Raw genomic sequence first — 52,230 nt, forward strand, 5'->3', positions numbered from 1 at the left:
TTATTCACACCAGCGGCAGTGGGTGACCCAACAAAGAACATCATTGGATGACGTCATTACTCCTCACCCTTTCCACAAATGTGTGCTTCTGTTCACGCATGATCTCTCCATGAAAAAAAGAACAGAAGTGTGCGCCAGTCTACTGCCCAAAATTTTGTCACTTTACTCCCCCCATTTTCCAAATCTGTTGAAGATTCAACTGGCAAACTTTGAAACAGAATCCAAAAATACAGTGCAAAAAATGTGCGGCATGCCGATTGGTCTCACTGCACCCCACCACCATGTTTGCGTCTTTTTTATATTTTACAATAATTGTGTAAAAAGGATTTGCCTTAAAATGAGACACACCTTGAAAGGGATAAAGGAAACTAGTGAAAAAGACATTTATTGGCATTTGAAAAATACTCCCTAGGATTGCAGCGTTACAATTTCAGCTTCAGATTCATTTTGTGGAAGATCAACTGTTGATTAGCCAACTCTAACACGAAAGTACTGGATTTTGTTTTGCTATGGTGAATACAAATCCTTCTTTGCAAGCTGAAATTTACATTCACTGGCTTTTTGTTTACACCCTTCATTTACAAAACTTCTTTGTCAAAAGGAACATTCAGCCTTTCTATCCTACGAGGCTTTGGTGAGGTGTTAACATTTTGGTTAAAATGCAATTCGGGCACAGTAATGTTTCAACTTGCAAGGTAAGATGCCTTTATTGAGCTGGTAGAACTCCACTAGTTGAATGAGATCAGAAAATCTGGTGTGGCCATCATCCAGCGTATAAAACAGCTTGCCTTCCTCTTCCAACTGCAAGAAGAGGAAACACCACATCAACAATAATTTCCATTGTGCTCTGCAATCCTTATTTCATTCATCCAGCCTCTGCGATGATGGTTAGGTGGATACTCATTTGCCACTAAGAACCAAGTGTAGATTGGGACTTTAGATTTTCCAACACCTGAAGATCAGCTCCCATCATTTTGGAGCCTCATTTGCAGGCTGTGATGTTGGATCTCCATGTTGCAAAAAGTTTGGAGGGGGCATTGCAAAGCTGAGTAACATTTGCCCATTCGTGGGGGGCAGGGGAAAGGAAGCACACCCTTGTGTTGCCAAGGCAACAAGAAGACGTGCCCCTCTTTTTCTGTGATGTGCCGTAGCTTCTCAACAAACACTGGAAGCTAATCACTTAAAGGCTGCAGTTCTAAGACAAATAATAAAGAAGGGGATATATATTGCTTTGAAGGTTTTTGCCCATTGTCACTGATTTGCTTCTTCATTTTTGTGATGTTCTACTGGTTAATATTATTTGCCTTTCTCACCTTGAGGCAAGGAGGTAAGCCATAAATCCGAAAACAAAGAGATAGATTTGAATACACTTTGCTTTAACTCTGGAAGCCCTTGCATATGCCAGGCAGAAGAATGGCACAATGCGGGAAGCTTATCCAGAGATCTGATATTGCTGAAAATATATTAGGAGGGATGAGCAAAGTCTCGAAAGCCACAGGGCAGACTTCCAGCATCCGCAAAATTGGGCCTCCGTTCCTTGGATAGCTCCATTTCGTCCATCCCCATGTCCAACAGGAGCATCAAATGAAGCACATGGGTGTCCTTAGCTTTACAAATGTTTTCCAGTCGCCCATTCTAGCCTTTCATGGTGCAGAACTCGGCTGCTTAACTATACCTACTTAACCTAGAATTAAGCTCCATTGCCTTCAATGGGACTTACTTCCAAGCAGGCATTATAGCATTGCTGTGTTAATATAGTGGTAAAGACCTGTCTTTTTTGAGTGTTCATTCTGACTCAATGTGTTTTTAAAACATTCCTCTTTTGCTTACGAACCCTGCCCCGTTTTCTGATAAAATATAAGGAAGTTGTGCTTGCCTTTTGACTCTCAACAGATTCTACCAAGTCCTAGGACACTCAAAACATATGGGGAGAAAAATAAAACTAGAACAACAGGCCTATAATCTGAAAGAGAGCATGTATACAATACATTCATATATTCTCTCTCTCTCTCTCTCTCTCTCTCTCTCTCTCTCTCTCTCTCACACACACACACACACACACATATTATTTAATAGATTTCTATCCTACCTTTTAGAGGGAAACAAATCTTACAAGGAAACTCACAATACTGCATTAATTAATTAATTAAAATGTGCAAAACGCCGTAATTTAAAACTAGATAACACTCAAAATAATGTGTGTTTGTGTACATACATACGCACACTTGCATTTGGATTTAAGGAAATGCAGAGACTATCGTGAGGAGTTCCATTAGAATTCCATTTTCATGTGTGAGAGCTTTTAATTCTCAAACCATCCCTATTCCACAGAAAACTGTAAGCAGCAGGTTTTAGCCATTAGAAACAGAATGAATTACCAAGAGGCATGCCACCGTTTTGGCAGTAGTATAAAAACCATTGAAGGAAAAATTTACTACCGGTCCACAAACTTGCTGGCTATACTTACGGGTACAATTTGAAAGTGCTTTATTTTCAATCCATGGCTCAGTGACAGTACAAAGGTTTTGGGGTTACTCTGGCTGTCCCGTACCAAGAAAACACTAGCAGGTGAAGGAATAGAAACAAGTATCAAACAAGTATGAAAATCTGGTAGCAGTGAGTTACTGTTAAAGTTTTGTAGCTTTCCTAACAAGCATCAAAGTTTAGACGCAGAAATAAATACTTGTTCATGGCAAAGTGACATTATTTTATCTACCGTATTTTTTGCTCTATAAGACTCGCTTTTTCCCTCCTAAAAAGTAAGGGGAAATGTGTGAGCGTCTTATGAAGCGAATGCAGGCTGCGCAGCTATCCCAGAAGCCAGAACAGCAAGAGGGATTGCTGCCTTCACTGCGCAGTGATTCCTCTTGCTGTTCTGGCTTCTGAGATTCGTCTTGTGGTCTGGTGTGTCTTATAGAGCGAAAAATACGGTACTTAAGTGGCAAAACTGTGACAGCAATAAATAAATGCATTCTCAACCTCTCTTAAGATCACTGTATTTCAGCACACCATCTAGTGGCCAAAGAATGAAACCCAAACCAAACATTCACCAGTTATCCAAGATTGATGTGTTATCTCAGCAACTTTGTGGTCCCAATTCCACCGTTTCCCGAGCAAGATAATGGGAATGCAGAGGCAGGGCCAAACATGTCAAGAGAGGCTCAGTGGTTCTGTTAGGGTGGGTTGCTATTCTAGGCTGCATCAACAGAAGTATAGTGTCCTGATCAAGTACACTAAATTTAGGAAACCACAAAATACAATCATACCTTGGATCTCAAACGCCTTGGCTCCCGAACAAATCGGCTCCTGAGCAATCAAAACCCGGATGTGAGTGTTCCAGTTTTCAAACAATTTTCGGAAGCTGAACGTCCGGAATGGCGTCCGATTGGCTGCAGGAGCTTCCTGCAGCCAATCGGAAGCCACACTTTGGTTTCCAAACATTTTGGAAGTCAAACAGACTTCCGGAATGGATTCCATTCAACTTCCAAGGTACGACTGTATCCAGAAAGGTAGCGACATCCAAGCTGGTGCCACAAACTCTCTAACCAAATTTAGAACTACCTGCACATGCTTTCAAGGCAGCCACTAGCGTATCATATGCCTGTTATGTCTGATTTCGTTTTATCATTGCGACTCATGGGGACAATTTGACTGCTCAAGCAGTTAACAGTTAGTCCAATTTTAAAATAATAATAATAATAATAATAATAATAATAATAATAACAATAATAATGGTTGGAACTCTTACCCATCTACCAGTCCTTGTCGCAAAATTAGTTGGTGCGCCTCATCTCTAGAGATCTTATGGTGAAACCACGGCTGTGAACTGTGTATGGCTGAAGCGTCAGGAAGAAAGGGGAGGGAAAATTCTTATTAGGATCATTTTTGTGTATGACGATAGTGTTGCATTCCATGAGACCTTCTGGAATGGTACATACCTATATTCGATGACACATTCTGCAGAGTATTGGGACTACTGTGAGCACCAAGTCGCAGACACCCTTTTTTCTATGTGGGAAGAAAGAAAATCGTAAATATTTCAGAAGAAAGAAAGAAAAAAAACCAACAGAAAAAAACATTGTAATGAACTTTTTTTTCTACCCGCCATGCTAATCCTTCTTCCACAGCAACTGAAAGGGCTTCTGTGGGGTTTTCAATCACTCTGGATTTATGTCCTGTGAAGTCCATGGCCACTAGAGAGTTCTCTGAAACACTTCTCTGCAAAAAGGAAAAGGGGGGAAAAATCCATTTAAAAACATTACTGACCAAAACATTTCACAATATCTCCTCAGTGTTCTGTTTTAGAAACAGCATTTGGCTTCTCCCTGAACCAGTCTCAGAGCAATAATAATCTTTGCATCTATTGATTAGCCAGTTGGAAACTATATTAAGAATAAGGCAAAAGTGTTCTGTATATATATTGCAATAAATATGTCCTGAGGGATTATCCAGTTATCAAGATCAGAAAAAAAGATATTTCATATATATAAGAGGGTTTACACTCTGCCCTCTGCTTATTCGACACCATAACAATTCTACTCGTACATCTATGGGGAAGATTTTACGGTAGTTAATATAAAAATGGACGAGATAACTTTCTGACAGCCGCTGCAACAGTGGGAAGCAAAAGAGGAAATAAACGCCTATCTGAGGAGGACCACCTATTTAAATGGTATTAGGATGATGGCAAAAGTGGTAAAAAGAATTATCTACGTCCGGCAGCTAAGTGGTCTTGCCCTATCTCTTGCTGGAACGTGATGGATTCTAAGAGCTTATTCTGAGCCATGTAACTAAGTGAATAGAGAGATGGCACACAGAGGGCACAGGTGGGCAACACATGAGCTAGATGTAGCCCTCGGTCACTAGGTGCCATCACTTCAGTTGGGGTATAATCAGCCAGGTAACACCACTGATTTCGGCACAGGGAGAGTAAACATCTCTCCCGACGGCAGCAGTGCTCCCCATACAGTGGTACCTCAGGTTAAGAACTTAATTCGTTCTGGAAGTCCGTTCTTAACCTGAAACTGTTCTTAACCTGAAGCACCACTATAACTAATGGGGCCTCCCACTGCCGCCGCCGCTACGCAATTTCTGTTCTCATCCTGTAGCAAAATTCTTAACCTGAGGTATTATTTCTGGGTTAGCGGAGTCTGTAACCTGAAGCATCTGTAACCTGAGGTACCACTGTATAGCCAAAATCAATGACAACTATCTTGGTGGCATCAGGAGCACTGTGAGGCAGGATAAACACTGTATGTGTGCACAAGAGGGGGGAAAGTTTGTGTGTGCGTGTTTATACGTGTGTGTGAGGTTTTGTGTGTGTGTGTGTGTGACTGTACCTCCCTTTACCCACCACTACATGTGGGCCTTGCCCCCCCCCCAAAGCTTGTCTAGCTCAGAGATATAGGAACTGTCCTCCCCCCCTTTTGTAGCGCTTGCATTGCACTCTATAGAGAAGCAACCCAAATACTTTTTTCCAGCAGCTGCTAAGATACAGGCACATATCAAAATAGACAAAAGTATCTCACTGATCCATATGATCCTGTGCATGGTTCATGTAAGGGGAGCAGGGAGCTACGGTTAGTTTTAACATCTTTGACAGAAACACTGAATTAAAATAGTATGAACTAAATTAATCTTTGTAGGTAATGGGATGCCCTAAGAACAAATTACAGCATAATGTAATACTCTTGCAATACTATGGAAAACCCAGTGGGTGACTGGGGCAGGGTGGGGGCTGGGAGAAGGCAGCAGGCCAGGTTTTGTGGATCAGTATTGCTTCATATGAGCTGAGAAGTACTTACCACAGGTGTGCTCAGAGAAATGCACCCACTTCTACCTTGATAGGGGTGCATGTAATTCTGGTAAAGTTGCATCCCATACTACAAACAAAGAAGGAGGATAAGAGCTATTACAGTCTTGCGGATTTCAAGATCAACAATCAGAAAGTACTCAGTGGTGAATTGTGTCCACACAAAGTGGGTAATTTCCATCACACGTTGCCTCTCCCCATAATCTGCCCGCCCCCTTAAAAAAAACAACCTTTGAAGTAGTTAGTAGGTAGCTACTTTTCTGTTTCCAAGATAAGGATGTTGACACTCCTTTGCAGGGAGTTTTAAAAAATATTTAAGAACAGAAAAGCTGGATTAGACCAAGCTGTCTACCTACGCCAGCATTCTCCTCCAACAGAGTAGCCAGCCATATAGGTTTGGATCCTTTCCCCCCCTTCCAGGAAAAAAATAGAGTTCATGGCCCTGGATCTGCCCCATTCACCATTTCCTCTGCAACCCATGGAAATTTCCCCTGGGGATTGGGGGACTGTTTAGCATGGCATGTGATATAATTTCTAAACTTCCCTCTTAATCGTACTGTAAAGTTCACCTGTATTGGCAAGTAAGCCTGTGTGGCTGCAATCCTAAAATTACTTCCTAGGGAGCAAGCCCCACTGAAGTTAGAAGGTCTTACTTTCAAGACCCTTTATTAATAATAACCATTACTAAACTTTTTATTTGTCGTGTCTGTATGCTTTAATCATTAAAGGGTAACTAAGAGTCATACACAACCACAAAAGGGGGTGGAATAACATTTTTTTCCAGCTAATAAGGTATAAGAACCGCTAAGGTTACCCTTTTTAACTTAGAGAAGTTTTTATTTTACTGTCTAGTCGCATGGGTTGTCGCTGTTTAGACTGCTGTCTTAGTTTATAGGCTTGATCATTTTCTATTTTTATTGTTTCTTACTACACTGTCAGCTGCCCTGGAAACAAAAAATTTATGATGGCAAGTGTGGGGTATAAAAGTATGTATGTAAAAACAGAAAACACAGAGCTCAAGGAGATTGAAAATACCATTTTTACCCAGAGGCGGTAAAAGAAGAACGAGGCATTTTGTATACAGAAATAACTGGCGAAGGCAATTAATAGGAGAAGAGGACATTTACCTTAAGCAACCGAATTGCTGTCACCCAGCAGGTCCTATTTTGTTCACTTTCTGCATAAAGTTGTTTCAGGTCTCTGGCTCCTCCTGCTTTCTGAGGCTAGAAGGCCACAGCATATTGTTTTAGCATTAATTCATATCTTGAAGGCAATACCTGTTGAAATAAAGGCCACTAATTCTCCCATTTCATAATCAAAATATCATTTAAAAAATAATTTAATTTCAATATTATTTTTCCTGATGCCAATTTTTAACGGAACTAAAATCCTCCCCCTCCCCACAAAAAAATATGTTTTCTTTTTTATCAAAACGGTTAGGCATTTACCTTAAAGCAGAACCCATAGCTGACTGGCACTCCAGATATCTTTTTGCCTGTCAAAGACACATATATGTCACTACTGCTGAATTCACTGAAAAGCTGCAGGTGCCTTGGCTCCTAAAAGGAAGAGCAATATAAAACTATTACGGACATCTTAAATTGTTTACACGAAAAGGGGGGGGGGAGACCGTTCTTTAAAGTATATAATTCCCCAAGTCAGCATCTAAATGATAAAAGAAAGGTGTTTCAATGTAAGGTGCAACAACTTACTTTTCTGAAGTGGAAAAAATTCGATCAACACCCATATATTATTATCCCTTGTGAATTTGTTAGTCACTTTCTTTTGCCAAAGGCAACTCAGAGCAACTTACAGCCAAAACCAGTGTAATGCCTATACTATCCTTCGCCAACTAAGTGCCCTACAGTTGTTTAGCTACCTATTTAAATAAGACATGCTAAAAATTCACTTTGCAAGTTAACTCTGCAAGTTATAAAAACCACTTTCATTTATTCGAATATTACCAAACAAAAACCCCTAGCCCGTTCCATGCCTGCCTGCACCATAAATGTCTTCTTCACTTTTCAGCATCATCAGCAAAACTTGAGGGAGGGGGAGCTTGGCTTTTTCAAGAGGACTTAAGGAAGACAAAACTATCCCTTACTGTGGAGAGAATATGATGCATACTGAGCTCTACCATTTGCCAACCTTACCTTTGACGTCCCCTTAGTGGAAAAATACAGACCCGATCTTCGCAGCAAAAAGTACATCCTTTTCCAGGTTTTTTTCCCTTGCTCTTTAGCATGTAAATAACTGTGAATTTCAGGATATGTACTGGAACTTAAAAACATCTGAAAGGGGAAAAAATACCACTTTGAATCCCACAGAAACAGACCTTTATCCAGCTACTCCTTCCTGTGCATATTTGGGAGCTCTGAAAGATCTTCGGACTGCGCTGACAGGTGAGGAGTATGAGTTCTCAGAAGCCTGTGGGAATTCAGCTGCTAATCTGACTGAAACGGAACACGTTATTTGGTTTCCTATTTTGCTAAGCTTTTCGTGAAAGGACCTCAGAGCTTCCATACACTCTGAAAACACTTTGCACGCTGCTAATGTTACTAAGGATATGGTAAAAAGGTAAAGGTAAAGGGACCCCTGACCATTAGGTCCAGTTGCAAACGACTCTGGGGTTGCAGTGCTCATCTCGCTTTATTGGCCGAGGGAGCCAGCATACAGCTTCCAGGTCATGTGGCCAGCATGACTAAGCCACTTCTGGCGAACCAAAGCAGCGCACGGAAACACCGTTTACCTTCCCGCCGGAGCGGTACCTATTTATCTACTTGCACTTTGACATGCTTTCGAACTGCTAGGTGGGCAGGAGCTGGGACTGAGCAACGGGGGCTCACCCCATCGTGGGGATTCGAACCGCCGACCTTCTGATTGGCAAGTCCTAGGCTCTGTGGTTTAACCCACAGCACCACCCGCGTCGCTAAGCCTGCTGTTATATAGCCACTAGCCTTGACAGTGAAGTTCATGCCATTGCATTCCAGTAGCTGGGAGTCACAACTGGGGAAAGTTTTGTTCAGGTCCTGCTTGTGGACTTCTTAGAGGCTTCTTGTTGGCCACTGTGAAAATAGAATGCTGGACTAGCTGGGCCTCTGTTCTGATCCAGCAGAGCAGGGCTTTTGCTATTGTTCTTATTTTACTTGTTTTACTGAGCTCTACCATTTGCCAACCTTACCTTTGATATCCCCTTTGTGGAAAAACACAGACCCGATCTTCACAGCAAAAAGCACAGTGATACCTTGGTTCCCAAACGGCTTAGCCATCGAACAAATCGGCTCCCGAACGCCACAAACCCTGAAGTGAGTGTTCCGGTTTGTGGACGTTTTTCAGAAAGCCGAACTTCCAACGTGGCTTCCACTTGAGTGCAGGAAGTTCCTGCAGCCAATCGGAAGCTGTACCTTGGTTTCTGAAAGGTTTCGGAAGTCAAACGGACTCCCGGAATGGATTAAGTTTGGAAATCAAGGTACCACTGTACATCTTTTTCCAGGGCCTCCCGCCCCCGTTCTTTAGCATGTAAATAACTGATGCTAACAGAAGTAATAACTTTTTTAAAAAAATATTTTCTAAGAAACCAAGTCTGTATGCATCTCATAACCTGTTTCACAACTCCTATCTGGGAGCCCACCTGTGAGAACAACCAGATTGCCAGGCACATGGAATAAGCTATCTTATTCAAATGACTTCTAGTGGTGAAATAATGTGAAAACTATTCATTGGAGGCTGGTCCATTAAGACTGAATGGGGCATTGCCCCACCAACCTGCCTGCCTCCTTACTTAGACCAGTACTACCCAGTGGCGTAGCGTGGGTGACCAGTGCCAAGGGCTGCGCAGAGCGGAGTGGGAGGGAAATGGATGGAGTACACATGCACGTTCAACTGCCTAATGGCATCCGTGTCATCCAAGAAGAGATCGCAGCCACAGAGATAAGGAAAGAGTCGTTCCGTTGTCTGGAGAGGTCACTTCCTGGTTCACATGGAGAAGCCATTTTCAACAGAGCCCAGCGATGCAAGCATGCAACTCTACTGCGGCAGCACTGGGTGTTGAAATCTTGCACGCCCTAACCGCCCTTGTGCCTCCACACAATGCCACTGGTTCTACCTGTCAGCTCCCTCCTTAGTTTCAGTGTTGCCCCTTGTAGCGGAAAGAGGATGAGGAGAAAATTAGAATTAGTTGGCTCTTCCTGTCATGGACTAAGATACCATTCACTGATGGTCACCCAGATTTCTGTCTTAACATTTCTAATGAGCACCAGCCATCACTGGCTAGCCTTAAACCAGAATTCCCCGTAGAGCAGAATGTGAGGGTGAAGAAGGAGGTTTGTTTTATAAAGCACTTAAATTTGGGGAATAGGGACCATGTCGTTCATAACAGTGCTGGGCCATGCCAGCCCTATTGTTCTGTCAAACAAAGGCAATGCTTAAGATTTTCAGACACACTCAGCTAAGCGGTCCTGTTTTTAAAACATCAACATCTCACCTGCAGTATTTGCGTGTGGCTCATGGCTCCATTGATCTCATTTGAGAGGGATATCAGGTGTGCAGGGAAGAAAGTCTGTTAAAGAAAAAACAAAAGTACTAGAAGGGTTCAGGAAACATTCACAGATGCACACCACATTTAGTTAGAAGGCCTAGGTTTCATTTCCTTTATACCCTGTTTATGAGCCCTCTTGCAAAATAAGAACATCAGTAGTTGCCCTTGCCTGAAAACAAGGCCTTTACAGCATCTGCTTATACCCTGAAGAACCAAAGCTCAGTGGTAGATCACATGCTTTGAATGCAGAAAGACCCAGGTTCCATTCCTGGCAGGTCCAGTTAAAAGGATCAAATAGAGAGAGTTGCCTGGGCTCTGAACCAGTGGTTACAACCAGAGTAGACAAAACTGGCCTACACTTTACAGTTGAGTTTCTTCAGTGACGTTTTTATCTGGATTGTTTTATTTGATGTTTTAATGTGTTCTAAACTGCTCTGAGATTTTAAATCTATAAAGTGCTATAGAAATGAAATGAATGATAACAGTGATAGCTAGAGAAATAATCTGACTAAGGCAACACCCGGTGTTCTTAATGCTTTACTCCTGATAATAAACAGAGGGTCTTCCACGGCATTCAGAACATTAAGAGGATTAGTACTTGTGTGGATTTGTTGAGCCATATGTAATCAGGTTTTCTTCTCAAAGAGATATCTAAAGCTGCCACGTTCAGGTAGAATGTACAGGTGTCTCTCCACTTATGCTTGCAACCACTTTTATGCGTGGCACCAGGAAATAATTTAACAAATCAATTTAAACTGGAAAAAAGGCGCGAAACAGACTGAAAAGAGTGGGGAAACTGCAAAAATGGCACAAAAAGCTAGCAATCCCAGGAACCTTTGCAACACTTTCAAGGGTTTCCAGAGGTTTAAAGGTTGTTTACAGGCTTCTTAAGAGTGTGTTCCCCACAATACATGATTTCATGTACATGTGCAGTACCTGGGAATGCAGCCCCCATGTAAGTGGGGAGATGTCTGAATATGGGCCCCGCCAAGGAGTGGGGCAACATTCATGTGGCCACCCAATATTCAGGCAGTGGCATGGAGTAGTACTAATGGCAACAGCTTTGCAGAACTATTTGCAAGCCTGCTATACTCTGTTTGAGAACACTGAACAGCGGCAGCAATAAGTAAGATAAAGGAACTCAACAGAGCCCAAATGCCCTGCCACTTCTTCCACTTATTCTAATAATGCTGTGTTGCCTTGTTAGGTATTTGGCATAAACTTGTTTCAGCTGACCCTCAGAGCCTAGAATTATATCCATGTTATCAGGGTGTGAGTGTATGTGTGTATGCAATGGTACAGTTAATTACATTTCTTGGCAATAGTCTGGTTTTAACTGGGTGCCATAACTGATGACTAGCCACCCTAAATATTAAGGATTAGTAATTGAATCAAATCAATATACAGTCATGACTTACCTCAGGGTTTTTGAAGAACTCGTATTTGGCATAATTTTTTCTAAAATAAAATCTATTGCCTTCTTCAATTCCCCATCTTGACTGGATTTCAATCATCATTTCATGGTCTTCAATTATTCTCTCTGTGTAATAAAAGAAACATAAATCCTAGCAATTCTCCTAAATTAATTCACCTCCAGTGGTAAAATGCAAGAATTTGTATAAGTCACTCAATATAATGATACTACAGCAGCTGTTGTGAAACTTTTGAAAAGGGCTGGAAGGCAAGAAAGAAATGAATGACAAGTAAGGAAAGAAGGAAGGAAGGAAGGAAGAAAGGAAGGAAGGAAGGTGGAAGCAGGGACAAACAGGCTGGGTCCTACATCTGGGCTGGCATGAATATGTCCCCAAGGGTATGACAATGTGTGTAGTTTGGCTCAGTGAAAGATGTCTGACACTCTATGTATTATATTCATCTAACTATGACCAGGGCTGCCCCATTTTGTTGCCTGAGGCAGAAAACAAGATGGCAGCCCTGGTCCATTCCACATACAGATGCTGACCAGGCAGGCTGCTGAATTTTTCTTCAACACTGGCAATGGAACACAGTCCATTGGCAAGTCTGGCTCCAGCTACTACTCATTTAATACTTTTACCCCCCCCCCACTTCCTCACTAAGTACACCAAGCAAACCTTCCACAATGAGAAAATCTAAAAATGATATGCACCAAATCCATAGTCTTGTTAACGAGGCAAGTCACTATGCAGAACACATGCATCTCCTGTCATACACTTGCTCAAATAAATTCACACTGGTAGATATCAACCTGACATAACGAAGGCCACTTTGCTGCAAAAGATACATTTAATTTTCATGGCAGCAGAGAGATTGAAAAACCACACTGAAGACTGAGCTATGTCTCAAAATACGCTTCTTTAAAGACTTTAAAGAAAGCTTTCAAACTGGTCTGACATTTAAGTGTGGTTACATGGATGTCAAAGTGACATTTATGATAATGCCACCATTTGCAGGTTTGGAAGGTGCAGAAAGTTTTTGGGGTTGTTTTTTTTTAAAAAAATGTTTAATATATTCAAGAGAATATATTAACCCTTTAGTTGATTGCATTATGGATTATTTAAATGAACAGTCATCATCACCATCTTGGAATCAGAGCCGATATCTACAACATGGTTTGAGCAATTTTCCATTTCCTACAAAAACAAAAGCTACATCAAATTTACAAAATTACGACAGCATTCTTGGTCAACCAATACTTCAAAATGCTTTTCAATCAATTAACAAAACTGCCAGAATAAAGAAGAGTGCTAGAACATCAGAAAGAATTCATGGTACAGACCCCAAGCCAGGTCTATACATCTAATGGCCTATCAAGTTAAATGCAGTTGTATATGGTGGTCTACCAGGGACTCGTGAAAACTCCCGTTCTTTGCTGCCTGCAGGGAAGAAGAACAGAGAAATGTAGGCCACAATGCATAGTTAGCAGGCTGCATTCACTGTGCAGCCTCAAGTTTTGTGCAAGCCTATTCTACGCCATATGTTTCTAATGGAGTGTTTCATCGCGTTTATCACAACCGAAGCTAGTTCCATCAAATTCTGCCTCTGGAACAAAGCCCAAGAGATGCCAAACCGTACTTCTTTTAGCTCTTTGGATACCCTGCACTGTTGCTTGGCAATGGGCTCCATGGGCTCCTCTGCGCCCACCAGTCCCTTCTGTGGGGCCCACAAGAGGTTTCAGTAAACATCCCCACAATGCGTAAGAGACTTGTGCTCTTCTTGTTCAGCTCCTCTCTGATCTGGCTTGATCTCTCCTACACAGAACACGTCCCCTTACATTTCACTAGAAGCCAGGGCTAGACATCTTCTTTCCCTTCTGTTCTGAACAGAGGAAATTTGGAAAGGGCTTCTCTTTGTAAGCAAGTGTGCTGGTGGTCTTCCATCCCTACCCAACTGAGGGGAAAGTGAGGGAAAGGGATGCCTGCACCATTTTGTGGTCCTGGTTCCTTCCCTGCTGTTTTAGATGTGGCAGCCATTTTGTGTTATGACATGCCCCCATGGCAGCCATTTTGTGACTGGTGCCCACAAGCTTCCAGGAAGGCCCCCCCCAGAGCACTGGGGAAAGATTTGCCCAAAAGTAAAAAACACATATACCCCTCTTGGCCACCTTGGAAGAATTGGGAAAGCTGAAAATGCACCCCCACAGAAATTCTAAAGAAATTCTGAAGTACCATCTGAGAACGCAGAAAAATGGAAGCCTCTCTCAAAGGGGAAGAAGACATTTGAGAAACTGGAGGACAGATTCCAGCACAGCACTGTCTGTAGTTATTCCCTCCATCTGCTCTCTTATACCCAACTCGTATCTAATCAGAGTCAGCCATGAATTAAATCCATATATTTTTGTTTCTTCCATCAATGGCTCTGGTCAAGCATGTTTATAGTCTTGTTTTTAAAAAGCACAAGGTCTCATGGAGTGGGGTTTTCCCCATTTGGGATTCCCATGGGCGAGGCTTAGGCAAGATTAACAATGTAATTAGGCAGGGAGTAGTTATATTGCTTCCCAATACATAAGCCCCACACTCTCCGCACATCTGTTTGGGGAGAACCTCAATCGAGAAGAAGCTATGGTTTGGGAGGTGGGGAGGCAGAACCTGTAGCGAAAATAAAACAAGAAAGGTGGGGGCTGCAAATGTGTTCATTTGGTGTGATATTTTGAATGAATGCTCCCTTGTGGACTGGTTAGTCCACTGAATTTAGATACCACCTCCCCGAAGGACCGCAAGATGACATACATAGTTCTTTCCTTCCGCATTTTTATGCTGTGAACCTTTGGATGAAGGGCAATAAGTTTTACCATTTCAGCCTTCAACAAATTCAAAAAACTAAAAAACAACCAATGCCAGTAGAAACCACAAATTACTGAAATTCTGCACTTGTGTCCCTTGTTAAAAGTTAGGATCTGTAAGTTATAAACAACAGCGACACCTAGTGGGCATATCTACATTCCACACATATACGCAAAACTAAGTATTAACCTCCCTCTCTCTCTCTCTCTCTCTCTCTCTCTGTCTCTCTCTCGCAAAGCCTTCACACAGGCAGCAGTGAAGTTGTTTAAAACACTGTCAATATTTTCCTCCTTTCCTTTCTTTATTTAATCTATTTATATGCCACCCTTTATCCAAAGATCGCAAGGCGGGTTACGGCATAAAAAGGAAACGTTGCTGTACTGTGCAAATTTAACAGCTTAGATTTATAGCAGTCCTGAAACTCCCATCCACTGCCAGCCCTGCCATTAGGCAGAGTGAGGAAGCTGCCTCAGGCAGCAGATTCTGGGCGACAAGGAGCAGCGGTGGCAGGAAGGCCCTGGAGGACACAGCTGTGAGCTCTGCAGGTTCTTCCCCTGAGCCCCCTAAGTTAGCCTGTTGCCTGAGCTGCAATGGAAGAGGCTGTTGTGAAAATAAGATTCAACTGCCCATCTGATCAGCTTCCGTACATGGAACTGGAGAAGAGAAGTAGAACCAAAAGAGCCTTCCACCAGCAGAACACAAAGTTAACCTGGTGCAGAAATCCCAGGGGTTGCTCTACCACCAACCTGAAGTAGCATAATGTTTCACTGACCGAACAGGTGGTGCAAGTCAGGGGTGAGGAACCCCACACCCAGGGGCCAAATGCCAAAATTCCAAAACTTTCAAATTCTCCCCAGGGCCACAATCCCCTCTCCCCAGGATGGAGCCCTTCCTTGACCCTGCTAGGGACTCTCATTGGGTGCTTTTCCCCTGGCTGGAAAGTGCCCTTGAACTCTCATAATACTTATTTTTTTATTTTACTTTTCTTCATTAAATTCACATGTCACCCTTCGCCTGCAGATCTCAGGGCAGTACACTGCATAAAAAAACGCAATAGAAAAGCACAAAAACACATTATAAAAACAACAGCAACAAAAACCAAACAAACCAATAACCCCCCTCCCACAAACACATTTTAAAAGGGGTATAAGATCTTAATCAGCCCAAGGCCTGGTTGTTGTTGTTGTTGTTATTGTTGTTGTTGTTGTTAGTTTGCCGCCCATCTGACTAGGTTGCTGCAGCCAGTATAAGCAGTTCTCAATAGAATATTAAAAACGGAAGAAAACATCAAACATTAAGAATGTCCCTATACAGGGCTGCCTTCAGATATTTGTTTGTGGATGAAGGTTTTCGCCTGGCGCCTAAAGACATGTAAGGCCTCTTGCATGCTTGGATAGAGGATAGAGAGGGGTAGGTGTGTAGGTGAGAGAGAGGAGGGGAGAGAGAGGGGGGGGGGGGAGAGAGAGAGAGCGCTGCATCTAACCTGCTGCACAAAGGTAGCATTTATATTCCTTGTTCTGCTCACTTTTGAACCAGGCCCCTGGCCACCACTGGCATGCAGGTCTTGGAAGGTTGCTGAGAAGGGAACACAAGGTTCCCCATTCCTGGCGATGGCAAATGCACTTCCACTGGCACCAGTGAAGAGATCTAGGCATCTTTCACCATCCACAGCCTGAACTGAGCCCGCTTCACAATTTCCTCTTCAATGGGTAGAAAACATATAGGCAGTGCAGCAGGAACACTGGGTTAGTTAGCCTGATCCTCTGATTCAGCACAGCGTGTGAACAATTACATTGAAAAGTTATTGGGGGGGGGATTACAGAACTTACGAATACTCAAAACATCTGTCAAATCTGAATACTCGAAATGTTGGATTTTGAACATGCAAACTATAATAAGCTACCTGGCATGCTGAAAAATTCCCCAGAATTGCATTTGTGTTTCAGGAGCCAAGTTTCGATGCTTAGAAATTTTGGAGCTCCTGGTTAAGAGAAACCATGTAGTAAAAGCCCTGGAAAACTTACAAGGGAACGTTTTGCCAAACAAGCATACACACAAAAAAGGGAGGGTGGAGAATAATTTAGACCAAAAATGATCAGCAACGGAAATGATTTTAGAAGGCTCGTGTTGGCCATATTACAGCTGCACAAATTAGAGTGTTAAAAGCAGCTGGCACCACAGTGCAAAACCCCAGAAAGAGCGATGTTCTAATAATTAACATGGTGTGTAAACACTTAACACACACACTCATTACAAAAGCTGACATGTGATTATTGCAGTAAATAGAAGCACCATATTCAATTTGCGATGATTTATAGGTTCGGGCCTTTTATTCATGAACCACTGGAACAGCTGCTGGGTCTGTTCATAAGAGAGTTTGGAGCACAGCTACCATGAATTATTTATTCCTGAACTAGTAAATAACACAAATACGTCTTTTGCCGTCTCTTACTGAAAAGAAACATTTCACTTCTGTAATGCAGGAGTAGTCAACACAGTGCCCTTCCAGATGTTGCTGAACTACAACACCCGCTGGCCCCATCTGTCATGGATGCTTTAGTTGAGATTCCTGCATTGCAGGAGGTTTGACTTGGATGACCCTCAGGGTCCCTTCCAACTCTACAAATCTATACAGTGGTAAGGTAAAGGTAAAGGGACCCCTGACCATTAGGTCCAGTGCTCATCTTGCTTTATTGGCCGAGGGAGCTTCCGGGTCATGTGGCCAGCATGACTAAGCCGCTTCTGGCGAACCAGAGCACATGGAAACGCCGTTTACCTTCCCGCCGGAGCGGTAACTATTAACCTACTTGCACTTTGACGTGCTTTCAAACTGCTAGGTTGGCAGGAGCAGGGACCGAGCAACGGGAGCTTACCCCATCGAAGGGATTCGAACCGCCGACCTTCTGATTGGCAAGTCCTAGGCTCTGTGGTTTAACCCACAGCGCCCCCCACGTCCCTCTATACAGTGGTACCTTGGTTTAAGAACAGTTTATTTTATGAACAACTTGAATTAAGAACGCTGCAAACCCGAAAGTAGGTGTTTTGGTTTGTGAACTTTGCCTTGGATTGTGTTCTATTTGTAAATGGAGTCCCCCACTGCTATGGAAAAGCACACCTTGGTTTAAGAACGCTTTGGTTTAAGGATCAAGTTTGTAAACCAAGGTACCACTGTAATTCCATGAATGGGAGAACCTCTGTGCGAGGCCAACATTTTATGGGGTGTCCTTAAGCCTGCAGGCTTTAGGAAGGAGGCACAAGTCTCCGCCAGGGTGCTAGAGCCCTCCCAACTCCTTCCCAAAGCCCTGTAAGCGCTTGCCTGGCTCTGGGAAAGAGGAAGGACTCTAGGACCCTGGCAGAGCCCTCATGCCCCCTTCACAGAGCTGGGCAAGTGCTTACCAGACTTTGAAAAGGTGCTCTCCTTGGTTGTACCTAAATCCACCTCTGTATGCACAGAACTGAGCCCTCGCCAATTTGACATCACAGCCAAAAAGGACCATGAGCCAGGCTTCTCTGCCCCCACCAGACCTCCAATGATGGGCATGGTCTTTCGTTCTACCTCTGGGGTGAATACTATTCCCTCTTTTCCTGTCTGTTACTGCAGGTTCCCCTTGCACGTTTTTAAAGAATGTGCAATACGTGAAAGCCAGCATTAGATCTGAGGCTTACTGGGCACCTAAAATCTGTACTTATCTTACCGCTCATAAGCGATTATACTAACGACAAGCTGCGGCTCCAATACGCCCAGGCAAGCATTGCTAATGTAGCACAATCTGTAAAAGTTCCATCTTTCACGCTTATTACTTAATTCAACACAGCTTCAGAACCGCACAGCTCAAACGCTGCTGGCATAGCATGGTTTGATCCGGGCTTTCAGAAGTTCAACAGCCGCAGTTCTGAATTCCCCACGATTGCTTTAGTGGACTTTAAATCAAATCTCAGCAGGATAATTTATGGCCCTGTAAGAGGATGCCGACAAGTCTCCTTCAGTGGAACAAAATGTAATTTAGAAGACAAGGCATTCACTATCCACACTGAAATATGCAGTAGGCTATCACTACTGTAACTGCAGCACAGCCAACAATGTCCTTGCAGCAATATTTTTGGCTTTCTGTGCAGTGGGGCTGATGTATGTGCAATGAAGGATGCAAGTTTACAGATTTAGGAGTCCGTTGTTTTTTTTATTTGAAAAAATACATCCCCCTCCCCCCCAAAAAACTTCTGGAAATATTTGGATGAGTTGTGCATTCTTATCCAACTGTGAAAGACAATGCCTCCCCCCCCCCCCCAGATAGGATAGAATCGGTGCCTTTTTTCTGGGGGTACTCAAGGGTACACAGCACGGGAACCTTTTTTTTCCTAGAAGAAAAACACTGGTTAAAATTGTGGCACTTACTGTAACTTCATGGTGAATACTGGCACCTATTTTTCTTAAAAAAAGAAGCACCGGATAGGATGATATTTAGGCTTCTATCCAACCCAGTGCTAAGGAACTGGATAGCTTGGTTAGAGCGTGGTGCTGATAATGTCAAGGTTGCAGGTTTGATCCCCTTACGGGACAACTGCATTTTTCTGCATTGCAGGGGGTTGGACTAGATGATCCTCAGGGTCCCTTCCAACTCTACTGTTCTATGAACTGCCCTAACAGTGCACTTGCATGGCAAGACTTTCAGCCCTCTCCCTGCACCCCCACCCCACTATAAAAGATTTGGGGGCATGCACTCCCATTTCACAAGTGTAAATCCTTGCACTGGTAGGACAGTTACTTAGTACTGCATTGGTTGCAAGTGTTTCTGTGGGTTTGTGACGCCCAGCAGAACATACAAAACAGTGGCTCTAGACTCCTAGAGGCCCATGACCTATAAATGCAAACTTAGGTCTCTGAGCATATTAAGAGGGCAGATTAAGAAGAACAGGCAATCCGAGGCCCAGCACAAAAGAACTGGAGCTCCCCCTAGCAACATCTGTAAATGACACACTTTCTGAAGCAAGGAGTACTTACCTAAACCTAAGGAAGTGAGATGTTCAAACATAGTCCAGCTGTGATCATCCACATAATGGTTCTTTAGTATGAGCAACTGGCACAGATCTCTGGCTGTTATATCACTTGGTACTTCCAAAGCTCTGCTAGAGTCATCCTCACTATATATTTTGATTACCTGTTAAAAGGGCAAAAGAAGATTAGCTGATACATACAGACGTGTAAAATGTGAAAATGCTGGTTTCATTAGCAGGTGATTTTGTTTTATGCACGCAGCGTGGTGAGAACCTTCCTCTGTAACAATTGCTCCGTGTGCGATATTTGACGCAATTACTTCCGGTTTAAGAACCGTCTATAGATATAACTTGGGGGGGGGGGGGATCCAACAGATACATAAATATAGGCAGGGCTATTTTTCTAGAAAAACAGTTGCCAGAACTCACCATGAACAACTCCCTTGTTCACTTGTAATGGCATCAGCACCCACCTGAGATGTGCTGGAACTGAGTTCCGGTGTGTTCCGGCTGGAAAAAAGCCCTGAATATAGGTTGTCAATGATTTAAAGCACGTGTAGCATGGAAAGGTTGGGACCACAGGTGTGTACAGAGGCAACCCCCTTTGCCATTTATCCCTGATGGGAAGTACTGAGGAAGTCCTTTGCTTAAGTTCCTCTGGAGCTACTGCAAGTCAGACTAGATCAGGGGCTGCCAACCTCTGGGGGCCCGTGGGCACATTTGCAAACTGTAGAAACTGCTATGGACCCCATTTGCCCAAACATGGCACCCTATTCTACAGGCTACAATGGAATGTTTCTTTCAAACCTAATTTCATCAGGAGAAGGGATGAGCGAGGGGACCCTGTGGCCACTGGGGAAGACCTCTGCGGGCTACACACATGGAAACCACATTGGCAAGCCCTGCTCCAGATAATATTGGGCAGGATAATACCAATGACATGACCCAGTATGTAAGGTAAGCTCAGATGATCTAGCTTGGAGGTATTCAATTCTGAAAGCATTGTTTTAAGAATGTCTAACTATTACTTCACCTGTTACCAACTTTCTAAAATAATAATAATTTCTTATTTATACCCTGCCCATCTGGCTGGGTTTCCCCAGCCACTCTGGCCAGTTTCCAACAGAATATTAAAATACAATAGTCCGTCAAACTTTAAAAGCTTCCCTAAACAGGGCTGCCTTCAGATGTCGTCTAAAAGTCTGGTAGTCTCTTTGACATCTGGTAGGAGGGCATTCCACAGGGCTGGTGCCACTACCGAGAAGGCCCTCTGCCTGGTTCCCTGTAACTTGGCTTCTTGCAACGAGGGAACCGCCAGAAGGCCCTTGGCACTGGACCTCAGTGTCCAGGCAGAATGATGGGGGTGGAGATGCTCCTTCAGATATACTGGTCTGAGGCCACTTAGGGCTTTAAAGGTCAGCACCAACACTTTGAATTGTGCTCGGAAATGTACTGGGAGCCAGTGCAGGTCTTTCAAGACCGGTGTTATGTGGTCTCGGCGGCCGCTCCCAATCACCAGTCTAGCTGCCGCATTCTGGATTAGTTGTAGTTTCTGGGTCACCTTCAAAGGTAGCCCCACATACAGCGCATTGCAGTAGTCCAAGTGGGAGATAACCGGAGCATGCACCACTCTGGCGAGACAGTCCGCGGGCAGATAGGGTCTCAGTCTGTGTACCAGATAGAGCTGGTAAACAGCTGCCCTGGACACAGAATTGACCTGCGCCTCCATGGACAGCTGTGAGTTCAGAATGACTCCCAGGCTGTGCACCTGGTCCTTCAGGAGCACAGTTACCCCATTCAGAACCAGGGAGTCCCCCATACCTGCCCACCTCCTGTCCCCCCAAAACAGTACTTTTGCCTTGTCAGGATTCAACCTCAATCTGTTAGTTGCCATCCATCCTCCAACCACCTCCAGGCACTCACACAGGACCTTCACTGCCTTCACTGGTTCTGATTTGAAAGAGATTAGTTTTTATATTAGCAAAAATGCCCGTTATTACGAAAAGGTGCGTACAAGAAGAGAACACAAGAGATTGCATTCAATGCATCACTTTGTGAAAGTGGAACAACTCTGATGCGGAAGGGGATTTCTCCTCCCCCTCTGTCCCCCAAATCTGTGCTGGGGGTTCCCCTGCCAACTCTTTGGAGCATATCTGAGGATGGCACAGGGCAGATGCAGGGTGAGGAGGGGAAGTTGTTCTGCTCACACTTTGGTTGTCGATCGCTGCCCTTTGCTGCAAGGGCCCTCCAAAGGGATATGATGATGCATGTTTCCACCCATTGCCCTCTGATTCAGCACACTGATATGACACCATGTGGTGTAACATTTGCAAACACAGAAGTGTTGCCTCTGTTGCGGAACGCCACATCATGTGTACCTCTTTAAAACACTTCAAAGCCTAAGCATTTCCCATCCTATCTTTAAAGCAATTTTTAAAACTCATGCATCTAACAACACACACACACACACACACACACACACACACGAAATGGTAGAGGAGATTCAAATGCAGGACACAACTTGCAGGAAGAAAAAGCTGTCTAGACCTAAGGCATCTGTGTATCAAGTTTAGTTTGTGGGATATTACAGAAAAACTCAGAACCCACATTTACACATAATTCATCAAAGTCGCTTCAGTGCTGCGTTAAAAAAAAAAGTCTTTACTACCAAAGGTCTGTAAGCAATTCCTTATGTGCAGTTTCTAGGCTACAATTCTCTTCAATCTGCATCCACAAAAGAATCCAAATGTCCACTCAGTCAAGATTTACTGCTGGCAGAAATAACTGTTCGGTAGGCCGCCCAATATACTTCCAAGGCAAGTTAACAGTCTGAAGGTTAGATTCTGACCTTCTGGAAGCCTAATTTATTTGAGAGAAGACTAGGACAAAGACATGGAGCGCCGGTTTCCTCAATAGCAAGAAATCTGTTCCCTCTCCCCCTTTCCAAGGCAGGGAGTTCTGCCAAGGAAAGAGGATTATGAGCGCTGGATGCTGCTAGCCTTGCCAATTTCCTTGGTTACTATATGAAGAATATTCAAGTATTTGGAAGAAATGAGCAGAGGGGTTGGAAGAGAAATCAAAAATTTAAGTGGGGGTGGGGGGGACGACGACGACAGGGAGAGGTAGAAAGCTCATCAAGCCAAGGAAAGTGGTAGGCATTGGCTCATTACCATGTTCTTGTTCAAGGGCATATAAAACATTTTCACTGATTGTGCCTTTTTCCATGCAATTGCTCCCATACAATATAGCTGTTAGCTCAGCTTTCCTTTAAAAAAAAACGAAACCTCATAAAGCTCCACGAAGGTCACTGAAAGATATCAGAAAAGAAAAGGGAAAGGAATCAAAGCACACGCTGCTGACCTTTGGATAAAAAATGTGTGCACTTCAGCAAAAGGGTGCAGTGTTCTTTCTTGTTTATTTGCACCCTGCTTAATGCCAAAACAGGCTTCTAAGTGGTTTACAAAGTATTTAAAAAGTTACAAAGTTAGTTTCCTTTCCATAACCTATCCTTCATTATTAAAACGACCTCACAACAATAAAAAGCACTTCAAACCAATTTTTTTAATTAAAAAAATCTTTTTTTTTAACAACTGCAATTCAGTACATAAGTTATTCTATCCCCACACCACTCCATGGTCCAATGCACCTAAGACAAAAGGCCTGAATTAAGACAGCAATGAAAGATGGCCCAGTGTTGGCACCAGATTGACCTAAGAGGAAAGGGTGATCCAAAACTGGGGTGCCACTACGGAGAAGGCCTTTCCCCAAGTCCTAAACTGGAAGGCCTTTCTTGGTGATGGTATAACCAGAAGGGCCTCCATTCACAAATCAATCAACATAGTATGTCCAATCTTACAAAGTATCATGCAAATGTATAAGAGGGTAACTTGAGCTCAGCATAGAAATCTGAGACAAATAACTAAGGATCCTGTCTGAAATTGCTTTCAGTTTGGGCATATACACACAAATACTCAGAGCAAACCACCGCCACTAACTGTAATGAAGTAAAGGAGTGAGGTATTATAGACTTGGGAGGATGGAGGTTAGGAGTAAATCAAACCCCAACTCTACAGCAGAATGAACTGCTACATGTTATTTGCAGAAGCGTAATCCAGAACATGAGAACCAAATACCACCATCACCCAAGAAGCATACACACATTTTAAGAGGTCCAAATCCACTGCTTAAAATACTATCTTCCTAATTTTAACAGTGGTTTAGGTCTAGCAGAAGTTCACTAGGAAAGGCTGTCATCACATTCATTTCTCTTTTCAGGATTCTGCCTCTCTTTGAGGTCTTTCCAACTGTAGCTTTGGTTTCAGTACAGCTCCCTGGAAAATGGCACACATCGGCAGCAAATTTTAAACAGAAAATGGTGTGTTATTCCAATTTCCAGTGACACACATTCTAGTTTTTATCTTCAAAGTTTTAAAACATAGCTGATACTGGCTGGAACAGAGTTCAGAATGAGCAAGTCCCTGATCTAAACCTCACCTCTGCTCATAAGCACTCTGGATGACAGGGTTGTCAACTTTTGAACCAAACCCTGTGCCTTTAACTGTGATCCAATTTGCAGCAGCTGGCAAGCAATATTGATATCCACCAATGGGAAGCTTCGCCTGCTGGTTTCTGTAGATTAAAGGGATGTTAAAGGCACAGGAGTAATCTACACTATTTTTTATGGTCAGCTAGCAATTCTACTAGGAGGCCTCAGGCAAAGCACTATATCGCCTACAACATTTTGCACAGCTTACAAGATATACTGACCAAACTTGCAGGATTGTTGTACGACCTGTGGAGATTAAAACTGAAATCCTACACAGTACACACTTACTTGGGAGTAAAACCCCATTAAACTCAAGAGGGCTTAAGTAAATAGTCATAACACAGTAATAGTATTGCAAGGGTGGGGGACATGTGCCCCTTTCAGAAATGGCAGGACTGCAACTCCCACCAGACCCAGCTTAGCAGGGCTAACGGAGAGGATAATGGGAGTTGTAGTTCGGCAAGTCTGCTCTAAGTTGTGAAAAGTGTCGGGCACATGATGCATTTGTACAATGGCACATTAGTACAACTGCAAGCCAGACACTATTTGAAAAGACAGGGACGCTAATAAATTTGTGTATCATAGTGCAATGGTGCGAGTCAGTGCTGGCTCCAAGATTCTGGGGGCCCTCAAGCACAGCAATCCCCAGTGAGCTTCCCTTGCCTTCTAAGAGGTGAGCCATGGAAACAGAGAATTGTCTTAGGCTGCATCTGATCTTGCATATCCCGTAAAGGTAAAGGGACCCCTGACCATTAGGTCCAGTTGTGACCGACTCTGGGGTTGCGGCACTCATCTCACTTTATTGGCCAAGGGAGCTGGCATACAGCTTCCGGGTCATGTGGCCAGCATGACTAAGCCACTTCTGGCAAACCAGAGCAGCGCACGGAAACGCCATTTACCTTTCCGCCGGAGCGGTACCTATTTATCTACTTGCACTTTGATGTGCTTTTGAACTGCTAGATTGGCAGGAGCAGGGACCGAGCAACGGGAGCTCACCCCGTCGCGGGGATTCGAACAGCTGACCTTCTGATCGGCAAGTCCTAGGCTCTGTGGTTTAACCCACAGCACCACCAGCGTCCCGTACTAAGTAGAAATGGCATGCCTATTCGGGTGGAGAGCCTTCTGCTGGTTTGCGGGGCCTGGCAAACGCCTCACCTCATCTCACCACCCTCTGGGGCCAACCTTGTTACCATCAGTCATGTTCTGAAGTTTCAGCAGAACACAGCATTGGAAGCGAAGTATCCGGACATGTCCTCAAATCGGTTAACAAGCACTTGAATCATGTTTTGGGAGCGGGGTTATTTCGTGTGACTTTTACTTAAGAGATCTCATCATTAACGAAAACTGATTCCGACGTTACAGATATTCCCCACCCCTCTACAGCTTTTGTGAACATTCATAATTTCAAGTTCAGTAAAGGTAGAATGAAGAGTTTATGAACTTCTGGGGCTTTTCTTTCTCCTGAAATAAACTCTTGGATTGTAACAGGTTAATGACAGGCAGATATTCAGCACATACTGCTTTAAAGCATTTAAAAGCCCTGTTGAATGTTTTGGCTGGTTATTTCTGGTCAGCTTGGGAAAAATACGACTTGATCCCCAAGTTGTGCAGAAATAAACCAGCCAAAACATAAAACAGGGCTTTTTATTATTTTTTATGTATCTAAAATGCCTCCAGTTTTCACTGTGAAATGAATTATAGCAGCAATATATTCCACTGGAGTGGCTACAAGAACAGAAATCACCACACTTACGGACAGGGGAGGAAAGAATCTAACATTGCTTACATAATCTTAATCAAAATACTAAAGCCCAATAATAATAATAATTTTATTATTCATATGCCACCCATCTGACTGATTGCTAACTACTTCGTAGACAAGGGATTGCCACAAGCCAGGCCTCTTCTTAAAAACACACACACCAAAAACTAATACTCTGTTGGGTCTTATAAACTACTTCATTTACAGTGACCATATTATAGAATGTCAGTACACTTAAAACAACAGGAGTGGCTTTATCTACATATCAAAGCAGAAACAGCAGCAAGAAAAAGACTCAGAGATGTGTTCGGGGTTTTTTTTAGTTATCCATTTATTTCAGTCATTTCCAACCTGCTGCCCAAGTTCCCAGGGCAACTGATGAACTGCATAATTTTGCAAGGGAGCACACATGCTAAATCCTCAGGAAGGCTGGAGATCCCACATTTAAATTAAGAGGAAAGGCAGCAATTTATGCACAGCATGCCTTCCACACTGGATGCAATACTTACATTCTACTTATGGGTAACTTCTGCTTCCAAAACAGAGACATGCCTCCCCTGCCCCTCAGCCTCCGAAGTCACCTACCCGTTTTTGCAGAACTATTGGAGTAACCACAGGCAAGGTTGCCCTTCTTCCGTACAAGCTCATTTCTGTCGGTCACAGGTAATTTAGCTTAGAAACTCTTGTCCAGACCACTTGCAAAATTAAGAAGACCAAAAAAAAACCCTCTGTGGATCAGCTCCCAGTCATCCACACCTTAATGAAAGTCGGTGCATAGAGACGACTAGCAAAGCAATAAAAGGCATGCTGTTTCAGTGAATCCACTCCTTCGGAAAGCCAATTAAGGATGACTCCCAGACAGAACTAGCCAATGGTAGGCCGATACATGGGCAGGACTCCTCCTCTGTCCTTGGAAACACATTGCGATACTTCTGCTTTTTAAGTTTAAAGACCCAGATTGAACAAGCATTTAAATCACTCGAAATCTCGTCTGCCTACAGTGCCTTCGCCGCTGCAGCGGGGAGTTGCATCTTACTCCTCTCCCAGATAGATTAATTGTTTCAGTTTGAAATGAAAGACACACACTCCTTACCTCCAAACTGTTATGCAACCCTTAGAAATGGCATGGATTGGAGCTGAAAATATAAGCAATGTGCATAATCCAGATCTGCTTTTTTATCAGATGAGGATATATTCCAACAACAAAGGGAGGGAGTTACATATTGCTAAACTGGTAATAGATTTGGTCCAGGAGAGTCAATTATCTTCCTGCGTCTCAGTTGCCAACTTACTTACTGAGCTGGTCACAAAAACAGGCCCCAAAATTCCCCACCTCCCATTTATGGCCAAGCCAGGGTAATTTCTTTTTGTGCCAATAAGGGCAGACAGTTAAATTGAAGCAGTAGCTTTGACAATGGGATATTTCTCTGGCCTGTGCTTAAAAAGAGGAGCGTCTATTGCACACTACAGGAAAATACACAACCATATTTTTTATAGCACATCCCTGAATAGCTCATACCTCCTTCAGCACTCAGGACTAGTAATCCCTGCCAAAACTGCTGTCGTGTTTTCTTGAAATAGCTGGAATGTACCCAATGACAGACAGTAGACAAGAGGGTTAAAAAACACACCAAAAAACCCAACCTCTAGGTCTCATTAGTTAGAAATTTTAAAGAATTAAGTCTTAATCAGTTACAAGGGAGGAAAGACCATGCCAATATAGCCAATAACTCATTTCTTAAATACAGGCGCACAAACATGCTGGAGCATGTCTAGCTAACGTTATGAAGCTTATCCTTTTTTTATCTCGGTAAGCCATTCACAGAATTAGGTTTATAAATTTTGATGAGGACCAGACAAAAGCAGTAACCTGTGATCATGATCTGGCAGTCCTTAAACCACAACACAGGAACACAGTGTTACAAAACTTGGGTGTCTCCCCCTCTCTCTGCCAAGCGACGGCAAGAGCCCATGGGGGTCTCAGCCACTCACACAGGGTCTGTGCTCCTTTGGAGAATTGAAGACACGTCAGAGACTGTCGTGGCTTCAAGAAATATGGTTTATTTACACCTTCAGTCTGCATGGAGGGAGTCCAGATGTGGTCATTTCATGGCAGCAGCACAGGCAGCCTCAAGCCTGTCCAAGATGGATCTCAGCTTGTCTTCCTGTCCAAGATGGATCTCAGCTCTTCTTCCTGTCCAAGATGGATCTCAGCTCCTTTTCCTGTCCAAGATGGATCTCAACTCTTCTTCCTCCGAGTAACCCTTCCCCCCGCCAGGCAGTTACCCTGGCAACCTTCCAAACCTCCAGTCTCTGTTCACACCTGGGGCAAGGGGAAAGGAGTTCTCTTTTTTGTTAATGTCCCTCAGCTGTTCTAGCTCAGCCAGGTTGCTTTGCATAAGCAAGCCCAGGAATTCCTTTGGAGCTTGCATTCTCCCTTCATGTCACAAATAACCAAAATCCTAGCATTTATTAATTCCTGGGGTTTACCCTAAATCTGTATCACCAGGAAGCTCCCTTTTATTGAGTCAGACCATTGGTGCATCAAGCTCAGTCTTACCTCCTCTGACTGGCACCAACTAACCAGGGTTTCAGATAGTATCTTTTCACAGCATTACCTGGAGACACCAGGGCTTGAACTCAGGGCCTCCTGCATCTCCCCACTGTGGAAGGACATCTGGATCCAGAATTATTATTATTATTTTTAATGATATTTATTAAAATTTCAGAAAAAAGAGTTACATAAAAACAAGAAAAGCAAAAACAAAAGACAGAAATAAAAATACAAGAAAAATACAAAATACAGAATAAAAGAATAAAAAACACTTTAAAAAAATAGATCAATCTTTCCATGCCTTACATTCATATCCTTGTTTCCCTGACCTCCTCATACCTCCCTTTTTTGTATTCCAATTCAATTAGTTAATTCAGCAATTTCTTTCCCTCTTTATTTTCTCTTAATCCTTTAACTTAATATACTATAACTTTAAATTTTCACCTGTTATCAATCAATTTTTACATACACCTTTATAGCATTACTGCTTAAACCACCTAACTTCATTCTAACATCATTCTAACATTCATTAATTTTGCAATATTTCTGTAGATAGTCTTTAAATTTCTTCCAATCTTCTTCCACCAACTCTTCTCCCTGGTCTCGGATTCTGCCAGTCATTTCCGCCAATTCCATGTAGTCCATCACCTTCATCTGCCATTCTTCCAGAGTGGGTAGTTCTTGTGTCTCCCAATACTTTGCAATAAGTATTCTTGCTGCTGTTGTGGCATACATAAAGGAAGTTCTATCCTTCTTTAACACCAATTGGCCCACTATGCCCAGGAGAAAGGCCTCTGGTTTCTTCAAGAAGGTATATTTAAATACCTTTTTCAATTCATTATAGATCATCTCCCAGAAAGCCTTAATCCTTGGGCACGTCCACCAAAGGTGAAAGAATGTACCTTCAGTTTCTTTACATTTCCAACATTTATTGTCGGGCAAATGATAGATTTTTGCAAGCTTGACTGGTGTCATGTACCACCTGTATATCATTTTCATAATATTCTCTCTTAAGGCATTGCATGCCGTAAACTTCATACCTGTGGTCCATAACTGTTCCCAGTCAGCCATCATTATGTTATGTCCAACATCTTGAGCCCATTTAATCATAGCAGATTTCACCGTTTCATCCTGAGTATTCCATTTCAACAGCAAGTTATACATCTTTGACAAAATCTTAGTTTTGGGTTCTAACAGTTCTGTTTCTAATTTTGATTTTTCCACCTGGAAGCCAATTTTCTTATCCAAATTATATGCCTCCATTATCTGATAATAATGAAGCCAGTCTCGCACTTTGTTTTTTAATTTCTCAAAACTCTGCAGTTTCAATCTATATCCATCTTGTTCCAAAATTTCCCAATATTTCGGCCATTTGGCCTCCATATTGAGCTTTTTCAGAGCCTTCGCTTCCATCGGTGACAGCCATCTTGGAGTTTTATTTTCAAGTAGATCCTTATCTCTTATCCAAACATTAAACAATGCTTTCCTGACAATATGGTTTTTAAATGCTTTATGTGCTTTGACCTTATCATACCACAAGTATGCATGCCACCCAAATACATTGTTAAAACCTTCTAAGTCCAAAATGTCTGCGTTTTCCAGAAGCAGCCATTCTTTCAACCAGCAAAAAGCTGCTGATTCATAATAAAGTTTAAGGTCTGGCAGGGCAAATCCACCTCTTTCCTTTGCATCTGTTAGTATTTTAAATTTTATTCTAGGCTTCTTGCCCTGCCAGACAAATCTAGAAATATCTCTCTGCCACTTCTTGAAACAGTCCATTTTGTCCACAATTTGCAATGTTTGAAACAAAAACAACATTCTAGGCAAAACATTCATTTTTATCGCAGCAATACGACCCAGCAGTGAAAGCTTCAAATTTGACCAAATTTCTAAATCTTTTTTCACTTCGGCCCAGCATTTTTCATAGTTGTCTTTAAATAAATTCCCATTTTTTGCTGTCATGTTAATCCACAGGTATTTCACTTTCTTAACCACTGTTAAGCCTGTCTCATTCTGGAACCTCTCTCTCTCAATCGGTGTTAAATTTTTCTCTAAAACCTTGGTTTTTAACTTATTCAGTTTGAATCCTGCAACCTGACCAAATTCTTGAATCAGTTCTAAAACCCTTTTGGTACTAGATTCTGGCTCCTGTAACGTCAATACTAAGTCATCTGCAAATGCTCTCAATTTGTACTGTTTGGCTCCAACTTGTATACCTTTAACCAACTGGTCCCTTCTAATCATATTCAGCAAAACCTCCAGGACCGATATAAAAAGCAATGGGGAGATTGGGCAACCTTGTCGTGTCCCTTTTTCTATCTTAAATTCTTCCGTCACCACATTATTTACAATTAGTTTAGCCTTTTGTTCTGAATAAATTGCACTTATACCGTTTTCAAAGCCTTGGCCTACCCCCATCCCCTGTAGGTTCTTCTTCATAAAGCTCCAGGAAATATTGTCAAAAACTTTCTCCGCGTCCACAAATATCAAAACTGCTTTAGTATTTATGTTCACTTGTAATTTTTCTAAGATGTTAATTATGTTTCTCACATTATCCAATAAGTGTCTACCCGGGAGAAAGCCTGCTTGGTCTTTATGAATCTCTTCCACTAACACTTTTTTTAGTCTTTTAGCCAGAATGTCTGCAAAAATTTTATAATCCACATTAAGCAATGAGATGGGACGGTAGTTCTTAAGTTGTGCCTTTTCAGTCTCTGTTTTTGGTACAAGTGTAATATACGCTTCTTTCCACGACTCTGGTGCCCTTTTCCCATCCATTATTTCGTTACAGACTTCCTTCAAAGGTTGTACCAACCATTCTTTTAAGGATCTGTAATATTTAGAGGTCAGTCCATCCGGTCCCGGAGATTTACCTAGCTGCATATTCTGAATGGCACCTTCTATCTCCTGTTCAGTTATTTTATAGTTCAACATTGATTTACTTTCCTGAGAGATTTTTTGTAATCCATTTGTTTTCAAAAATCGATCTAGATCAATTTCTTTCTGTGGTCCTTGTGTATATAGTTGTTTGAAGTACCTCTGGAAACAATTTCTAATCTCGGCTGGGTTCTGTATATTCCTTCCTTCCACTTCTAAATTTGTAACTGTATTTAATTTTTGTCTTTTTTTCATTTGCCAAGCCAACAATTTCCCACATTTATTAGCCGACTCAAATGTTTTTTGTCTCATTTGTTTACTTTTCCATTCTATCTCCTGACTGATCATTTTCATATATTGTACTTGATATAATTTTATTTCTCTCAAAATCTCTTGTGACTTAGGTTTTGCTCTCAATTTCGTCTGGATCCAGAATTAGCCTCCACAGTCACTTATGGACACACCTCTAAGAGCATGGAAGATAATCTTACTCAGCTACAGGTGATCGCCAAAGCAGCAGCAGCATGGGTAACAGGGGCTCTACAAATGAACTATAGTCCTATATAATTCCCTACTATAATTCCCTAGTGATTTGCCTTGTGCAACAAAGAAAGGTGCAATGTGACAGAATCATTTTTTGCTCCATAATGCCAGTCAACAGAAGGCTGGGCAAATGCACAGGAAACTTTGGAGATTCAGCACTTCTCAGCTTTCTACATTATTTCCCACTGCAAGCACAGTCTCTTACATTCTCCGCAAGAGAATTTTTTATTTTAAGCATATAAAATGTTTGTGATCTTATAATGTGAATTTCATGTCTTCTGGTAGCTGCTCAGCTAGTAATCACTCAGGGCTCGAAATACGCTTCATGGGACCCCTGACCATTAGGTCCAGTCGTGGACGACTCTGGGGTTGCGGCACTCATCTTGCTTTATTGGCCGAGGGAGCCGGCGTACAGCTTCCAGGTCATGTGGCCAGAATCACTAAGCCGCTTCTGGCGAATCAGAGCAGCGCACGGGAATGCCGTTTACCTTCCCACTGGAGAGGTACCTATTTATCTACTTGCATTTTGACGTGCTTTCAAACTGCTAGGTTGGCAGGAGCTGGGACCGAGCAACGGACAAACCGCCGACCTTCTGATTGGCAAGCCCTAGGCTCTGTGGTTTAGACTACAGCACCACCCGTGTCCCTTTCGTGCTATATGCTAGGTAGCTGATTCTAGAAAGTTATGTTCATTGCTATCTAGGAGAAATTGACATGTGATATTCAAGCAGCTAGGGGTGATGCTGAGTCTTCCAATTTCACCTCCATTTGGAGGTTATTTATTTTAAAAAATACGACACTGCAGTCACACAGGGGGTGGCAAACACCTTTAAAATATGTTCTTATTTGGCAGTAGCTATAAACAGGCAAGACCTTCTTCTTTTCCTATTTCCTTCATTATACAATTCAAGCTGTACTTTGATACCCCCTTTATAATTTTATCCATTTCATTCACTCCTGATATTTAATTTTTCTTCTGACTTTATTATCAAAAGCCCCTTGTGTTGAACTTTTTGGTTAATGTTTGTTTTTCCCTTTGTGAATACTCTATGGCATTACATGTTCTTGGGCTCCATCTGTCTCGAGAAACAATGGAGTTCACCTCTGCAGGGGGGAGAGTCAAACAGCTATCTTAGCAGCACCGAAGTGACCTCCCCAGTGCACATGCCTGTACCGTGCGTATGGAGCTCCTGGGCTCAGCCTCGTCCATGCGTCAGATCAATAAACTGAAACCAGAGCTATGACAACTCTAGTCTCCAGGCTTCTGTGACATCCCATCAGCTCAACCAATGACTAATGAGAAGTCATTCACTTGTAGTTAATACACAGCACATACAGTTTAGGAGTTGCTCTTTAAGATCCTGCGGGAAATCAATATACTAGCAAATCCACATACTTGTTGTGGTAGTTTGATGCTTCTGGAAGCCCCAACTAGTCCAAAATGCAGCGGCTAGGCAACTAGTCGATGCAGATGGCTGATAGCATGTAACACGTCTGCACTGGCTACTCATATATTACCTGTCCAGGTTCAATGCTCTTGTGTTGATATACAGTAGCCTGAACAACTTGGGTCCAGGACACCTTCAGCACCATCTGAGTCTTAATCCCAACTGGATCACTAAGATCATGTAGACAACCACTGTTGGTTTCCTCCCCAAGTCACAAAGGCTTGTCTAACCTCAACCAGAAGTCAGGTGTTTATTGTCACTGGTTGCATGCTGGTGGAATGCTCTTCCAGCAAAGATTCAGCAGGCATCCTTGCTTCAGACTTTCAAGTGTCTCTTGAAGACATTGTTTTATGCCAATAGGCCTAAGTGGCTGTTCAGACTTTTATTGAGTAGCCAGTCAGTTTAATGATTGTTCTGTACTGCTTCTAATGGGACCAAAATTTAGAGGGATAGTCAGATATAGTACCCCAGGTGCTGCTCTCTCAAAGCTTTCCCTGGTTTATTGCAACTAGGGAAGAAAATCAATGTTCCTCAAAAAGCATGCATGTTCGAGCAAATACTCTATATGCAACAGCATCTTTGATTGTGAAAGATGTGGAACTGCTTGCAGACCCAGCCAAAGTCATTAAAAAAAAAATCTGGCTTGGAGGGTCAAACATTTGCTCCTTGTCAAATTACCTTTACATCAGAAGCCATAAAGCCAAATACAGCACAGCAATTCTCAGTTTGTTGCCAAAGTAAAGAGATGCTCAGTTCCAACCTTGGCTCATATCACTACAGTCAAGCAGCAGCAAATCCATAGTAACAATATAATCACTTTCAGCATTAGACTAAATACCCATTTGCTTTATTATCTTGAGGCTTAGGCACAGAATCTGGGGCTGCTTTGTTTTGGAAATTTCCACAATACAACCTCTGCTCTGCTGCAGCTCGTGGAATGAAGTTCCCTTCCCTTGCCTTTAGTATTGGGTCATTTCAGCTATCATTGCTAACGAAACTGAGTCAGAAGAAAGTCCCAGTGCTCTCTGTGGGCTCAGTCCAACTGAGCTCAGCATCTCACTGAACTGTCAGATGAATACAGCTCTGTATAATATAATACGCAACAAGCCCAGTGCTCTCGGGAAGCTGCTTCCCTAATGGCTGCCCTAGACCTCTTGTGATGGGCAGGTGGATCTGGGGTCCCACCTCCACCATAAAATTACAGTTCTATTATCACAGAACCATAGAATCATAGAGTTGGAAGGGACCCTGAGGATCATCTAGTTCAGTGTTTCCCAAACTTGTGTCTCCAGCTGTTTTTGGACTACAACTCCCATCATCCTTAGCTAGCAGGAGCAGTGGTCAGGGATGATGGAAACTGTAGTCCAAAACCAGCTAGAGACACAAGCTTAGGAAACACTGATCCAGTCCAACCCCCTGAAATGCAGGAATATGCAGCTGTCCCATATGGGGATCAAACCTGCAACCTTGGCATTATCAGCACCACGCTCTGACCAACTGAGTTATCCAGGCTCATGTTAACAGACCTGGCTTCCCCTAAAGAATCCTGGGAACTGTAGTTTAAGGGTGTTGAGAGTTCTTAGGAGACCCCTATTCTCCATGCGGAGCTACAATTCCCAGTTATGTCAAACTGCAGTGTCTGGGTGAACCAGTGACCCATCAGACATTGCTGGACTCAGATCAGCTCCAGACAACATAACCTAAGCTCAGAAATAATGGAATTTGTAGTCCAATAATGTCTTAACAGTCACGGGTTTCCCATCATTTTGTTAAGACAACAAATTGTTTTCAAGGCTTTCCTGCTATACTGCTTTAAGCGCTTGCAAATATGAAAAGTGAGGCATGGGTTGTTGTTTTTAGGAATGTCTCTCCAATGTTTGCTAGAATTTCTATATCCTCATTATCACGGGCTTGCAGCTATTCACAGCTCTGAGCTCTCATAAACACAGCGTCTTAACAGGCTATTTGTAGCTCATCGGATCACCATACACCTTTGGCTTGCAAGATTTTTCTTTTTCTTTTTCTTTTTCTAAGATGGTAGTTCCAGTAGTGATGTATGGAAGTGAGAGCTGGACCATAAAGAAGGCTGATCGCCGAAGAATTGATGCTTTTGAATTATGGTGCTGGAGGAGACTCTTCAGAGTCCCATGGACTGCAAGAAGATCAAACCTATCCATTCTTAAGGAAATCAGCCCTGAGTGCTCACTGGAAGGACAGATCCTGAAGCTGAGACTCCAATATTTTGGCCACCTCATGAGAAGAGAAGACTCCCTGGAAAAGACCCTGATGTTGGGAAAGATGGAGGGCACAAGGAGAAGAGGACGACAGAGGACGAGATGGTTGGACAGTGTTCTCGAAGCTACCAGCATGAGTTTGACCAAACTGCAGGAGGCAGTGGAAGACAGGAGTGCCTGGCATGCTCTGGTCCTTGGGGTCACGAAGAGTCGGACACAATTAAACGACTAAAGAACAACAACAACAAAGATGGTAGCTGACTTTCTGTCGCCACACATTGACACCAACATATCGGTGACAAGTTCAGTTGATGGATATTGTACATATATGGCTATTTGCTTGTTAATTAAAAGAATCTCTTCTAAATTACTACATAAAATCTGGAACTTCATGTTGAAGACAACACATACGGTACCATGAGTGAAATACTTTGTGGGAAGGTACTATGGAATAGTTGAGGGTTCTGTATCCTTTATCTTTTTCGCATAAGAGAGGTGAGGAATGGAAGTGGGAGAAGTTTAAAACAACCATTTTAAAAAAACCAGTGTCTTTATTTCAGTTACCTTCTTGCTATACTCAAAACAATGGCAGAAGTTTAAGTAAACAGGGATGGAAGAACACTGAGACAAAAATAGTGGTTTTAAATAATGGCAGAGGTTTGTGTATAGCAGGGATGGAGTAATGCTGAAGGTTTTTTTAAAAAAACAAGCAAACCAGTTTTAACAAGGAGAAATAGCAGAGAACGGTACAATATAGAAGCTCACGCCACAAAGCTAATATCACAGTGGGTGCCTTAAATATGCAATACACTCCCCAAAGAAATTTGCCTGGTGCCAACAATTGCATTGGCTGCCCATTGTCTTTCAGGCCTAATTTAACAGGTTAAAATTTAAGGTGACCTGCCTGAGTTTTAAGATCTGCAGGTGAAGTTTAAGATCTACTGGTGGTCCCCATGCCTAATGAAATATGTGAGGCAGAGACCTGTTGGACAGGCTCTTTCTGAAGTGCCTCCCTTGCCTTTTGAACAATCTCCCTTCTGTGGTGTGCCTCACTACAACATTCATGTCATTTCACTGACAGGAGAAGATGCACTCCTTGCCTAGGCCTCCAGGGATGAGCAAGGGGCATTGGGCATTTAAATTTTTTGCTGCTGCTGATTATATTTGTAGCTGAAGTCTGTATTTTGCTCCACAGTTGTTTAATCTTATTGTTTAATTTTTTGTTTGAACTGTGAAGATTTCCACCCGGTGACATTTAGGAGAAGGGCAGATTATAAATACCTTTAGTAAGTAAATGAATGGCACATAAATGGCCTTGTGGGACATCTGTGGGAGAGGAAAAGGCACAGGAGCAAAGCCTACACAAATCCAGAGTGGAGTCCCTGAGGCGGTTGGTTGGTACCCTGAGTGCCTCCTTCCCACAACTCCTGCAGTCAAGCCAGTGCTTTCCTTTGGACCACATCAGCAAGGCCAAGAAGGAGGTCTTGTCATCTGGGCAGCCCAAGGCCTCCATACACACTGCCCAGGCTTGGTCACTTCAGTGCTGCTAACGCAGAAGTTTGACTTGACCCCTGGAGGCACATTCCATTGCCTCTTGAGACAGATGGATGCCAACCAATCAAAAGGTACAAACACCCTCTCAGATCAAGGAGTAAAGAATCCAAGACCAGCCAAGTTATTCTGGCACCTGAAACATGACACCTTCCTTTCATAGAATCATAGAATTGTAGAGTTGGAACGGACTCTAAGGGTCAACATGCCTAAAATCAGCTGCCCAAAGCTACCAACTTGCTGCCGGGTAAAAGCTACCCACCCCTGCTGCTCCTTACACGGTACGCCATTTTAAAAATAAAAACCAACAAGTAATTTTGTCAGCACCATACCTACACTTCAATAAGTTCTCGGCACATTTTCTATTTTTATTTCTCATCATCTAAACTGCTCAAGCTCACCAAATGTATTTGCAAGACTGAACAATTAAGCAAAGCACTTTCTCCATTATAAGAATGTGAAAATATTCATGCACTTCATGGTCACAACCTATTCAGGCAACAATGAAGAGAGGGAATCAGGTGTGAAAGGCAAACTCCCTTAACGTAAGGAGCAATTGCTAGAAATCTGAAGTTCATAGGCCATTTATATTTTTAAAAATATTCACTAGAAAAGTAGCCGTTTAGCTAGGACAATGAACTCTGGGATCTTGTTATGTTTGCTTTCCAATTAAAAGAGAGAGAGAGAGAGAAATGAGAGACTATGTATGTATCAATATGAGAAACCTCCAGAGGATCTGGAACATTTCAGAAAAATCTGTTGTATTGTTTTTTGCAGAGACATTAGGCACCAATGCTCTTCTATGACTATTTAAGTTTTGCAAGCCACCATCCCTTATAGTTTTATCAATTCCCATGCAAATACGAAACATAATGGCAGGCTACACAGAAGTTCCAGCCAATCTTTGTAATCAACCCAATGCATGCAAGGTCCCTTGGACCTTACAACAGCAGCTCTATGTGATGGGCCTAACTTGTGATTCCTGCTCACCCTACTTTATGAAAACCTAAGGGGGGAAGAACCCAAGAACAGCCCAATGGGGGACTGAGCATGCTCAGAATGCTGAGTGAGATCACATGGCTGAATGGCCGGAACCCTGAACAGGAGCATTCCACACTGCAACATTTTGTTGCAGGACCCACCTATTCTAGCTATCCCATAGTGGTTCCCACATAAAGATGACCTGATCCAAAATCCCACATAGGAACCTGCCTTTTACAGATCCATGCCATTGATTCTTCTAGCTTAGTATTGTCTACACTGATTGGCAGGAGCTCTCGGGGGTTTCAGGCAGGATTCCCCCCCCCCCGTCTTTTATACTTTATTGTCACTTGTACAACTTGTATACAGTGAGATTACACGAGCACCCCCCACTCAGCTCTCTTAGTCTTAATTCCCCTCGTTTACTGACACACACACACCAAACCCGAAAGTCAGTTGCCCTGTTGTTATCTTTTCATTCAGTAGCCTAACAGCCCACGGATAGAAGCTGTTCTTTACTCTGTTGGTGCGACTAATCATGCTTCTATATCTTCTGCCTGAGGGCAGGAGATCAAGAAAGTGCCTGCCAGTGTATGAATCATCCCTGAGAATTTTCCTCACTCTGCTGAGGCAATGTTCTTCCGCAATGTCATCCAGTGGATTCACGGGACAGCCCATAATATCTTGTGCTGTATTCACCACCCTCTGTAGGCACTTCCTATCAGTTGATGTCAAACCAGCGTACCACACCGTGATGCAGTATGAAAGGACACTTTCTATTGTGGACCAGTAGAAGGAGATCATCAAATGTTGATTGACATCGTTCTTTTGCAATACTCTGAGGAGATGGAGTCTCTGTTGGGCTTTCTTAACCACCTGGGTTGTATTGATTTTCCAAGTAAGGTCTTCACTGAGATAAACTCCTAGGAATTTAAAGGAAGAGTCTCTCTCCACACAGCCCTTCCCGATGTACAGCAGAGCTACTCCTACCTGGAGATTAAACTTAGAAACTTCATGCAACGCAGTTGAGTTGCAACCCTCTCCTACATGTCCCTGCCCCCATGTTGTTGTTTTAAATCCTTCTTGAGGCTTGCCATTATACAAAAGAAACATGGGTAGCATTGTCAACCCAGGACTAAGATAATCATGAGACAATTCTGTTCTTCTTAAGTAAAGGTAAAGGTACCCCTGCCCGGGCCAGTGTCCGACTCTGGGGTTGCGTGCTCATCTCGCTCTAGAGGCCGTGAGCCGGCGCCATCCGAAGACACTTCTGGGTCACGTGGCCAACGTGATGAAGCTGCAGCTGGCGAGCCAGCACCAGCGCAGCACACGGAAACGCCGTTTACCTTCCCGCTATAAAGCGGTCCCTATTTATCTACTTGCACTTAAGAGTGCTTTCGAACTGCTAGGTGGGCAGGAGCAGGGACCGAACGACGGGAGCTCACCCCGCCGCGGGGATTCGAACCGCCGACCATATGATCGGCAAGTCCTAGGCACTGAGGTTTTACCCACAGCGCCACCCGCATCCCTTCTGTTCTTCTTACCTCAAGTCAAATATTATACAGTGGTACCTCAGGTTACATACGCTTCAGGTTACATACGCTTCAGGTTACAGACTCCACTAACCCAGAAATAGTACCCCGGGTTAAGAACCTTGCTTCAGGATGAGAACAGAAATCGTGCTCCAGCGGCGCGGCAACAGCAGGAGGCCCCATTAGTTACAGTGGTGCTTCAGGTTAAGAACAATTTCAGGTTAAGAACGGACCTCCGGAACGAATCAAGTACTTAACCTGAGGTACCACTGTACTTGCCATGAGTTCCAGACTTCACACTGAAGGGTTGGGGTGGGTGAGGGCAGAGAGCAACAATCTGTATCAAAAAAAATGTCCTGTACCATACGTTCTTTCAAAGTTCCCAGTATTTGGCTACATTCTAGCATTAGTCAGCACCGAGGTTCAGTCAACAGTTTTTCTAAAATAAACCATGGGGTTTATTTGGTCTATTGCGATGAAATTATCTACAAATTATGAACAACTAAGAGTGAGATAAACATGCAGAGAAATGTTTCCGCAGAAGAAAATGTTCCTGGCTTTAAATACCCTTGAGTTTTGTTTTGGCACTTGCAATCGTGTTCCAAGGTAGCCCACTTTGCCTTGAACTGTTTATTGTGGGGAAGTCACAGCTAGCTTATCTTTGACCAAAGCGAGATTCATCCTTCAGCTGCACATTTACCTTCTATTCACCCCCCCCCGCTGATTTATTTTAATTCATTGTGTCCCAAAGCAACCGCCGTGCCGCTGAAAATAGAGGCATATTGAAATACGGCTGTGCAGGCCCCAATCCCCGAGCGGTGAGAGTTCCCAAGGGTCTCGGCACATTCCTTGGGCTGGGTCTCCCTGGAAGGAAGGTCATGGCTGCGGTGCCTTTGTGATAAACGGCTCACAGCATTAACACTCCCCACAGATCTTGTTCCCTCAGGGCCCCTTTCCAAGCCATAGATTTGGTTTCTGCACAAAGAGCAAGCCAGGGGTCTGTATCTCTTCCAGCTCCCAGATACCACACTGACCGCCAGCCCTATTGTTATTAAAGTCTCCTATGACATCATGTCCCGTCCCCCAAATCTCCATAAGTTTCTATGACTCAACATAACAAACACAGCATACTTGGCTGACAGGTATGAGCATTTTGGCAGCTTTTTCTTTGAGGGAATATAATCCTGGAGTTATAAAATCATGGGCAAGATCCCAAAGATGATATCTAGACTTAACTCCCCCCCCCCCCCAACTCACAACAATACCTTAAGAATCACCTCTCCCCATTAAAACTGACCCGGACCCTGCGCTTGTCATCCGAGACCCTTCTCTATGTCCTCCATGCCGATTGTGGAATGCTCTCTCCAGAGAGGCTTGCCTGGTGCCATCACTACATGTCTTTAGGCGCCAAGCAAAAACATTTCTCTTTACCCAGGCCTAAGGCTATTAAATATGGCAGCCGCTTCACTGCTCTTTTAAGCCTTCCTGCTGCCTGCCAGAAGCTTGGACTTCGCCCACAGAGTTTTATCCAACGCGGGAATGTTCCATCAGGAAAAGGATTTCTGCTTGCTCAAGAGAATGTTCTCCCCGCTTCCCCGCTCCCCCCCCCCCCGCCAATCCTCCCTTAAGACTCTAATGTAGACTCACTAATTCCTATGTACTGCAATTCTAGGCACGCTTACTAAGAAGTTCTACTTCATTCCATGGGATTTACTTCTAAATAAATGTGCAAAGAATCGTCCCTTACCTGAGAGTAAGCCTCAGTGAAGAGACTGAGAAACAATCCACAGAAAGGCAAGATAGATGGAGATCCCTCACAAAAGACTTCATCAACAACTGTACACTAGCCTTCACATTTTGTATACCTTCCAACAGTATGAGATTTTGTTTTAAGAAAACTCTCCCAACTCTCACCAAGTCACACTTTACACCTTCAAGGACTCTGGAAGCATTTGACCTGCTTTTAACTAATCCCTTCATTTTTTGAGAAGTTTTTGCTTTCGTAATCAAATGTAACCAAGCTGGACTTTCTAGGCAACTTTCCACTTGTATACATTGAATTTGATCTCACAGTCATCACTGTTCCCAGTGAGTTCAACAGAACTTCTAGCTCGAATCTGATCCAGGGCACCGCTTGCGACAGGGTCCCCTCTGGCTGTTTCCACAACCCACTGTTTCAAAGCATGTGTGGTATGTTCTTTTTTGTTGTAAACAAAACTGTACTTACCAAGTCAATGCGAGGGTAGCTGAAAGCACATTCTATCTCAGCAGTGTCAGCAAGCATGTGGATGTAAACATTATATACCTGGGCTTCCAATGGTTTTTTCACAATTAACTTGAATTAACTTTATCAGTCATGGGACAAGAGGACAGGTCTTCTGTAGGCTAGTTGCTGGTTTAAGATCAGGAAGCAAAGAGTAGAACCAACTTTGGGAAGCAGATCCAAGGTTTTGCATTGGGACCCGTGCATTTTAACTTGTTCTTAATTGACCTGGAAGGAGCGAGCAGTTTGCTGGTAACACCAAATAACTCAGGGCAGTAAAAGCAAAAGGGGGTTGCAAAGAGATTCAAAAGCTTCTCTCCAAAATGGGTGAATGGCCAATTAAATAGCAAATGAGGTTCAGTTTAATTAAGTATAAAGGGATGCAAATTGAGGCAATCAGAAAGGGGCTGTGGTAGCTAAGTCAAGAAAGAACTAATTCCATGTGCAGCAGCTGCAAAAATAGCAAATTCCATGCTAAGGATTATTAGCGGAGAGACAGTAAACCAGATAGCAGATAATATTTTTGTTAAACAAACCTATGATGTAGCCACATTTGGAATCTCCTTTACAGTTCTGCTTGTCCTGTCCCCAAAAGTTGGAAAAGGCACCGAGAGGGGAAACTAAAATAACTGAGGGGCTATGATACCTTCCTTATGAGGAAAAGGTAAATCAATTTACAAAAAGGATGACAAATAAGAAAGAGCCATGCTGTTGCAATAGGGTTTCAAATACCAGTTTCCCCTAAGAATTGTTTAGTTATAATAAAATCAGAACTGAGGGCTAACTTACATTGTTACCGTAACAGCAACAATTATGGCAGGCATAGGCAAACTCAGCCCTCCAGATGTTTTTGGGACTACAACCCCCATCATCCCTGACCACTGGTCCTGTTAGCTAGGGGTGATGGGAGTTGTAGTCCCAAAACATCTGGAGGGGCGAGTTTGCCTATGCCTGAATTATGGCAATAGTTCTTCCCTGTCATGAGCCAGGAGTCAGCTTCGCCTGCTGAACAGCAGCCTGAAGGGGGAGAAGGCAGAGTGACTCCACCTGCAGCTGATCAGCCATTAAGGACACAGTGGAGGAGGTGCTGATGAGAACCAGCTGGCTTCAGTCTTCTGAAGCAGAGCTTCCAGCAGCAGTCAGATGCTGGTAACAATGCCTGTAGTTCTTGGCCCTGTCTTGCTGCTTCCTGCTCTCCCTTGGCTCTGTGATCATCTGGATTCCCTGGCCTCTGGGCAGGACATCGTGGTAACAGTTTCATAATATTCAGCATGGCAATATATCACAGATCACAACGTATGGGTGTGCTATGTACAAAACCATGATGTGGGAAAAACCGGTCATTGCTTCTCTCATGATTCCTGCTGCCCCTGTTGCAACAGTTGTAACAATAGGTTAAAAGTAAGTGAAAATGGATCCGCGTTTTTTTTTTTTACCCTTAAGTAGTGGCAGTCGCCAAGACATCACCCTGTTTGCCTCTACATAGTTCCATCCTTATTTCAGACATCATGATATATAGGTATACCATGATGTTGGAAACCAGACCTAATCAGTATCCTAGATGATGGTTCCCTACTTCAGATCTGCTATCATTAAATTAATAAAAGTAGCCCAGTTCACCCAAGCTTATTTCTCGCCTCCTTATTTCCCTGGGCGACCACAAAGCTTTACTGAATAAAGATATGATTAAGAAGAGTGTTGAAGGTGTCAGAATCTAACAGTCTATATTTGGGATGGGGAACCAGCAGGCCTCTACATGTTGCTACAGACTACAACTCCCATCATCCATGGCCATTGGCTGTGCTGATGGGAGCTGGAGTCAACAGCATCTGGAGAGATAATAGAGTCCCAACCCTGGCCTACGACATGGGAGATTTGTATAGGCAGAAGGAAGCAAATGAGTCTAACATCAAATTCAGTGAAACTCACCATTCAAACAGAATAGATATTATTATTACTACTACAGTGGTACCTCGGGTTACATACGCTTCAGGTTACATATGCTTCAGGTTACAGACTCCACTATCCCAGAAATAGTGCTTCAGGTTAAGAACTTTGCTTCAGGATGAGAACAGAAATCGTGCTCCAGCGGCGCGGCGGCAGCAGGAGGCCCCATTAGCTAAAGTGGTGCTTCAGGTTAAGAATAGTTTCAGGTTAAGTACGGACCTCTGGAACGAATTAAGTACTAAACCCAAGGTACCACTGTACTACTACTACACTGGAAGCTTGCGGCAGTGAACAAACAAGAAAACATTTACTGTGCTAACTGCAAAAGCAAAACAAAATCATTCAATATTTTGAATGTGTTCAGTTTTATGTTACTGGAGTAGTTTTCTTGACAATTTGAGGGGGAAAACATCGTTTTCTTTCACACTTTAACTGTCAGAATTGAGTAAGGCTTACCTGTTTTATCCTGGGATTTGCCTTGGGCAACAGGCTGGCTGACAAAACAGATGTAAACGGAGAGCAGCAAAGCTCTGGGAAGGGATTTGGTATGGATGGGATTTCTAGTACATCAAGTTCTGTCTTTTTCCCCCTACGTTGAGAGATAATAATATATAGTTCATACAAAACAATTCTCTAATTCCAAGCTAAAATGCAAAAAATACAAGAAATGAAAAATGTTTGTGAAGGGAAAAATGTAAAGCTGAAAGACGCAGAGATTTCATTAGGCAGACTTTAAAGGTAGCAAGACTCTGAATCTCAAGGTCATGGGTCTGAGCCCCATGTTGCGCAAAAGATTCCTGAACTGCAGGGGGATGGACTAGATGACCCTCATGGTCCCTTCCGAATCTACAGTTCTATGAATCTATGAATTCAATAAGCACCAGTTCTATTGTCTTTTCAGGGGCTACTGAACACCCTTTCACTTCCAGCAATCCTTTTAAGTCTATCTTAAGTGTATCCTAGATTGGATATAAACTTGTTTTTACATGTTTTTACTGCTGATGATTTTATGATTTTTAAATTATTAATTACTTTGAGATGTTTCATGGGAAGTTATTCATAAATGGAATGAAATTAAATAAGTAAGCAAATAACCTAACTAGGCAGTTGCTGCTCAGTTCTGCCCGATGAAGAGTTCTGTGCACTTTCAAAGCTTGCACAGTCACTCCCAAAACCTGATCCGCTAAAATATCTCATAGATTCTGGGAAATAACTTTCTATAAAGGAAACAGTAATTGCTTCTGTGACAAGAACAGTGCTAGAATATTGGCTATCGTTGGCCACCATTTCTCATTAATGACTTAGCCAATTCAAAGTCAAATCAACGCAGGTTCAAGGGTGAGACAAAAATCTTAAGCACCATAGAACAATTTCCAGTGATGTCTTCTGGTTTGGGTAAGCTTGAAGTTACAGTCTTAATCCTTACAAGGAATTATATTGTAAAAAGTTCAAGTGAAACCAACCATAGTTAATCGTTAACTTATGAGGATCACAAACATTCTGCTTGATCTCTTGAAGTGAGATCCACCATGTTCAATGGGGCTCATTCCAAAATATGACTGCATAAAAGGGCAACTTTAGGCTTGCATACTTACTTTGGGTAAATCCCATTTAAATTCAAATTAATATGAACACAATCCAGGGCTAGCCCTAGTATGAACCAGTATAAGAGAGCTAGTTCAGGAGGCAAATAATACAAGGGACTTCCATTGATGGTCAGCAAATTTTGGCACCATTCAAATGTTATGTTTCCCATCACAAAATGTCTTGAACTGTCCCTGGCAGGGATCAGGAGTGACATTTCAGGTAATCTCAAATGCATTGTTTAAGATCTTTTTCCATTAAAGCTTTTAGAACAATAAAAACACGCAGTTGTGCTGATTACCCATTACCATCAGCACCATAAATACTGATGATTCTGCTTTAAAGTTACTCTTTAACTTTCCTGCTGCTCTTTACCTGCTAGGCATCTGGAAGATTTATGGCCCATAAGGAAAGTTTCTGCATTTATTAATTTCATAAATAAGCAGACAGTGAAAATTCAACAGAATAATTTATTCTGCCTTTTTACATGTACGCAATTATAAATCCATCTGACTACTTTACTACAATACAGCCTCAATAAATAAATAAAAATAGAATTTATATACTGCTTGATTGCGAGAAATCTCAAATGTCAAATACACAAATGTCTCCATATACAAATAAGTCTGTATAACCCATCTAATTTAAACAGTCAAAATGCAAGTCTAAAGAGAATGCTACTGGAAGAACCTGGGTGTTTTCAGACTGCCACTTTTTCAGGGGGGGGGATCCAATCACATACCAATAAATTCAGGTTGCAAAGTTAAAATTAATTTGAAACTCATCTACTGTTGTGTATGCTGATGGGTTCGGTTGGTCTTTTTGGGCCAGTTGGCCTCCTGTAGTTTTTGCCCCATTCTAGCTGCTGGGTGGAGCTTTTCCCTCCGTCTAGTTATGTTATAATAAAGCAAGGTTTTGTTTGAAGGCCTGGGGTATGTACAGTACTGTTTTCTCCCTGAACCAACACAACATGCACAACCATTCTCCCTCCACAACACACAAGCCAGACTTTTTGCAATAAGGAAATGCCTTATGCCTTATTTTGCAATATGGGAAAAGCCCTGTAAAGTGGAATAACACAAGCTGCTTGATGCAATATCGTCTAATCTCCCCACACACATATCAGAATGAATGCTCCATAGGTAGCAATTATCACCTGATCTCCCCAAGAAGTTCAGTGCAAACAAATCAGGTGGTCTGGAAGCAGCCCCAGTCTCATTAAGCATGACAAAAGTGAACATGAAACAATGATGCCTCAATTCACTTTCAGAAAATTATCCTTGTCACTTGGCTCCTTGTCAGAAAGCTCTTTTGTCATGGTAAACAGAACCCAGTACTCTCTATTCCCCAGGTAAGATTTAGCAATAGAGTGCCCCACCCTTGAGTGTGGAAAATGTGATTAACATAAAAGAATGCCAATCACAAAACCCACTGAAATAGTAACTTTTAAAAATCCACGCAAAGTGACAGTTTGATGGGATTTTCTACCACATACCGTACCTTCAACCCAATTTTACTTCCAAAATTGAATCAAATATATAATTACACAGGCCTCTGAAAAATTTCTAGCAGTTCTGTGCTGATGTCAACCTTCCCCCAATTGTTCAAAGGCACCCAAGTTCTTTGCCTTGAGTTTCACCTAGTTCAGACAGGGCCCCTGCCAGAGATTCTTTGGCCCACAGAAGCCCAAGGGGAGATCACCTGTTCAGAAGGGAAGGCTTGCAAGCTCTGATTCTTGCTGGGCAGGGGGTGTGTGTGAATAAGGATGAGGGAGGCCCTAAAAAAAAGGTGAGGGGGGCTGTGGCCTTGCAGATGATGCCGGAATGACTACCAGCAGATCCAGCCAGGATGGCCAATAGCCAGAGATTAGGAGAGCTGTAGCCCAAACTGGAAGTTGTCCACCATGTTGTCCACCCCTGCTCTAAAACGAATGAACTTTCCCCCTGCTGGCCAGAGAGAATCTTCTCTTGAGAATCTACCTGCTCATCTAATAACCCAGCATAAAAGGTAAAGGTAAAGGGACCCTGACCATTAGGTCCAGTCGTGGCCGACTCTGGGGTTGCGGCGCTCATCTCGCTTTATTGGCCGAGGGAGCCGGCGTACAGCTTCCAGGTCATGTGGCCAGCATGACTAAGCGGCTTCTGGCGAACCAGAGCAGCGCACGGGAACGCCGTTTACCTTCCCGCCGGAGCGGTACCTATTTATCTACTTGCACTTTGACGTGCTTTCGAACTGCTAGGTTGGCAGGAGCAGGGACCGAGCAACGGGAGCTCACCCTGTCGCGGGGATTCAAAGTGCCCACCTTGTGATCGGCAAGTCCTAGGCTCTGTGGTTTAACCCACAGCCCGACCACCCTCCCTATGACCCAGCATGGAATCATAGAATTGTGGAGCAGGAAGGAACCCCGAGGGTCATCCAGTCCAACCCCCCTGCAATGCAGGAATCTCAGCTGAAGCATCCATGACATCCATCCACGACGCCTCCAGTGTTAACCAGCAGACATCTGGGCAATTGTCCTCTTCCCCTCTTGACATCCTTAAGATACACTCCCCCTGCCCATGGAGGCTTCTTCCAGTAGCTCTCCCGGGGCTCTGAGCCGCCCTCTTTGCTCCCTACCTAGGATCCCTTAACTTGAAAGGATTCCCCTCTTTTGTACTTGAACCCCTCCCCCCTTTCCACCAGGCACCCGAAGCGGCCAGGTTTACCTGTCTTCCCTGAGGCGAGCCGAGAGGAGGGGCGGCGCTGGCGTGAGCCAAGGCGAGAAGGCGAGCTCTCCGAGGCGGCGACCCCCGCCGCCCTTCGGGGAAAGTCCTCCGCGGCGCTCCACCGCAACCCTCCCTGCGCTGCTCCGCAAACCTGCCGCCACAGGGGTGGCCATCATCCCCCCCCCCCCCAAGCCGGTTGCTGCTGCCGCCGCCGCCGCCTCCTCCGCTGCAGCTCCTAAAGGCACATCAGCATCCCTCCTGGACCGGTCGGGATCCCGGGGCCGGAGGTGCCCGCTGGCGGCTGCTCGAGCGCGGGAGAGACCAGCCCCGGCGGCAGCGCACACCTTCCCTTCCTTCGCCCGGCTCTCGGCCAAGCCCCACGTGCGGCGTTCAGCGAGAAGGGGAGGAGCCGCCCGAGAAGCCAGCGAAGAGGTGATTCCCCGCGAGGAAGTCCGGGGCGGGGCTGCGGGGGGGGGGGCGGAGAAGCCAGGGATCGGGGGGCCGGAGGGGCTGCCGCGGGCCGGAGGGGCACGAGAGGCGACCTCTCCCTCCCACCCACCGCCTCTCTAATTGGCACTTGAAACCAGATCGCGGAGGCTGAGCCAGTGCACACTTACCTGGGAGTCACGCCACCGACCACAATAGGACTTACTTCTGAGTAAAGATTGCTATGAGGGTGGCTGCGCCCCAATCACCCCACCCCATAATTGCTCTCCTGTGCTACCAATTATTAAGGAGAAGTGAATCCCATTGATTCCAGTGAGGCTTACTAGTTCCTTTAATAATCTGTCCTCATCTTTTATCTTGCGCTGCACAATTTTGTACAGTTGCACAATACCGCATTGTCATTTTAATTTATTATTTTTTTTATCCTGCAAGCTGGCCCATAATGTTTTGGGAGTTTGTTTTGCCAGAGGACAGCATGTAATGAATTACATAAATAAGAGTGCATATAATTTCGCTCATGCATACCTTCTGACATTTCTCAAAAAAATATATGCTATTCAATAATAATAATAATAATAAATTTTATTATTTATATCCCGTCTATCTGATTGGGTTGCCCCAGCCACTATGGGCAGCTTCCAATATATATAAAAACACAATGAAACTATACAGGGCTGTGTTTTCAGATGTCTTCTAAAGGTTATCTCCTTGGCTCAGGGATCGCATAATTCCATACTCTCCAACATTTCTTTGATGGGAAGAGGGACGTTCTAAGGAAAAGCAGGACATTCCTGGATCAAATCAGAAACTGGGATGGCTTCTGTAAATTTGGGTCTGTCCCTGGAAAATTGGTGGGTCTGGCTCATGTAGCCTCAGCCTCTCCATAATTACTCAGAAGTCCCAATTATGTTGAAAGGACTATCCCTGGTCAACCTGTAGGACAGGCTTCCTCAAACTCAGCCCTCCAGGTGTTTTTGGCCTACAACTCCCATGATCCCTAGCTAGCAGGACCAGTGGTTGGATGATGGGAATTGTAGTCACAAAACATCTGGAGGGCGGAGGTTGAGGAAGCCTGCTGTAGGTAAATGAGTAGCAAGCGGTGGCCCCATATGAGGTCTCTGTGCCATGAATCCAGCCCAGTCAGCAGGGCTCCAATGAGCATTGCAGTGTTGAGGCCCATGAGCATCTCTGCTCTCACTGGATATGAGCAGAGCCATAAGAAGAGCACTGCTGGATCCGGCCAAAGGCTCATCTGGTCCAGCACTCTGTTCCACCAGATGCTTGTGAGAAGACCACCACAACCATCTGCTTCTGCACAGAAGTATCTCTTCCTAGATAGTGGGGGGCGGATTATGGCTGGATCCAGAGAAGGGTATGCAATTCATTCATACAAGAAGTAAAAAATTCTTTCCTGTAGCACCTTAAAGACCAACTAAGTTAGTTCTTGGTATAAGCTTTCGTGTGCATGCACACTTCTTCAGATACACATCTGTGTATCTGAAGAAGTGTGCATGCACACGAAAGCTTATACCAAGAACTAACTTAGTTGGTCTTTAAGGTGTGTATCTGAAGAAGTGTGCATGCACACGAAAGCTTATACCAAGAACTAACTTAGTTGGTCTTTAAGGTGCTACAGGAAAGAATTTTTTACTTCGACTATGGCAGACCAACACGGCTACCCATCTGTAACTGGATTCATACAAGAGTCTCTCTCTCTCTCACACACACACACACACACACAGCCCAAAGCTGCTTCCCTCGCAAGACACCTTTGGAGGATGTACTGTATTGGGTGTTACCATGCAGTGCAGAGCCTGTTACACAGCCATGTTGTGCAATTCTCTTTCTTTAAATAAAGATTTTATCAAGACCTTTCATAAAAGGTAAAGGTAAAGGGGCCCCTGACCATTAGGTCCAGTCGTGGCCGACTCTGGGGTTACGGCGCTCATCTTGCTTTATTGGCTGAGGGAGCCGGCGTACAGCTTCCGGGTCATGTGGCCAGCATGACTAAGCTGCTTCTGGCGAACCAGAGCAGCGCACGGAAACGCCGTTTACCTTCCCGCCGGAGCGGTACCTATTTATATACTTACACTTTGACCCCGTTGCGGGGATTCAAACCTCCGACCTTCTGATCAGCAAGCCCTAGGCTCTGTGGTTTAACTCACAGCGCCACCCGCGTCCCTCCTGGACCTTTCATAGTTCGATACAATTAAAAAACAAACTAATCTAAACACAGAGCGAGAGAAGTATGCAAAGTCCTCTCAGCTGTCAGCTGTGGGAAGACCAGAGCCTTCTCAGCTTCAGGAACCCGGTCAACCATTCTGGAACTCTTCCAGACCCACAGAACTACGCCAACAGGAGAAGGAGTTTTCAATCCTTTCTCAGAGTCCAAAAATATGTAGTCATCCACTCAGCAGCTGGGCCCATAACCAAAGATGTTGGCTATTTGCAGTATGGTAGCGCTGCAGAGAGCTTGCTGGGGAGACCATGCATTAAAAAGGGACTCAAAAATAACTTAAACAAGGTTTTAATAACAAAAACAAAAACTCCTTATACACTAAATACATCAACAAACAAACATGACCCATCCCCCAGGGTAATGGGAGAGCTAGGTGCTGCTCCTTATATACTACACCCAATTGCCAACACAGCTTAATCAATACAAGTCAGCAGCACCTGCTATGTTTCACAGCTGTAAAGCTGGGTCTCGTTATTTTGCTCTGGCCCTTGCTCTGGCCCCTTAAAGACATACACATCAGGTGGAACAGTGATGAACCTTTACATTTAAAGAAACCATTCAACAGGTAGATCTTAATTTGCCCCACACAGAAAGAAATAAACCCTACCAGCTCTCACCTGGGAACTTCCCTTCCTTTTTCCACCCCCCCCCCCCACCCTGAGAGATCTTCCCTTCCCCTCTTCTTGCAGAGGGTCCTTCCCATCACCTTCATATATATGCAAACCTCTCATTAACCAGTGTAGAGGATTAAAAAACATACAAAAAGCAGAGCAAAACAAAAGCGAGAACAAAGCAGAAAAGGAAAGATAAAAATCTTAAAGGAGTACCTTTTTTAAAAAAGGAGTAAAAAATACCGGTACTTACCCACCCCCCAATATTTTATTCAAGTTGGCACCACTGCAGCTATCCATCTGTCAGAATATTCTGAAGAACTCTTGTTGTGTAATTCTATAGTATTAGCTGGCTTGCTATTTTTCAATTTCATTCACAATTTTTATTGATCATCAACCTGGTTCAAAACATCTGCATGTTGTGCCAGAGTATGTTCTTGAACAGAAGCTATTTTTTTTTTTAAAAAAGGAATAAAGCAATTCACGATCTCAGTAAATCTGAATTACCAGAGTTTGTTACTAGTTTTAAAAGAGCAAAAACAGAAAGTTTTTTTTAAAAGCAGCTTGTTAAAAAAGTTTTTTTAAGGAATAAAATGTTGGCTGATGATTATTCCAGGCATAGAATGAAAGCTTTAATGTGGCGCTATCAGTGGCATTTGTGTGATGGGGAGCAGGATGCATGTGGTTGTGAAGTTGCTAAAAACAGAACAATCAAGAGACCAAAGGATTTATCCCCAGGCTTCCCTTTTCATGCTGCATGATGTGCCCTAGATGTGATTCTGTTTATGCAACTTACTAAGTTTATA

At 43.4% G+C, this 52,230-nt stretch overlaps 1 protein-coding gene across 4 annotated transcripts; it reads right to left on the reverse strand.

Annotated features, from left to right (window-relative positions):
* Nucleotides 1-369: 369 nt before the first annotated feature.
* On the reverse strand, nucleotides 370-51,892 carry GRB14 (growth factor receptor bound protein 14). 4 transcript variants are annotated; one of them, XM_081007563.1, is made up of 14 exons: nucleotides 51,678-51,892; nucleotides 44,295-44,427; nucleotides 19,608-19,764; nucleotides 11,768-11,889; nucleotides 10,296-10,370; nucleotides 7,966-8,103; nucleotides 7,261-7,371; nucleotides 6,940-7,035; nucleotides 5,805-5,882; nucleotides 4,102-4,218; nucleotides 3,939-4,008; nucleotides 3,749-3,836; nucleotides 2,468-2,561; nucleotides 370-801 (listed from the first exon to the last, which is right to left on the reverse strand). In XM_081007563.1, the coding sequence occupies exons 1-14, from the start codon at nucleotides 51,722-51,724 to the stop codon at nucleotides 655-657; spliced, it is 1,473 nt and encodes a 490-aa protein (XP_080863689.1). In that variant the 5' UTR covers nucleotides 51,725-51,892; the 3' UTR covers nucleotides 370-654. The 4 variants fall into 4 exon arrangements, with proteins under 4 accessions (XP_080863689.1, XP_080863688.1, XP_080863690.1 ...); XM_081007562.1 differs by lacking the exon at nucleotides 51,678-51,892 and adding an exon at nucleotides 48,128-48,484; XM_081007564.1 differs by lacking the exons at nucleotides 7,966-8,103; nucleotides 51,678-51,892 and adding an exon at nucleotides 48,128-48,520.
* Nucleotides 51,893-52,230: the final 338 nt, after the last annotated feature.

Source organism: Podarcis pityusensis (genome assembly GCF_964106645.2).
Source record: "Podarcis pityusensis genome assembly, chromosome: 1".
In the NCBI taxonomy this organism is placed as follows: domain Eukaryota; kingdom Metazoa; phylum Chordata; class Lepidosauria; order Squamata; family Lacertidae; genus Podarcis; species Podarcis pityusensis.

What these genes read in the sequence shown, in the direction of transcription:
- GRB14 (XM_081007562.1), bottom strand. Translation starts at nt 48,303, where the DNA reads ATGATGGCCACCCCTGTGGCGGCAGGTTTGCGGAGCAGCGCAGGGAGG. An exon ending in GCTATGGGTTCTGCTTTAAG is followed by an intron (nt 7,036 to 7,260) that starts GTAAATGCCTAA and finishes GTGGCCTTCTAG; the next exon opens with CCTCAGAAAGCAGGAGGAGC. An exon ending in CAGCAATTCGGTTGCTTAAG is followed by an intron (nt 5,883 to 6,939) that starts GTAAATGTCCTC and finishes CTTTGTTTGTAG; the next exon opens with TATGGGATGCAACTTTACCA.